This window comes from Micropterus dolomieu, linkage group LG04 (genome assembly GCF_021292245.1).
Source record: "Micropterus dolomieu isolate WLL.071019.BEF.003 ecotype Adirondacks linkage group LG04, ASM2129224v1, whole genome shotgun sequence".
Taxonomy (NCBI): domain Eukaryota; kingdom Metazoa; phylum Chordata; class Actinopteri; order Centrarchiformes; family Centrarchidae; genus Micropterus; species Micropterus dolomieu.
Window position 1 is genome coordinate 15403757 of NC_060153.1, and position 59531 is coordinate 15463287.

A 59531-nucleotide genomic window follows, 5' to 3' on the forward strand; every position below is an offset into this window, starting at 1 on the left:
TTGGTCGGCTACTTTTAGTATGCAAATGTTTAGTGGGCGAGTACATGCTTGTGATAGGAGGAGTTCATACCCATAGAGTCCAGAGGAGGGCTCCACCTGCACTAATAGAACTAGGGTTACCATATAGTAACCTTCGTTCTCTGGACCATCAGGAGAGACTGGGGACGATAGCCTCTGTTGACTAAACTGTAGACAGAAAGCCTTGGTTTCTAAAAGCTCCAGGCATGGCTAAACTCACGTTGGAATTGGACTATCTCAAGGGAACAATGTTGGCTTCTCTGGATTCCTCACCTGCTTCCCTTGCTGAGTTTGGAGTGGAATCAACCTGTCCTCAGCCAGTTTTCTATCCTGCATCTATGCCTGTTTGCTTCACACCTTCTAGCACCCAGCATGTTAGCCACCAGCCAGCTAACCCCCACCTCTGCCTGCCTGTCAGCCTGTGCCCTGGCCAGTGAGTTACCCCCAACAACTTGCATTCCTTTGTGGGGACTAGTCTGGCCATCTTCCCTGGGCCCCACGGACGTCACAAGAGGAGACGTGGCTATCATGGATCCCAACACCAATATCAGCCTCAACAACTGCTCGCCCCTGAGAAACTCAGTTGGCCAACCACTCAGACTGTGTTGCCTGGTTCTCCGTTGGTGGACCGACGGGATTCCTGCCCCCTGTGTCCAGTCAGTGGTCTGATCAACAACTGTTCCTAGTCCCTCACTGGTGGTCCATCTAACGCCAGCGCCACGGTCACCGTTGCTGGTCCGACCAACCCCTGCTCGTGGTTGTTCATCGGGGTCTTACTGTCTCCAGCCCCTAGGTTCCAGTAAGTGGTCCAGCCGACAACTGCTCCTGGTTCTCCGTTGGTGGTCCGACCAACTCCGACCCCCCAAGTCCAATCAGCAGCCTCGCTAAGTCCAGCCCCCAGTGCCCTGATGCCGGTTTCCTGTGTGGTGGTCCAGGTACCGGCTTCCTGTCTGGTCTCCATGTTGCCAGTTCCAAGCCTGGCTTCCCTGTTGCTGGTACTCAGCTCAGTTGTCCAGTTGCCAGTACCAAGATCAGCTGCCCAGTTGCCCTCAACCCCAGCCTCCTGATCGATCTCTGGAGAGGTCTCATCTTTGTCATCGGCCTCCAGATGGATTCCGCCCTCATCACTGGCATTCTGTTCGACCTCCAGAGAAGTCTTAACTTCATGGCCAGCATCCTGTTGGACCTCTGGAGAGGTCTCACCTCTGTCGCCGGCCTTCTGAGGTTTCTCAAGTTCGCCCAAGGTCTCTAAAGGGTCTCTGCTTTCAGCATGAGCACCCTGCCCAGAGAGGTATCATGGCCGATGTTAAGTTCCTGGCTGTCCTCCGGAGCCTTCCATTCCCTCGGTCCTGCCTTCAGGGCGCCCACCTGAAGTCTCCAGTTCCTCCTCTGTCCTGCCTTCCGTTTTGTCCTTTCCCCTGCCTCAGGTCACCTGCGTGAAGTCTTGTGTTCCCCCTCTGCCCTGTCTTAAGGCTGCCTGCCTGAGTTTCCACATTTTACCCTGTCCACTGTACCCTGTCGCCCACAGGCGTTCTGCTTGTGAGCCCCTGCTCTGCTCCTGTCTGACTGTGAGCTTAGAGACTGATAGAGAAGAGAAGAGCTGTTTCTGTTGGGTTTGAGTTTTGTACGAACCTAATAGCAGATGCAGACTTGCAGGAGGAGGAGGAGTAGAACTGATGGCAGAGGAGAGCGTAGCGTAGCAATAGTGGTATTGTAAAGTAAAAACAACATTAACAAAGATTCAAATACGGCAAAAAAAGTACAGTAGAGACACTAGAGGCAAATCGGCCAAGAATATGTTACTACATGAGATCTTCAGACAGTCCGCTGACTGTCTGAAGATCAGGGGTATTTCAGCAGGAACTTGATGAGAGGATAGCCAGCAGGTGTGTCAGTGAACCAGGTGCCCGGATTAGACCATTCCCGCCCACACACACACACACACACGTATGCACACACACACACACACGCACACACACGTATGCACACACACACACACACACCAGACCAGAGACTGAGGACACAGGACACATAGCACTGAAATATAACAATGTTCACATGGAATGCTTCTGACAGCAACCAGATTGGAATTTATCTAAAATGTAGTCAAGGCGGCAGTGAGCTGTTCTTTCTCTAGAAGCTTTGAGATAAAAGGCAGCTTCTATAGGCCTAAAGTTTGTTGGATGGATGGATCAAGGATGATGCTAGCCCTGACATCTATAATCTTATCCACAAAGAAAGAGGAAAAAGTTACTTCAGTCATTATTTGATAATGTGAGTGACAATGTTGTTGATAGTGTCAAACAGGATTTCAGAGTTGCGTTTACCGGAGGAAATTAGATTGGCAAAGTAAAAAACCCTCGCATCCTTAATCATGTTGTTAAACTAAAATGTCTTCGTAATAATCATGCTTAATCCAAAACAGCAGAGCAATGTGTATTAAAGGAGTGGACGAGACTATCAATGTCAGCATGGGAAGACAGCAATGCATTTGGGTCAAGAGCTGCGTATGACCCCAGCCCCTGCAGCAGTCTATGAACTTTTTAAACCCCCTGCTCCTGCTGTCGGGCCACAGCAGCCTTCAGTCCTTGTCCTGTCACCAGAATCCCACATCTCTCATAGAACCAGAGCCTGTCCCTGAACCTGCTGTACCCTTTCAGCCTCCCACTTCTATGGCTCCATCGGGGTCTCTGTTAGGGTCCCAGTTGTCACAAACTCTCAGCCCTGCTGCTTTGCCATCCTGCTCCGCCTCCGGAGGGGCTTCGCCGTCACTGTAGACCTCTTGCGGAACCTCGGGAACTGTTCTGTTCCCCTGACCTGATTATCTTGTCGGGCCAGTGTATGTTTCGACCTCCTGACCTGTTCAGTCTCCCTACTCCGCCCTTAGGCCATCAGCCTGGGTTGTCCTATTTGGCTCTGTCCCCTGCCTCTGACCATCTGACCTTCCGCTTGTGGTTACCCGCTCAGCCCCCGTTTGGCCCTTGGACTTGTTTTTGCAACCACAGGAGTCGCCCCCTGCTGGCCATTAGAAAGAATCCAGGATGGCTTCACTTCTGAGAGCCGGAGGTTGGTCAGAACCAAATGGGATTTTGCTTTTATAACCACAGACGCAGTCCTTCTGGCCCCCTGCCGCTTGTTTGAAGAGTCCCCTGACCTAACCATACCCAAAAGGCCTCCTTCTGCTGGACGCCCTCTTTCACTGTTACTGTCCTCCAGCAAGTCCTTAGTTTTTGTGTCATTGCAAGGATAGACAACCTTCTGACCACAACTCCTTGCAGAAACCTGTGCAATTAAGGTTTTTGAATATAACCCATTTGGATTTCATGTCCCCAACTTCTCCCAGGATGCAAAAAAAATCTTCCAAAGCTGCAGTTCAAAGGCTTTACAGGGAGTCCCCAAGTCGGGCACTCTAAAGGACTCCACACACACTCCAAGAAGGCTGGATACTCTAAACCCCTGTTTAATATGCCGGTAACCACAGGTAGTGGAAAGGGAAGAAAATTCCAACTAAAATCTAGATCTAGATTTGCAGATCTCATGCTGGATTGATGCTCTGTTGGTGCTTGTATGCTGTTCCTCAAATGTAAGTCACTTTGGATAAAAGTGTCTGCCAAATGAGTAAATGTAATGTATGTAAATGTAAATAGTCGGTCAATGGCAGGCTTATTCCCACAGCCTACTTCCTATGAGTCAGACTATGTCACTACTAATTTTGGCAGGTCTGTGGTTCATCATTGGCTGCCAGATATGTAGAGCAGCTGTGAGATTTCTGAGGAAAACAAAGCAGCAGCAGATCAGCCAAATTATGTGGCTAGCCATTCAAGGGAAAGTATTCAGTACTTCTGTGCCAAATACTGTATATCAATTTGAACTGGTAAAACATGGGACTTTTGTCACAGATATCCCTGTATCCTGTTACCAAAGTCCCAATATCTCTGTAGAGCACTGTTTTTTCAAGGTGGTAGACTGGTGGTGTCTGTAATTGCAGTGAAGAGCTATGAACCTAAATATAGAAGATTAAATTTGTCACAAACTTAGTAAGCCAAGACTTTAATAAAATCTTTTATTGTGTTTGTCAAAGTCTGGTTGCCAGACAAAACTTACAAAAGTTTTCATTCAGTTTCTACCACACATTTATACATTTCTGTGCAATTCTGAGTTTACACTAATAATCCTGTCACATATTCTCAAGTAAAACAAAAGACATCTGGGTCAGAGTAACAGGAGTTAACAACATAAATATCTGACTTGGTAGAGGGGCAAAGTAATCCAATTATATACAACAGCTTAAGTCACAAAAAATACATTACATACATTAACTAGACGAAACCAACCATTTGCCACTTCAATTCTCCAAGTCAGTCAGAAGTCCAGTTGTTATGCAGAGAGATATTTACAGATACTGTAAGTTTTCAAAGCACAATATTTGAGTTCCTAACACAAAAAGAAGAGTACGAAGTAAGGGAAGTCATGAACTTTCAAATGCAAAAAAAAAAAAATATTTTCATTCCTTAACTGTTCAGCTAGAGCTGGAACTGATGACATTTGTGCACTGAGGTTCACAGAAGGATCCAAAGCGCCCATAGATGTCCTTGGCTCGAACAGCAAAATGATAAGTAGAGCCTGACTGGAACTGGGTCAGTGTACAGGCCATAGGCAGAGGAAGGGCCTTCACCTCCCCAATCTTCTTCCAGTGCTGCTGCGCTGCATTGCTGTTAGAGTTGTCTTGATGGAAGGCATAGAGGTGATAGCTGTCTACAGCTGCACAGTTCCGATCAGTTTCTGCCACACACCAGGACAGCACTATACCAGTCTGACTTGGCACCAGCTTCAGCTGAGGCTGCTGAGGAGGTGAGGACCGCTCAGCCTCTGGGGGTATGCGTGGAGGAGCTGGAGCAGCAGGGAGAGGGGGCAATGCCATGCTGGAGCCTCGGGTTGGCATACTAGTGGTTACAGTGCGGGATTTCATTGGCGAGTCCTACAAAAAGAGAAAACTGTGGTCAGGAGTTGTTCCTCTAGCAAAATGGTCTCAGTGTGATTGTAACCATTATTTTTGGGATAATTAAAAAAAGCACGCAGACATTCATTCATTTATATTTAAAGTGGGTCTAGAAAGGTTATGGAGCAAGATTTCCATAAGCTGAGATAAATAAATTCTCAGCTCAACATCAGTTAAAGCTTTTAGAGAACAAAAGTCTGTGTAGTGGGCCACCGGCAACTGGACTAATTGTAGCCTTATAAGCAGCCTATCAGCACAAGGTCCACAGATTTGCCATTTAATATTATATGAAAATAACAGATTTAGTTATAGAATTAAAAAACTGCAGTTGTGCAAAATATGTAAAAATGCAGTTCTAAGTCCTCACCACTGGGGGTCGGTGGTGGACTGTCAACTGAGGATTGCTGGAAGAATTCTGATTACTCAGCGGGGACGACCTCGCTCCTGCACCTGAGGACAGAGCACAGAAGAAAATTACAGATGCATAATGTGTAACACACAACAAACTTATCACTTTCACTTAATTTTGAATTAGATCATTTATCATAATAGTGCCTAATAGCCAAGGTGAATTGGAGAGCACAGTTTCATGTGTTTGTCACAATTTCACATGTATGTACAAAATCACCCTTTAATGCTCTCAATCTAACAAAGTGTTCTTACTGTTGGGAATGCTGACAATTGGTTGAGGACGCTGAGTAGGTGAGGGAGCTGCAACAGTAGCATTCTTCACTCCTGTCACTGGAGGACAAGCAGTACAACATGTTTAAACTAAATGCTGCTTTTCAATACAGTATGTGTTAAGGTATAGAAAACAAATTCATGAAACTTCAACCTTACCTTGAACATCATCATCATCCTCAGTGAGATCAATGACAGAGCCTTTGGGTCGTGCCACTGGGGCAGCTGCTTTAGGGAGGGTGGATCCTGTAGCTTGATTGTCTGAGAAAAGACAGAAAGAAATGTTGATATAAATGCTGACAAAACTAAAAATGCCAGCAACACCTACAACTATTCTTTGGCCAAGACAAAGACAACTGATCAGGCAGCCCAAGTTGTGTGCAGTTACTGGTGAGATGGCACAGAAAGGTACATTACTGTTTAACAATGATAATACACATTTTAAATGTCATCTCAAACAAAGAAAGCCAAGTGTTTTGTCTTTACATCTTATTCACATCCACATTTCTGGGACTGGCAAATGACAACTTGATTTTTACAAGCCTCTGCAGCAGACAACGGGCTTATTAATCAAAGTACACCCCCACCTGTCTTTGATGTCAGAGACGTCCCTTGTGGCGGTCCTGGAGCAGTGGAACCTGTTGCTGCCGGCCCAGAGGTAGCAGGTGAAGAGGCTGAAGACATAGCTCCTGCTACGGAGACCGACTGAGCCGGCGTCCTGGCTGTGGTCACGGATACCCCTGCATTGGGTGTAGTTATCCCCCCAGCGCCCCCTTGGTATACAGCACGGGCAAGAGAGAGCTGGGCAGATGATATCTGGCCAGTGGAGGCCTGGAGCGCTGAGACAGTGGCAGCAGTTGGGGCAGAGGCTGGCGCCGTAGTGATGGCGGGAGCAGGCTTGAGTATAAAAGTGGCGGTGGAAGCAGTGGTTTTAGTCTTGTTGAGTGAGCCGGCCGCAGACAAAGAGGAGACAGGGATGTTGACCAGCGTTCCTGCCTGGCCATTAGTCATTGATAAAGGCAGCTGGATGAGGAGCGGCTGGCCCGTAGTCATCATGCTGCTCCCGGGGGCCGTCTTCAGCAGCAGGGTGCCAGTAGGACTCTGAGTGGTGATGCCAGTGGCCAAGGTAGAGACAGCATTGGAGGTGGAGGTGATCAGCTGGAGGATAGGGGCCTGTGTAACCATGGCAGTGGAGGTGGGTGTCAGGGCTGGTGCTGCGACTGGGCCCGATGGAGCTGAAAGTGCTGGATTTACTGAGGGAAACAGGGAAAATGTCTTGTTTTAGAATGTAACAGGAAGCATCATTGAGATTTTTTAATTTAACCTTTACTCATCTGCTCCTTCTTACTTACAGTTAACTAATTCAAATTCAATCAATGCTTGCAAATGCCTACAGGAAACTTAAAGGACAAGCCTTAATTGTCAATAAATCCCAGACCAAAATTAACAATGTGTTAGTTCATCTCTCAATACTTTATCGACTTGCTCAGCCTGTATGTGGCACTTAGCTCCACGTCATTCATTCCTACTAAAAACATGTATTTTTAAAAACAGGTCACAAATAATCACTTTGGCTGAAAGCTAAACAAGTTCTTAGGACAGCTGGGCAATGTCATTTTTTGCAAACATAACTCAAACAAGAGTAAACACTGATGGGGATTATTTTCAGCCATAGTTTCAGATTGCTAGAGTATTGACAGCAGCAGGACAGGGTATGTTGGATTGACTCAAATTAAACTATTAATGGTAATGAAGAAACATGTCACTGCATGGTTGGGTACATAAGCAATGGTGCTAATTGGTTTTGGTATTTTAAAACATTTCTTTGCACCTAACAGGAAACCATAGCATCCAGACAGAACCATGTGAACACATAGAGAAAACTCCAAGATTCAAACCCCAATTATTAAGGTTTAATGACTGGTTCCAGCATAAAGAAATTCCTGCTACTTACCAGCTGTGATGGACGAAGAGACCGTTGTTGGACTCTGCTTTACCTCCATGGAAGTCCAGACTGGCCTGTTTAGAAACATTGCTTATGCTTAGAGCTGTTCACGCTTAGAGCTGTTTATGTCCACAACAGGAAGACGACCGAATGTGGTATTGAACTTTCATTTTATTCAATTTCATACAGTCATCTTTGAACAACTGGAGAGATTTCCCCTCATAAATGAAGTACATGTCTGAGTTGTCATTAAAGCATTCATCAGTTTGTAGGTATAGTTCAATGTTTGGCTGATGAGATCTGAGTATGGTCACCAGGGATTCATATCCCATTCAATATGAAATTAACTTTGAACGCTGACAACAGTCTAGATGCAATAAGGGTGATATTTAGACAAAATGTTTTGATGCATAATGACAATTGTCCCAGTATGCTTCTGTTCCTGTAACATAAGGCTGTCAAAATGAGACAGTAGTTCTTTCATCATATTCCCGAAAGAATTCCGGTTTTCTCTTCACTCGCAGTATTTCATTGATAACGTCACGAATCTCTCTCCAGCTGTCACAGGGCAGTACAGGGAATCGACGCTCAATGTACATCCTCATTGTCCTCCTTAAGTTTGCAGGCAGTGCCTCCTTGCCCAATAATCCAACATAATTGACCTTTGCGACCCAGTCACAGTAGATGTCATATGGGACTAAGTAGCGGAATATGTAGGATGCGTAGCGGTCAGGCCTGGGATTCCCTGAGCTTCTCTTGCAGTTGTGGTACAGCACTTTCTCCAAGTGGGAAGTGATTGTGCGGAGTTCAATGTCTGCTCTGCATTTTCCTTCACTGTATTCTGCCAGCTTTTTTGCCATGGCAATATGACGTAACATAACTTGACGTGGCATAACTTTGTTCTCTTCCTCCTCCATTTCCTCTTCTTCCTTCTCCTTCTTGACAGACAATGCAGGAGTCTTACCAACAGAGGGCGCCACTCCCCCTCTGGGCACCTCAGGCTGCGGCTCTACTGTCTGCCGACGCAGCACGCTGTTGGGAGGAGAGGTGCAGTTTTAACTACACTCTGCACTGCCTGAGGAAACGCTCAGACTTCACATTGTAGAACGTCACAAGACTCAGGACCTGGACCCACGCGGGGTTACTTTGCAGGTGCAAAACACAGACTGGTACATGCGTTTGTTTATTCCAAACCAGTCTTAAGAAATATTTGGAGTGAAGTTAAGAGTTTTAAAAAGTTGATCCTGACAAACCGAACAAGGGACATGGAATCTTGGTTTCCAAAAAGGTATGGATTTGGAGGTTGTAGGGATTTTAAATTCAGTCTCTAGTGATTACAGATAGCAACCTGGGACAATGTCAACTATTTACGCTGTGAACGGCTCTGTGTGTAGTACTGGCTTCAGTCCGGTATTGTCACGTTCATACAAAGGCCAAATTATATTCACACAAAATATCAAAGTGCAGACTGCTAACATGTTTGAATACATTTATGCTATTAATTTTGATTAATAAAAATATTTTGTCACATAAAGAAATGGTCTGGCAAATGTGAGCTTGCAGTGAAATAATAAAATCACTTCCAAACAACCCTGATTGGAAAACAGGGATTTCGATGCAAATTTCTCTGGGCATGGACACACTTACCGTTGAGCTTGAGGGTTGTTTGCAACAGTAGCAGTCTTGGCAGCAGTGGCAGCAGTAGCAGCAGCAGCAGCAGCAGCAGTAACAGCAGCAAGCGTCTGCAGAAATCAGACAGCATCCCGTCAGAACCTTTTCAGACAAAAGCACTTGCATACCAGTTGCAAAGAACAGAGAGATCACCATTTCTTACCTCCTGTTTCCTTTTGTTCTCGGACGCCTGATTGGCCTCTCCAAACTTTTTTGCTAGTCGGGCTATCTTGGCCTAAAGAAATTGTAGAGAGAGAATGGACTATATATTTGGGCCTTGCTAACTGCGGGGAGTGAATTTTCGCAGCACCTTAACTACATAGTACTAATCAGGAAAAGAGCATCTTACAATGCTGCGGGTGTACTTTACATTACAATGTTGCCGTCTGCTTACCTGGAGTGTGTTAATTGCGGTTTGGTGTTTAGTAGCACAGTCGATTTTGTCCACTCTGTCCTTCAGCTCTTTGAAATGTTTGTCAAAAATGGTTTGCTCCAAGGCCCTCAACCGTTCATCCACTAGCTGTTGCACAATCTGAGAAGGAATACCAAGCAAAGGGGAAAAAGAACAAAATGAAGTAATGAAAATTTCAATAACCATTGGCATCAAAGCAGAGTTCAGCTAGCTTAGACTTTGGGAACAAATTCTGTGGGCACAATAGTTGCATACAAACCTTTTCAAGTTTATGGTGACTGCCAGCTTTTGCAGTAATTTTAAGCTCCAGTTGGGCCTCCAGCTCCTCACGCTCCACCTTGGGCCTCTTCCCCTCTCTTTTTGTGGTTTGTCCATCTTTTTCGAAACCCTCTGATAAAGTCCGCTTCAGTCCTGAGGTGGAGCCCTTCTCCTCTTGCACTACTTGGGAAACAAAAACACAGGCAGGCTAGTACCCTATATGTGCCACTAATTGCCCTAAATCCTTTATGCATAACATGCTTCCTGGCAGTACTCTGTTTTAGGTCAGTCTCAGTCAGTTGAAACAGGACAAAACAGAACAGGCAAAACTGATTCATAGGACAACACTAATAGCTTTCATGGAATTCTTGTGTTTGTCTCAGAAAACCAGTTAGCAGAAATGCACACCCTCTCCTGTCTAATTATGACTAACCTGAACTGTCCACTGGATGTGTATGCAACGACAAATTGGGCCACAGAAATCTACGAAATAAATATAAACAGGATCTGTTTGTGGTGATCCTTTCCATTAACCTCAGAGACTGAGAAAGATGTTTTGTAAAAACAGAAGAACAAGTGTCAAAATTACATGGCAACAATGATGTGCTGTAACATACTTCTTCTTTATGAGGTAGTAAGGGTTTTGGCAATACAAAATGTTGAGTTTTCCAAAAGCAACAGAGATTATCTGAAGATCAAGGTACATTTTTCTGCAAGCACTTCCGTCATACTCTATGTTCTTGTGCAATACTTTCAACTTAAACATGAATGTGTTCTTATTATTATACATTTGATTGATTTAACTTACAGACTTGCAAAATATAAGCTTCCATAAACCTGACTTTAGGTGTCAATATTTGGAGTAATATTTGAAGTCACAGTGAGTACGACACAGTCTGAACAGAGTTGTATAATGTCTTCTGTGACTCTAGTGGAGATTTTTCGAGTCTTGTACTTGGACTTCAAGACTATGTATTTTTGATGGAAAGCCTTTTTGACAAACTGTGTGGTTGTGGAATTTAAAGGACAAGGGTGTTTACCAGGCAGGGAGGGTCTAACAAAAGGTTTTAGTTATGGGAAGTGTAGGATCTAGTGTTTTTGGAGCTTGACCCATACTAGGGTCAAATGTATATATCTTTGTCTGCCAGCATTGATTTTGACCAATATTTTTTAATAATAAATTTTAAATGTTATCTTATTAGCCTTTAATATAGCCTCGAATAGCAGAGGAAGGCCTTTCTGTAATAGCTCTGAACCCTACAATTTCCATAGCCTCCATTTTGGGTACACACTGGTTTAATTATAAATCATAAAGCTCTGTGTGTATAAAATACACATACATTACATATCTAACATCACCGCTTTTGGTTCATTTCATTTGGATTTCTATGGAACTGTGTTAATATGGAGCAATTATCTCGAAGCTATCTAACACAAAGTCCACTCTCATACCTGTATTAGATGGTGGAGTGGACGACGGCCGAGACGACTTGGTAGTTTTTCTAACTTCAGTTTTTTCCTTTTTGGTCTCCACTTTCACCTTCATGGAGTCCACCTCCATCTTTTCCTCATTTATCGATCCTTTCTTCACAGCCTCTTTTTCATTCTCCTCTTCTTTTATGTCCTCCTCTTTTATTTCCTTTTCTTGTTTTTGATCTGCACAAGATGAGGAAGCTGGACGAGACGAGGAAGGACAAGGAGGAGAGGAATCAGAAGTGGTAGATTTGGGGGAAGAAGGTTTTTTGTCTTTTAATTTGGCTGTGGAGGCCTCAGGGTCCTTGGCCTTTGTAGTGTCATTATCTGTATCCATTGGATCTGTACAATCAGACGTTAGAGGTGGCACAGGCGAACATGGAACCGAACCTTTAACAGAATCCTTTGCCAAATCCACAGTCAGGTCCTCTGTAGTCTGTTCCTCCTGAAAAGAGCATAATTGACAATTAATTAATTAAAAGATTCTTTCAATCTATCCACATTTCAACCCTCACAGTTGGACCTAGTCCCTTATAAAAATCCAGGTCACTGATATGTGACAAACACTTTCTTAAAAAGGTCTCAGCATTTACCCCTTTCTTTTCCATCTCTGGGATCGCCTCTGTGTCCTTTTCCTGGTTTTCCTTGGATTCTGTTGATGCTGGTGTAACGGACTCATTTGATGAGGGCGAAGAAGAACCTTGCTGCTCCTCCTCTTCCTCCGCCTCCATCTTTTTCAGTTCAAAGTTTAGAGAGTGGAATGGTGACGTGGGAGAAGTAGTTTCATCCTTTGCTTTTGGACTTTGTGAAGAGGCAGGGGAAGGGGACAGATTTAGGGACAGGAAAGGAGCAGGAGAGCTCAGAGAGGCCGGAGAGGCAGGGGATGTAGCGCTGGGGGAGTTTGAGTCCGAGATGTTGTTCTGCTCTTTGTCAACCACTTTTTGTCCATCCTCTTTGTGTGTGCCATTCATTAGAGGTGGCGGTGATGTATCAGACAAACCTGGAGCAGCTGTCAACAAAGTGCTGTGAAGACTCTCCAGTTGCTGTCGATCACTGATCTTCATGGTTTTCCTAGCACGGAAAATCTTCTTCTTCTCCTCTGTCACAACAACTTCCATTGCTGCCTGTGGAGTGACAAGGAGAGATTAGATGCTTTCTGAGGGTATGATAAATCTAGGAAAAATCTAAAAGAAAAAAATAAAACAAATACACAGTGATAGTTGCATGAGCACCACAGTCTCTTCCGCTTATGAACCTGTGCTGGACTTTACGCACTGCGTGGTAAAGAAATGGATGCAGAATTTCAGAGAGAACACTAGAGGTCGCTGTAGAGCCCTATGTCTTTTTGTTTGGTCTTTTCTAGAAGGTTCTTCTTTCACAGAGATCTGCATACCAAACTGGTCGGTCCACCAACAGACCGTTTCTTTGCTACAAATTTGACTCAGTATCTAAGCCAAATCAGACAGACCCCTACTGCCTGAACACACTTTTCTGTATCTGTCCTAAAGTGACACCAGTCAAGGTGCAGCTCAGTAAGCCAGAAAGCCCTTTTTCATTCAGTCAGTAAGAAAAGCTTTAAACTACATTTTCTTAATTTTCTGTTTAACCTATGGATTTCATGTTTACCTAACCCCCGATCCAAAGAACAGAAATGACATTGAAGTTAACAGCAGCAGCAACCCAACCTTCCTCCCATCCCCCCACATTCCTATTGGTTCAATCCTCAGCAAATCAGAACGGGCAAATTCAGGCTGTGTTGGCAGCAGTAAAGAAGCTATGCAAAACATGAAAGGTTTACCGTACATTGTAGTGTAGTGTAGTGTAGTGTTGAGGCTAGTTGTCATTATTCAAAATGAATGTGTACATTCATTTTATATGCATATATGTATGTGATGACTTAAACCTATTTTTATGTTAACTAAATGCATTAAAGCTGTGTGCTGCAGGAGACTGTGCTTAGCAGTACAATTCAGTAGCAAACAAGAAATGTGCTATGATAATACGTAACGAGCAGTGCATACACTAATTCAATCTATGAACTCACCTTCAAACCGAAAGGTTCCTTGTCATGGATTTACCACAGAATTATACGACAACCTGAGGGAGAAAGAGATTTTTTTAGTAAATTTTATATTATTGCTTCAATCCAGGAAGAAAAGACCAACTATGTGTGAAATCCACAGACCATGCAAATGAAAGTGTAACCCTAAATTTAGCTCCCCTGAATTTAGCAGTCTATCTCCATCCCTTAAGCTGTAACTGAGCCCTTGGCTTCAAAGGGAGATATTTATTTGTGGGGTCACTACTAATTTCATCGAACTGAAAGTACAATTATGTCATGTTACTATGACATAAGAGATAACAACAAGTAATTTGCTACCATTGATGACCATTCTTATGTATTACTGTTAAGACAAAGCTTACTTAAACTAAAATCGAAAAATAAATGTATCAGGTGACTGAAAAGCTGACAGGGAAAAAGACTTGGCAGAACAGGGAACACTTTCATACAAATCACTTTACCAACCCGTATTTTAGTGAAATACTGAGCTCAAGAAATAATGAGCTCAAGAAAGTGCAGTCTGTGGGGTTTATTATTCAGCTGTTAACATGTTTGACTGGATTTCTAGTAATCAGTTTGTCTCTTAACAGAAATCAGAAAGCCAGTTGTTATTCATGTAATCTTAAAGATTGTGTCTGGTGGGAGAAATAAGCTGCTTCCGTTTTCTAAAGTTGGTTAGCTTTACTGCATTGCTGACCTGCAAGACAGCAGCTGACCATATGAAAAAGGCCTTGTTTAAATGTAGCCATGTGTGTTTTGCAACTTAGCAGGTTGTCATGTGTGCGTGGAAAAATACAAGTTTCCCTAAGAAGACTGATCAGGACTGAGTGTATACATTATACTGTAAAGCTGAGCACCACACTGAGATACTTGGGCATTAGCACAGCACATGGAAGAATTTTGGCTTCAGGGCTTTCTGCCAGAAAGCCTTACTACTTGGTTAGGTTTAGGCACCAAAACTACTTGGTTAGGTTTAGGTAAATAGAAAGTCAGAAAGCCTTTCTGCCAGAAGCCCCTGAAGGCAAACTTCTCCCATCTGAACCAAACACTGTAAACTATTCCAACTCTACTTTCATACCAGCAAGCTTCCTGCAATGACAATAAACTCCTTAATTTAAAAGCAAGATATTTCAGCATAACTGCTTTAAATTCAACCTGTGTAAAAAGCATCAAGCAAAAAGTCAGCACAAACAATTAAAGAGCGGTATAAATTGCGAGCATGATCACTGGTACACTTCACATTCCAGTGTTATTGCACACTGCGCAGAGCACAATATCCCCCTCCCTCATCCTACGGCCTCATTCACTACGCCTGGATTCAGTGCAGAATCTCAAAATGGCCGTCAGCTCTGTCGTTTGCTGACAGACTTAGCTCTCACTAGCTAGCTGACCAGGAATCTCTATCAGATCAGATATATCAGGTTGCAGTACCATCCTGATTAATATGGATTTTCTGTTCGGCCTGAGGGTTCAGCAAGTTGGCAAAGTAAAGAAATTAAAGAATATATAAAAAAAAATGTTAATTAAGTCAAATTTAAACATTAAACGTCTATTTTTCCATGTGTCCAACCAATCAGCTGCTATGATATATGCTACAGCTAATTCTCTGCCATTTGTATTGCACTGGGGTTCAAATATAAACAACAATGGTTTCAGTAGTTGTTTATGGTTTATACATTATATGTACATTAACTATAAAACACCAAGATATGAAAAAGGGCTCACTGTATTTGTTTTTTTCAAGTTTATCAGCCCTATTTAGGAAAATGATTATTAATTTCTACATTGTGTTCCTAGCCCAGATAAACCAGTCTCTGTGGTGAAAGTGCATGGGTCTGAATTTACACCGTCATAAAGTTGTTTCCAGCGATACTATTCACTGACACAAAACATTACTTCCATCATATCTGTCTTTCTTGAAAATAAATCATGCATCTTCTCTCAAATTTATCGGCCGCAAGATGGCATGTAACTGGAGTCGTCAACAATCCAACAAGCTCTTATTTCAATGTACATAGGGAGGGCTTACACAACTCCCAGCACATTTTAATAATTCATTTTTAAATATTTAAATTATTGGTTATCTAGACTGCGTTTATTGTTATAATTCCTTCTCAGTCAAGCTTTCATAACAAGGCTACCATACAAAATCAGGAAGTTTTCACATGCTAAGCTGCAGGAGATGTCAACCTCCTCTCCCTGGCTTTTGCTAGCTTCTTTTCTCTCAAGTTCAGAACGTTGCCTCTGCAACCGACTGTTTCAACACCAGGTGAGGAATTATTGAGCTGCTGGCCAAATGGCACAATTTGCTAGCAACTCAAACTAGACTCCAAATAATTGGATGGCGGGGTGACTAGGGAGTTAGTCCTGTAGCAGGAGGACTCAAGTTTAAGCCTCTGTGACGCCAAGAAAACCATAAAGACTTGGCAATCCTATCTCACAGTCAGAGTGGAACATCAAAACTTTCTCTTTCAGGACAAAAGCACTCTATATTATTGGTCAGCTGTGAAAGATGCAACCGTATTTCAGCTGTATGACATCTTGCTCATTAAATGTTGCCCAACATTATTCAAGGTTGTTTTGAACACGGTGGGAAAGTTGATCATAAACCAAAAGCATAAGCCATTTCTGGTTGGGATACAGCACATGGACATGCATGTTGGCCTCCCAAGAGCAGCATCCAGACTGTGATACATGTTTTTAATAAAAGGTATCATTTATCCGTGACAGTCATTCCTAGGTATGTCCCTGGCTGATAAAAATGAAAGATTTTTTAATTACATATACCAATCAATTTCTAGATCTTTTTGTTTTTATTGTAACCCGCTGTGCTCTGGCTACACCAGCTTTCAAAAACACATTATTGCACTCCATTAAAACACTGGAACCATTCATTGACACTCAGAAATGTCCAGGAGTGAACCACAGTGTGGCATGAAGAAAGGAAGAAGCAAGTACAGTATAAATATCCACACTGACAGAGTGCGTCAGCAACCAGAGCACTAGTAGGGCCACTCCAGGCACCATTTTGCAGGTGCACTATGAATCCAATGCATAACTATGCAACTATGCATAAATACTACTACAATTATTGTTTGAGATGATGAGAAGATGCCCAAAACCTTTAGAAAGCTTTGACACTGCCCACTCCATTATATATATACACACACACACACACACACACACAGAAAACCATTTGACCTAACATGTGACCCCTTGAACCATAAAAAAAAAAAAAATTTGCAATTGCGTTTCTATCTGAATGAATGTGATCTTATGGGTTTGACATGCAGCCAGACAGTGCTGCATTAAGATAAAACATAAAAATATAACTGAACGGCCATCTTAACGATTGATAGCAATGGAGATGTTTCACAAATGCGTGATATTTGTGATATTCACATAAAGACTACATATATTGCACAACTCCAAAGGTGTTCATAGCGTTATAAATGCAAACACGTACAGTCACTTTTGAGTACAGCAACAAAACATGCAAGACTCAAGCTAACAACCTTCGTCACTGAGCCCAAAGGTGTGTGTGGGAGCAAACAAGGTTTAAAAAGCATGCGTGCTTCCGGTTTCGCGCAAAGTGCTGCACGTAACAAAATGTCAGCTACATTAGGGAACACTTACAGCAAACTCCCTGACATAAACACACTGTCTGAAAAGAAAAAAACAAAACGCCAAATGTCTTCCCTCTACAACTAGCATTTCTAAAACTAGCATAACCCCCTCTACAGGTTTCAATGGCTAACCTTGAGAAGAGGGTCAAGCTGCAATGACAAAAACTGAGTTAGATTTAAATGATAGAGAGAAATGTTAGACATGCTTTAAAAACAAAGAAATGAAAACCTTTAGCAGGATGTGTGGGATTGAGGCCTTCCATGTATTTGTTGATTGTGGGAGCAAGGACTGGCTGAGAGGCCAGCAAGAGAACATAAAAGAAAGGAGGAGGGATTCAGTTAGGACTAGTCCACCGTGTTCCTTGCAGGGGTATGTTCTATAAAAGGGTGTGTGGCCTATATGAGCCTATAATGACGATTAATTTAACCCTTGAAAAAAAGGGAAAGTCAGTTCAACACTCCTGACACAGCATTCTGCCATAATGCATAATATGAAACCCAAAAACATTTGATTCAAATGTTTTTCTTTCTGATGACACCTATCCAGTGTATGTGCTATATATCTGCAGGCACCACAAATACATATAAATCTTGTGTCAACAACATTTTAAAGTACTGCGTGGTGATAATCAACCCTAGCTAGCAGCGCACAGACACAGGGGAAGTACACTGCACAGACTGTTGCTTAGCAACGCCCATCCCCCAACTCTAGCACAAACTAGTCCACAGTATGGAAATCTACAGCCAGCACGGACTAAACCATTCTGAAAAAGGGCGGCGGGGGGCTTTCTAAAATAACCCCATAGACAAAGAAAGCTTAATGATTATAAAAGGTCAGGGACAATACTGTAACACACAGAAATATTACTGGAGTGCAGTGCTGGACCTATATTGTAGTCCTGTATATGTGTTTAAGATTGTTTCTGGTGCTTTCACCACAGTCAAACAAAATACAAAATTAGAAATCATGACATAGCTGTAAATAAGTCCTTTCAGTGAAATGTGTGTTGCCTCCTCTGGCCTCTCTACTAAATCTTTGACAGATTTGATCTGAACTACATACATACACCCGAGGTACTATGTGCAATAAACTGAGCACTCGCTGCCACTGAGGTTAGCCCCAGCTTACTACAGTTCCTCTAATGACGCCGTCCACTGTGGACCACAGATGACCTTATTCAGGATGTAATATGATCTCACATATCAGCTCACTTATAGATCATGCTAAAGGCTAATCCATCCAGAACTGAGTAAAATCACTGGCATTGATGGGTTTTCTTCAATGTTTTGTTTGTTTTAAACAAAAACACATCCTCCTTTATCGTCCAGAATACATCCCGCTACACATCCTAGCTTCTTCGTCCATCTCCTGCTTAATCTCCACTGTGTTACCACTTTCAGAAAATCAATACATGCTCTGGAGAAATTCTAGTTTTAGTTTCTGAATGCAAAAAGTAAAGTTGTGACTGAAGATTAAAAGCCTGAACCAAAAAAAAGACTCTGCAACATTCTCACTAGCAGCTCCATCTCCCACTCCTGCAGAGCTGGTTTTAATGGTAGGGAACTGAATGTTAACAATCAACAAAATTATGATGGAAACGTTCACCTCAGAGAAGAGGACTGGGGTCATCCTGGACCACATGGCTTAAAAAACACAGAGAAAAGGGTCAAAGGTAAATGGGAGGAGCCTGGTTTAGACTGTTCCATCTAACTAAAAACTTTGCCTTTTTAAAAGCAACTAAGCCTTCTTAAATGTTACTTCTGTGATAACAATGGCAGATAATAATTAGGTAGAAGATCTCTCATTATATGTGCTATCAAACAATAAGCAGTAAAACACATACATACAAATGAAGTCACTTTCAACATGATAAAGAAGCACAATGTGCACTTTAGTCAAGGCCTAGCTAGCGGCGCACAGCCAGCGCTAAATTGCACACCCACAGCACACTCAACCTAGAGGCAGCTGCACCCACCCTCCCCCATGTTTTTTTCTCTCTCTCTGTCTCTCTCTCACACACACACACACACACACACACACACTCTCTCTCTCTCTCTCTCTGTAACAGCCTCTCCAGGCAAACATGGACTGAACCATTCTGATGGGGGGAAGGAAGTGGGGGTGGGGCGTTCAAAACAAAAGAGAAAAGAAAGTATTCATATAATCGATCAGCCAAAGTTCAGTTAAGGATTAGCCAAAGCAGGGCAAGGAGCATTTTCCAGGTTTTCACACAAAGTAAAATCCTACCGCTAGTAATTTTAGCTGAGCAACTCCTTAAAACATGTCGAAAAAAGCCAAACAAGCACTTTTTTCAGAAACATGAATATAGCTATTATATAAGTTCAATTACGGCATTGGAGATTGAAAGATTATGTCAGCAAAAAATTTTATTAATTTTTTTTTGTTAATCATTCTGTCCATTTACAAACAAGCAATATCACTTTTTTTGGCCCCACAGTCCCATGCTAGCTGCGCACAGCAAGAAATTAGAGCACAGGCTGACACAATAAGCTGCCTCTCTCCGCCCAGCCTCTCCCACGGCAGAGAGGGCTGCTGTAGAACAGACTGAACCATTCCAAACACGGGGGTGGTTCTGTACTCAAGAGGAACAAAGAACACCCACCTAAAAATTTAAATATACTTTGTACATTATTACTTCCCTTATTGAAGTTTGCACCAATTGACTTTTCACAAAATTGTTTAAGCAATTTCCTGATTTGACTAGTTTAAAGTCAAAACATACAGAAAAATGTATTATTGAAGAAGTAAGCTAGAAATGTAATTTGTAATTACAATGAACTTTCATTTGCAACCTTCACCTGTTTTCATCAAAAGCCATGTTGTGAGAGTAAATAAAACCCTGCTGTGCGTTCTTTGCCCAGGCCCCCTTTCTGCTACTGCAGAAACACAAAATGGCCACCAGCGCTGCTGCGAGCAGCATGCTGAGCACAGGCATGAGCAGATCCTATTTCAAACTCCGCCTCCTAAAAAAAACCCCCAAGAACAGTGTATCTGCAGAAATCTCCACACTCATTCATGGATCTTGAGGGAAAACTGAACAAAACTCATTTCTTACTCCTAAATTTGAATGAATTCAAATAATGTTATCTCTATATATCATAGTGATTCTAAATCCTGGTTTTATTGTTTCACTGTTGTTGTAAAGAGCCCCAACGTGTTGTGCTTCAGAATTGTACTGCTAAATGTTTTATGAAGTCTAGATAAATGGGTAATAAAATAATGTTTTTTCTCCTTCAGGCTGCCTAAACCAATATGCCAGTAAACCTGACCTAGCTGTCTCTGTCAGTCATTGTGGATGCTGTTGTTCTTTACTTCTTATCAAACAAACTCTAATAAAAATATTAACAGCTATCCAATGTTAGACATTTTCTATGGAAGCTAAATACTAAGTGGAAAAAAAGATGTCAGCCAGTGAGAACAGAGCCTGCATTCCAACATTACTGCGCACAGCGCGCAGTCTTCCCCTCCCCCACCCTCACTGCCTGCATCTGGATTCACTGAAACTCAAAATGGCCACCTGGTCTGCTGTGCGCAGCCACACAGAGAAAGCCCTTAGAGCCTGTTATATCTTGCACAACATCTTATCATGTTACAGCAGCACCACGTCACTTAAAGTAATTTCTATGTGCATAATTCTCACAGAGACATTTAATATCAGTTGAATGGAGTTACTTGAATATTTAGCTAAAATAAAAAAAAAGGCAAATTTCGCACGTCTCTTTAAGCAGGTAGCTTACTTATGGGTGTTACACCAGTCAGTCTCAGATGGTTGCAAAGGAGTCATCTCATTCACTTGCTGTGTAAGCTGGTAAAGGGCGATTTGTATTTCCTATTCGTAACATTGCATCCATATCATTATTATTATTATTATTATTATTATTATCATGCCGACTTATTTATTAATATTTAATTGTTCAGGCTTTTTCATTCATTCTAGTCTCCATTTATAGCCCCTAATAACTGACGTTACCAAAACCTCCTGGTTACAAGCAATGATTTTGTGATTAGGAGAGGTGTCTGTGTTGGGCACTGTATAGCTGCTCTATCTAATCAACTCCTAGTTTTAATCACATTGGGCCTCTCTCTTTGGAGTTTGCATTTCTTCCCTTTTCTTGCGTTTCCTTTTGAAGCTCTAGTTTCCCCACTAGTCAGGGGGACTGGGGGTGAGTGTGGATGTGTATGCCTGTCTAGATGTTAGCTCTATGACAGACTGACAAACTGTTCAAGATGAGCCTATGCAAGGAGAGGCTCCAGTCTCTTGCGACCTTGAACAGGGTAAGGAGGTATAGGAAGTGTTTTGCTGGATGCACTTCAATGCGAAACCCCACAAGCAGTATGAATAACTCATTTAAAAACAGCCAGATGAATAAACAGAAAGATACAGTGTGGTTACTGTTATCTTAATATCGCAAAAGATACTAAAAATGTGTTCAAGTAGATCGTAATCTTCCGATTTTTCCAAAAGAAACAAACTTACACAGGACCTTAACCGTGATAATACATTCTAGATATGCTAGCCGGTGTCACAGTTTGTGTGACAGTGCTGGCTGTCTGAGACTGTAGCTCAATCATTCAATTGCAAACCATTAATATACACACACACGCACACAAGCAAAGTTAACTGCCTGGCAAAGTAAATATGAATCATACATTTGAATATCCTGGTGAAGTGGAATTGCTCCCATTTCCTTCGTTCATATTACGCTTCACATTAAACTCACTCATGGCCGGCAGAAAACTTCAGACCGAAAACAGACCGCCTAATGCCTCCTTTTTTAATGCTTTCCCATATGTTCAGATAGTTTTACGTTTGCTGCTTTGACAAACAGGAAGCCAGACGGATCCAAGAAGAAGTTATTCTAAGCAGCAGAGACTATTGATCTTTCCTGTGACATTCCTTCATGCATGTCTATTTGTATCCAGTTTTCCATCCAATCAGGGAGGGCATTTAATAATTAATTCCAATAAAACATTACGGAATCAACAACACGCACCAATACATTTTAACAAGTAAATATGGGAATCTGTTGCTTTTACTTAAGGCCACTGTGAAATTGGATAGTGTTTTAAGTAGAAAAAAATGACAAATGGAAAGAACACAAGAAATTCACACATGCCAAAATATTACTGTCAAAGAAAAGTCATTCTCAAAACTGATCAGCAATAGTCTAAAAGCAGTGCTTCTTAGTCTACCATTGCCCAAACACTGTACGCGTGATTTGTTTTCTTTTTTTCCCTCTTTTAAATGAGTGGGGACTAGCAAGAGGTGGGTAGAAGGAAAAAGGGGAAGAAAAATAGGGTGGGGGTGGGGAAAACGAGGAGTTTCCCTGTGGATCAAGCAAGCACATGTTGATTTTTCTTCAGCCATGCGCTGCTGAAGGAGGCTCATGTCATGGCTACAAAAAAAGCCAATGAATGTTGACTGGCATACTGCATAATGAACAAAAAAACACCAGTTGCAAAATAAAGGTAATCTAGGTTTTCTGAAGACCTAGTAATAATAGCACTTTTGGGTAATTGCAGAATTGAAATATCTGCATGCAGTTGCCCCCTCCTTTTTCTGGTAAAACACTGACAACCTAAAGCCCATCATTGGTGTAACCACAGTTTAAGTTAGATCGCATAAGCTATAGCTAGCACCACACAGTCAGACCAGAAGTCCACAGCCTCACACAAAGCGCCAGCACCCCTCCCCCACAACTGCAGTCTGCTCCAGTCTGGAGTTTTACAGCCAAGCATAGACTAAACCATTACAGTAGAGGGGTGTTCTCACTGACAAGGGAGGGAGCTAGAGAGGTGAATGGCAAATTCAAAGCTCTCAAACTATTCGAGCTCTGTGGTTAGAAGCTGAAAACTAGATTAGCTTAAGATGAACTAGAAAACATTCTTAGTGATTTCTAGTCCTCCTAAATTGGTAATAAGCCCAACCCTGGCTTGAAAGAGCAGCTTATTCTTTTTGAGTTATTTTTTCAAAATTTATTTCGGTCTCTATTGCAATAACTCATCTTTGTTCAAGTCAAAGTATGGTCCAAGAAGTTTGTTACATGAGAAGCAAGATGTTTTTATGGAAGGATAAATCCAATGCTTTTTCCCCTTTAAGCCAAAAACATGGGCATGAGCAGAAAGTAGACAAAAATATAAATTGTTTTTTTGTGAAAAACTTAACAGAATCACAAACAGCTAACATCCTGAGCTCAATGATTTGGATTAGTGAACAAGCTAGCCTACACGACACTTTCCCCACCCCCACTCCTTCCCTTTGTTAGACTGCTTGCAGTCCATGCTACAGCACAAAATGGCTGCTGCTGCTGCACTCAGCTACAGCAGAAAAAAAAAAACCCTTTTATCATGAACGCGGCTGACTTTGCCTTCTTATGACTGTACCTCGTTACTACATATAATTACAATATTGCTGATTTTCTCCCTGCTGGTTTGTTCGAGGCTTTTGATTTATTTTGATCTACAAGGGATAACACATTTTTGTATTAAACCCACAACAGTTGAATGCTCATTTCTATCATATTATTTTACATCTCTGTGTATTATGGACCTACCATGTTCTACATAATCTGCAATAATAAAGGTAAAAGCTTAAAACTGACTTTGTGGTCTTTTTTGCAGCACTTACAATAACAACTATATTCACAAGTTAGCTAGGCTACACCAGAACACAGTCTGCAATAATTTTAGACACCACTGAAATACGAACAACAACGCTGAAATTGGTATTACGGTATACCAGAGTATTTAGAAATCCCAGCGGTATAACTTTCAATACTATTAAAATAATAAGGAGATGCTGTATAAAGGTCAAACTGCAACTTCCTAACTTGAAGCAGGGCAAACAAGCGAATATCTGATTCTTTCAGTTTATCCCAATGGAGATTTCCTAACCTGCTCCGTGTGTCAGTGAACAAGCTAAGCACCATGACGCTTGTTTGGAAAACCGGTCACCCTGGTTCTCCACGCACAACATACTTACATTGGACAAAATCAACACCGACTTCCTTGACATATCAGTTTCCCCCCCTGTCAGTAGTCAACGTGGGCTATATCGCTCGTAGTAAATATACTTTTATGCGCTCTGTCCATTAGAGCTTGCTCTCTGTATGTTAGGAAGAGGTGTGACATCATCTTCAAAGCAACAACCCCCTTCATTTTTCCTAAACCCAACTGCTCACCTTTTCCTCTCAACTGCATTCACCTGCTGTTCGCTCACTGTTGCTCAACCACACAACGCACACACAAAGGAGCAACTCATCAGCGACTGCGAGTAGTGGGATAACGTTACAGGGCTAGTAAAAAAGAAAAATTCTGTTTGGGAGTATTTTGGTTTAGTCTGAATTATAAAGGTGAGCCAGGAAACACGGATCACACAGAATCTATTCATTATGCTATGGGCCATAAGTGTTTAAGCCCAGCAAGACTCGTCTAAGTAGGCTAACTGTATATTAGACACACAGCATTATAGGCTAGACATTGGCATACATGCTACTAGAGCTGTTGCGATAACCGCACAATTGAAATAATGTGCTTTTAGCCAAACCAACCAGCAGAGGATGGCAAGCACCGCAACAACTGCAATGTTCACACTTTCTTGCATCACACTTCAGTGCATGTTAAATTAATAATTAAGTGCTTCAAAAATTCTACAAGCGTAACAAGCTCTGTAACGGTTAAAGGATGGATCACCATGGGCTGTACCAGACTTCAAACTTGGAAGCTGTAAGTGTTGCTGTGTTGTGTTTTTTAATATCTATTTTAAAGGTTAGCTAACTTGGTGTTAAAATATTGCGCGGCTAATGTGGATAGCAGACTCTGTGATGTTTTACTAATGTTGTAATACTGAGGGACACTAAAAGTTTGAGAACCACTGGGCTCCAAGTGAAAATGAGCAGCTGGTTCCAGGAGTTATTTTTTTACCAGTGGAAATTCCTATTTGAATTTCTCCTACCGCTGCTATGCTGACAACATAGATCCATCCTGTACAACTTCATGAGAATTCACTCCTTTTTACTTGCAATGCAGCCCAGGTTCTTATGCAGGTGCTTGTCAGCTCCTGTCCGGACAACTGCCACTTCCTCCTTATTCCTATGGGAGCGGCTGCTTTGAACATGTGACCTACCACCTGGAGCTAGTCCAGATTGCTGTTGTGTGGGATCCAAGTTTTCCTACACCACTTGACTTATTTACGTCACTGGCTCCCTCATGCAACCCGCATCCAGTTTAATATTCTGGTGCCAGCATACAGGGAAGTGAAGGAACTGCTCCTTCCTACCACCAAACCACGTTCAAACACTCCACTCCTGTGTGGACAGACAGTGTGACAATTGCATTCCTCTTCCATTGGGCGATTGGCCACATCACCATTGCACCACTATGTACAGAGTAGGGATGGAAATGTCAAGCAAAAATACTATTTGATAGTCGTTAGGAACTATTAGACCATTCTGGGTAGACGGATTATGTTGGAGTTGGAGGTGATGGGGGCTGGAACAGCAGTTGCTTTTAGTGAAATTACTAAAACGCACAAACGAGAAAAGGCGTGGGAGGAGAACACGATAAGTCAGAAGAAAGACAAGCCGGAAATGAGTAGGAGGAAATGTGATGTAACCAATCATAGTTTTTGCAATCTGAGTCGCCACAACATGCAATTACTTTTTTGGGGGTGTGTGCATCAGGCTATGGCGTAGGGTACGCGGCTATGCATAGGCCACGGTGTACTGGCGTCGGTAAAAACAAATGGAAATACATTTGTTAACACAAGACGTCTCATAAACTATCTTACCCCTTTGCGCTTTTATCCCCAAATTAAACAATGTTGGACAACATATCGTATAACAAGCTCTGATCGAGTATACCCCATTTGCTTAAACTTGTTGGTCTGGTATACCTAAGTACAGGATTAGAAAATCGGCTTTTACGTAGCCAATCTCCATATATTTAGTATGTCTTAATCAGCCCAGATCCCAAAGTTGCATATTGGCTGGGGGCTGCCTTATTAATTGAAAAAAAAACTACAGGGACTATGAAATATTACACTGCAAATAATACTGGACAATGAAATACTAAGAATAAAATACATTTTTACTCGCTGGATTATGTGCCAAGATACAGACTGGCTCACTGGAGCACTGAACTCACGAACTGCCAAGTTTAAGGTGCCCTGTTGTCATCAACCACCAAAAATGAATTTGTCATAACCACTGTCCAACATTGCTACTTGCTTACATTGTTTGAGTGGTTGTTATACATCACATGAAGGAACTGTTGCGTGGGAACCATGCCCAGTTGGCTAACATTTGACTCTTTGGCAGAACTTTAAACCAAATAGGTGATTGCTGGCTCCAGTCTCCAGGAATCAACACAAGCACCAACCAACTTAAGTCTTTGAGCTCTTCCTTAGGGCTGTTTCCACCAAAGCATCCTTTTCTGACGCCAGTCTTTTTTCAATTCCTTGCAATGAGAGAGCAGCGTTTTTACAAGCTGGTAAAAATGCCAGCAGCGTGACGAGGTGCTGAGCATCTTTTCTGTGCTGAGCGCTTTTTCCCGGTCTCAGGTGGTTGAAAAATGTTTAACTTTGGGAAAAATGTTGCGCTCGTCACAGTCACTTTTTAGCCTGCAACAGCGTGCTGCGTGTGACGTCGTGTTATTCTTCTGCACATGCGGGACACTTTCATGCCACAGTTCACACTGGAGTCTGACACGGGTTACATTTAAACTGTAATATGACCTGTCAAACCAAAAAATCTGATCTGGGGAAAAAAATCGCTATTAAGCATTAAGGCCTGCAGTCTGAACGTAGCCTAAGTGACCATCATATTATATTGAAGAAGACATGAAACTAGCGACTGAGAGCATGAACTCATTATTAAAGTGTTTACTGAGGTAATAAATCAGCTGAGAAGTAGGGTCATTTTACCATTATTTCTAATGGAACTGGACTTTTCTTTTTGCAACCAGAAGATTCGCCCCCTGCTGGCCGTTCAATAGAATGCAGGTTTATGGGACTTCCGCATTGGATTTACATCTCAGACCGGAAGCTTCCCGCTTGGTTCAGACAGAAAGCAAAGCACATTTTAGACATGGGGGGACAAATACCACACCATAGCAACGGAAAACTATCCTGGAACAGAGCTTCGTCCAACCTCAGCCCTTGGACTAAACGGTGGTACTCGCCAAACCCACATAGGGCGAGTCCGTCCTCTCTCACTACCTGCTTCAGCCTTCTCTTCATACAGAGCAAGGGCCAGAGCAAGTACACTACTCTGTGACATTTTTAAAGTTAGGTAGACCTACTTGCAACATCACTTCCTCCTAACCAAAGCAGTCGGAAAAAATGCAGCGCCTCAAAAACACCCGCTAGCACTTCCTGCTGGGCGTTTTCAGCTGGCAAAAAACGCTTTGGTGGGCACAGGCCCTTAGTGATTTCTGAAACTGCTTGCACCAGCAGCACCTCTCTCCAAAGCTCTTAAGATATCTTGTCTCAGGTACATCAATCTTGCAGACAACTCCAAACAAGTCAACCTTGGCATCAAGACTACAAAGAGCAGCAAAAGCCAAAATAGAAGGAGGTAGTGTGATGCAGCCTGGAAGAGCCTATAAGTGCTGGGTTTTTGCAGTTTGGCTATTTGGGACACACCTTTGCCTTTATGTGGTTTTGTTTCAAGCATACTCAAACCTTAAGACCACCTTCACAAATGTGGATTGACATAAAACCATACACATGTGCACACTAAAAGGTGTGTTCAGACCATAGACTGTATAAAAGAAGTGGATGTAGTCATCGTGACGTCACCTGTTGGTTTGTAGACTGCCGTTCTGAAGCCTCGAGTTTGGCCAATAAGGCACCACCATGTTGAGTTTTTGCAACCAGAAAGTGCCCGGAAGTGACCATATATGGACAAGACCGTGGAGCTAACGGCCGTGTGCGGAGCTAGCTAGTTTATTTAGCTAGGTGCATCTGTAATTCACGTTAACTGTCATATTAACAGGGATGACAACTTTATCTAGCGAACAACAGTCTTAAAACTAAATGTTCTCACCAGAGAAAGTGAACAGCCAACTCCTAATATGCTTTTCAACAGCGCTGGTTAAATTTACACAGTACTGTAGGTATGAGTCACTCTAGCCTGAGTGGCAAGTCGTTACCATGACGACCTGTCAATCACAGATAATCCCGACCTGAAGCATACTCTGCTTTATGGTCTATTTTCCTCTAAATGGAATCATAATTTACTAAGGCTACGTTCAGACTGCAGGCCAGTGTGACCCAAATCTGATTTTTTTGCCCATATGTGACTCAGATCTGATATTTTTATGACAGTGTGAACAGGCCAAGTCACATGGAATCTGATCTTTTTCAGTTCGGAATTGGGTCACTTCCATATGTGGTCCAAATCCGATACAGATCGGATCTTTTTAAATGTGACCTCAGTCTAGACACTCAGGTCGCATTTGATGCGACTTTGATGTCACTGCAGAGCAACTGTTCTGCTGTAGACGGAGCCGCACTGAACGAAAAAGCTCCACAAAAGCGTTAATTTAAACTCTTCCTCCTCTACCTCGCTATATTCTGCTCACAAATTTCCTTTCTTACACCTGAAATCCACCGGACCGCAAGCTCTCTTCTGAGTTACGAGCATGCTATTAGTCCGAGCGGACACAGACAGGAGAGAGAGAGACAGGGAGGTAGTGAGTTGTGGGGCAGTTGTGTTGTACAGCGCCAGAAACCGTAAAGAACAGAAAGTTGTGAACTCTTGTCATAATTCCGGAGAAATGTGACCCATGAGAGGACAATGAAAAACGCGAGTCTCCTGCAAGCTAACTACAGCTATGTTGCTCCTTGTTTACTTCTGTAGCCGGCAACAGCGTGCTGCGTGTGACGTCGTGTTATTCTTCTGCACATGCGGGACACTTTCAGGCCACAGTTCAAACTGGAGTCTGATATGGGTCACATTTAAACTGTAATATGACCTGTCAAACCAAAAAATCGGATCTGGGGAAAAAATCGTAATTAAGCATTAAGACCTGCAGTCTGAACGTAGCCTAAGTGACCATCATATTATATTGAAGAAGACATGAAACTAGCGACTGAGACCATAAACTCATTATAAAAGTGTTTACTGAAGTAATAAATCAGCTGAGAAGTAGGGTCATTTTACCATTATTTCTAATGGAACTGGGCTTTTTTTTTTTGCAACCAGAAAATTCGCCTCCTGCTGGCCGTTCAATAGAATGCAGGTTTATGGGACTTCGGCATTGGATTCATGTCTCAGACCGGAAGCTTCCCGCTTGGTTCAGACAGAAAGCAAAGCACATTTTAGACATGGTCTAACATCACTCTGTTGGATTTGTTGGTGCTACAAATCACGGAGTCTATTCGCCATTGCCGTCGGGCCACATTTCACAAATATTCCGCGATAATAATCTGACATGCGGTTGTTGTTGCTGCCAACACGTTCGTTATTCAACCTGCTAGAGTTTGGCTAACTCATGAAATATTGACACAGTGTCGAAATCCTAAAACTGAGAAGCCTACTACCAGTATTGATCCTGCCCTTATGGTAACCATTTGACCACCTTGGTGCGATTGGTGTGTCCAAAAAGTTTTTCATATTCACACTAGAGACTGACATTTTTTTCGGAAAACCTGTGGGTCACAAGAGTCCTGTGGGATTCCCCTGAGGAGGTACTCAATTTCACTATTCATCACAGGAGCGAGCACGGCGGGAATCATAGATTAATTTTTATATATAAATACGCAGTTCTAATATGAACGCTATTTTCTGATTATTTAAATCGGGAATGGGATGGGAGTCATTCTTCCGGGATTGGGATGGGACAAGAGTGAAGATCCATTCATGTGTCACCCTCTAATTCACACAAATCTTTACTCGCATATGTAGACTATTAAAGTAACAGCTTTTTGTTATTCACACATAAGAGTCTGTTACATTAACATTACCTTTGGCTTTATTCAGACACGACAGAGCCAACCCATATGCAACATTAAGCACACGGTACATTGTAGTGAGCTGTAAATTAAATATATATTGTATAAAAATATAATGTATAATATTTGCGATGTTTCATGCTTTATGGAACAGATTTTATTTCCTTTGTGCAAAAAGTAAATGATAATTGAATGATAATTTATCAAGTGCTCTTGGTAAGGTGAAGAAGACTTTGTGCTGCTGTAGCCTTCATGTTAATCTAATGGCAATTCAGACTAGGGCTGCAGCTAACAAAGATTTTAGTACTCGAAGCTTCTACACATTATTTCATCGATTCATCGTTTTCATACTTTTGCTTGGCGGCGGCTCCCCACAGGTAATGGGATCAACTGTGCAAGTTTACTCATGACTGTGACTATGACACAAATTCACAGCCCAACCAGGCAGAGAACAAACACACCTGTATACATTTACAGCTGATGATTGCGGCTTACTTATGCTAGCCTTCACCTCAACAATCAATCATGATTTCAGTTAAATGCTAAAGTTGCTGTTACCTTGTCGGTGGTCTGCTCCGTGGACTTGATGATAGGCAGTGTGCTTTCTGATTAGATGCCATTATAGTAGGCTACATGAGTTGCATTTTACAGTGGACAGACTGTAACATTACCAAGTTGTTGTTTTCTTTTACTCTGAAATAATCCCATACTTTGGACACTTTTTTCTTCGTCCCTTGCTATTTTGTCTCTCTTGCTCCACTTTGCAAACAGCGGCATCATAATCATGTCGTGTTCACACAGTGTAAGCGCATCAAAGCAAATACCTTGCACTTTTTAGTAATCTAATTGTTTCAGCCCTAATTCAGACATTTTACTAGATCGAACCTAGTAAGATTGCCGCCCTGTCTTGGGCACTTATTCAGACAGTGCCGTCTCATTTACATAACAATGTGCATGTCTGAAAGGTGTGATTAATAGGGCAATAGAGAGGGGATGCCCTAAGCACTTAAATTAAGAAAATGGGCTCCCACGAATAAAATGAATGGAACAGACATAACAACACATAATGCACAAGGCAATGGGAGCAGAGACATAGGTGATTGTATGTGCAAGCCTGAACATCTATGTAAGATATCTACTCATGTACCAACTGCTCTCTAAAACCTTAAACTGCTGAAAAACAATGTCTCAAAGTGGGTTATGACATTTTTTAAGTTAGGTTTAAATTTAAAAGACAGGTTAAGATTTTAACACGATTGATGATACACATTGTAAGCATTAGTATAGTCCATGAAAATCATAAATAAGAATAGAATTTGTGGGAAAAAATTACCCCTTAAAATAGAGACAAATATGTAGGCCTGGCTAATTTATCATGGCCTGTGTGAAATGCAAAATACCAATTTAAAACAAGCTTTTCTAATTATCAGCATGGCAAGATAGAAATGATGAATAGCAAATGTGGAGTATTTGAGACTTAACCAAGTTCATATTTCTTATCACTCTCATTTTAAGCCTGAAGCAAAGAAACTGGCAGTAACTGGTTGAAACCGGTTCCCATGTATGGTATGGTTTGAAAAACTTAAATATTTAGGTATCGAGTTTTCTGCCATCAAAATTACAGACATAGGATTTGAACCTGCTATTACTCAACAATTGACATCAGCAGAAATGTTAAATTATCATCAGATGAGACTCTGCAGATTCTATAAATATAGCTCAAATATATAATACAATCAAAAACCAAGAATTGGGTTGGCATTTCAATCAATATGTACATGACGATAGCAGCATTTCTTATTCATGCATTTGTTATGATACTTGATGACACCGTTATGAATTCTGTTTCATTATCATTTTGAAAGCGCTGAGTGTTTAAGTTGCAGATTATACACTTTGAAATTCATAAATAAATTATACTACAGAATGAGCCTTATTCAGAAAGTATACATGGTTTGTTGCATGTGTTGGAAACATGGAAAAGCTTTATATTACATGGCATGTTCACAGCATCCCTCGTATTGGCACATACTTTAGATCTTTATTGTTGTCTTGTTGTTTTTTGGTATTATGAATGGTATGACATAATTTTTTAATCGTAAACATTTGAGTAACAACATCTGGCAAGATAATCATTTGCTCTCCTACATCTACCAACAAACCAGGACCGAGAAAGGAGCCTCCATTAGACACATAAACTCCTCCATTTCTCCATATGAAGGACATTTGGAGGTGTCATTTTTAAACTATAGCCACATTTTCCTACATTCTTATTTAGTAATAAATTGAATGTTCTGCAAATTGTTGAAGTAGTTGTACAATCAATTGAAAATTCTCAACAATTGCACTGGATGACATGAGATGGAACAAATTTAGCTAAGCAGAAAATAACTGAGTCCTAACATCTACAGGAAAGCTTCTGAAAAATGTAGGTGGAGCCTTTCAAGGCGGCTTCCTCTTCAGCAGAAAAAAAAACAGACTGTGTAATGAATTGCAAGTGCACCATGTGAACACTGCCACTGGGTGAAGTGGGGGAGGTGAAACTAGAAACAGGGCTGTACCATGTTCCCAAAAGGTAAATGCAAACCTGAAACAGCTCACTTTGTTTGGACTAAATTGAGTTAATTTTTTTTTAAACATCATGAATATAATGAAACAGGCCAATTCTGCAGACTGCCAAATTCCTCAAACTGTGGCTGACTTCTGCTCTCAGGTTCATCCAGCAAATACTAAATTGGTCACTTATCTGTACATCACTTCACCTAAATCAAAAAAGATGCAGATTTTTTCTCTTTTAGAAACCCACAGTACAAAGCAAAGAGGAAAAACTGCTAAACTCTTGTTATTACCATTGAAATTAAGCCACACCCACATCCTAGGACAGTGTGTGCATGGAAAATTACTGGGCTGTACCACGTTAGACCAGGAGGGGGATTTAACTGCACAATATAGGGAATGCAGCAGTTTCCTCTTCACTTTAGCCCATTTTGTGTTCTGTGCCATTTAGGCCCCAATTTAGTGTTGACTTTCAACATGGGGATACTCTCTAATAATCTTCATCAAATTATTAAAAGTATTCAAAAGAAGCGAAAATGTCTTCAGTAAAGCTCTAACAATGGTGAAAATTAAAGTGACATGGCTAATTTATAATTTTTCTATTTCCTACATAAGTCATTATCGCAGCGCAGACAACTTCTCACCAAAATCTCTCTTCTTTTTGCTCCCCCCCCAAACAGTCACCTCTGCAGTATGCTGAATGTGCATGCTGCTTGTTTTAGCACCAACACAACATAATTGCCTTACCGACTTGGTAGGGTTGGACCTTTGAGATCTTAGTGAAGCACAAATACATCCAGCAATAGACTGAGTGGTGTGAAGGTTCTCATACATGAATCAACAGAGAACTGGGTTACTTTTTTTCTTTTTATTCATATGCCTATGTGTATTTATGTACAAGCGTTCTTTAACCAAGCTACCACAGCTTAGCAACATAAGTAGTGTCACGCTTTAAGAGTTTTCTTTTAAAAAGGACAAATTACTGTAATAATATTACTGTGTAATAAGATAATATTCTCTTAATGTTATATTTAATGTAAGATAATTTAAAATTCATATCCATTAGCAAATAAAACATAAAAAGCAATTTACGCGATTGTGAAACTCGCGAGACTGCTTTCACAAAAGAAAACATTTCATGGAGAAATCTGTAAAAAATGTGAGGTGTTAGTGAAAAAAAATGTGTTGCCATTAAGTGAGAAGAAAAAAACATAAAAACATTGCTTTTGTTAAAACGTCACTGATATATCTAATATCTAGTAACATTATCTAAGTGAATACTAGCTAACATTGCTTTCTACGCCCGCTACAATCCCAACCTGGAGGGCTCACTATAAAATGTGTCAGCCTCATATCAAAAAACAGGGGAAAAGTCAGGTAATTCATGACTAAATGTTTATATTCATAAGCCCAAGTTCCAAGAAACATATTGTCTAGTTGTAGTAAATATTATAGCAAGTGAAAGCTGCTTAGCTAGCATGCTAGTTGCAATACCTCGACTCACCGACTCTTCGCGTCGCCCAGCGATGTTCCCGCGATTTTTCTGTATCGGTTTGTAGCAGACCGGCTCCTCCTGCTGCCTCTCTGAAACTCTCCCGGACCCTTTTGTGTACAACCGTGGCGTTCAGGATGCGGTGTTAGTCCACCAGTTTCAACAGAAAACGGGGAAACTAGTGAGCTGTGCCACAACAACTGTGTAGTTGTGCCTTCGCGGACTCCACCGACTGCTCTCCTCTTTCCCTCACAAACAGACTCCTCCTCTTTTCGTGCACAAAAAAAAAGATCTCCACCACAACCATACGTCAGCCGTCGGTGGCGGTTGGTCGACAGACCCGGTCGCGTTGACCAGCGTCGCGTTGTAAACGTTAGTTTCCTTCGGTTTTTTTAGTCTCTCTGCAGGCGGCGATGTTGAAGTCGGTAGCTAAAGCCGGCAAGGTATGTATGAACAGCTCCAGGACGTAATAGATCGGTTTGTATGGATGATCAGGCAGGACTAACACCAAGTGTGCTTTAGAGCAGCAGCACCTCTGCTTGGAGTAACCAAACTGCAGTGTGGTCGAAACAACCTCACAGAGCAGACGGTTGGAACCAGGGACAACAGGGAGCAGAACATTAGCATGAAAAGGGAGGGGTGTGTGATTTGTCCACGGCAGACAAACTGCGGGGCTGAGGGGGCGGGATTATATAGTGGAGGAGGAGTCAGACGACAACAGTCTGAAAAATTGTCTGTAAACTTAACTACAGACAGTGGTGTCCTTGTAGGTTAGAGAGTAATGCATCATAGTGATGTAGGTGTTTTTGAGTTGTCCTGTGTGCATTTAAGTACCCACTATTTGAGTGACCTTGAGAGGTTTGCGCTTCGCTTAATTATGATATTCTTTAAATGTTAAACACGGCACACATAAGGCAAGAAAACAATCCATCTCAAGGGTGTAGGTAAAATACTAACCCAGCTCGTGTGGTAACCTGCAAAGCTCATTTTCTTAGCCTGGGACACAAATAGAAGGATATTTGGATTATTTGATTTTTTTCATGCTGTGATTTCACAGATTCAAGACAAGACAAGAAGACAAAGACCAATCTTCTCCTTCTTAACCTTCTAAAAAACAAATCCATCACATTAATAAACATCATATGGTCGGTCTGTAGTTTTTAGCAGTCTTCTGACATTATTCAGCATGATACATGTCAGCCATTTTGTTGACTCACTGGCAGGAAACTTGTAGTTCCCCAGGAGGCCAGCAGAGGGGGAGTTATGATGATCTTGTAATCATGAGCGTTAAAATGTCCCTGTCCCCACGCATAAAACCTTAAACCTATAGTCTGCAGGTTGTATGTTCATACTCCAAAATCCATATGATCTGGAGTAGAAATTGTTACCTGTTCTTTTGCTCTCCCTCGCCCTGTGCTTTTCTCTCTTTCTGTCATACACTCGCACACCAGACAAGGACTGCAGTGCTAGTCTAATAGAAAGAAGCCTTGAGGTTAGGCAAGTCTCTTTTGTTATCTACATGTGAGGACAAATCCAGCTAGGCTACACAACAACATAGTGCCGCTACATTCAAACATTTTTCAACATGACGAAGCTCTTATATTTTAGGGAACACTGCAGATCACAGGCTCCATTAGGCAGCACACAAAGCAAGATGGTAACATGAAACACCCTGGGGATCAACAATACAGCTGGAACTGCTCTAATACCCTGTGTATCTTTGCTAATTCACTGTTCAGTATCGGCACTAGCTTAAATGATGAAAAACAAACAAGGAAACAGACATCGCAACAATTCGCACATAGGTTACTGCACAAAAATGGAACAAATCCTCCCCAAATAAAAACTACTCAGATACGTTGTTTAATCTAATAATTTTAAATTGGAATGGACCTTTTTCTCATGTTACAAAAGCACACTGTCATTTTATTTATGTAAGTTAAAGCGCCTGTGGAGCAGATGAGCTATTTAAGCTCCTTTTTTGCATTTTTGCCTTTATTTGACAGTTCAAAGAAGAGAAATGAAAAATGTGAAGAGAACAAGATATGGGGATAGTGAGATGTTTTGCTTAGCATTTGCTTGTTGTAAGTTCCTGGTCTTTTTTCTTGTGGGAGAAGAAAGAAAAGGCGGAAGTGAAAAAAATGAGAAACCGCACATCAAAATCTGCCAGCAGACAGACTGACTTGAACCCCAGTTCAACGTGATGAATCAGCCTAAAGGTCACTGTTAAGGGCAAATTGGTGTTCGTGGAGCCAGACACGCCACAAAAACTACAAGCGCCAGTCAGACTCAGGGTGCATCAGGGACCTTTACACTCTCAGTGAAAGCAAGAAAAACACCTAAAAGTCTCACCAAAAAAAGTACCAAATTTAAGAACAATCAACAAGGAGTTCCTCACTAGGACAGCTGAGGGCGCAGTAGTTCAAAATAAGAAACTATAATTTGGACAGGGACAAAGACAGGATGATAGAAAACAGTTAATGAAGAAAAACACTAAGATGAGTGTTGTCTGACTGTGCTCAAGTAAGGCCAGCACCCACCTCCACTTTATTGCTATAAAATAGCTGCTGAAAAGTGGGAGGCAAGCACAGTTCTACTACAACAAACAAAAACACCATTAACGTGAAGCTCGCTAAAATGTTCACTGACTGTAAACAGGGTACATAGGTTGGACAGATATAAAATATACCCTCAGTCAGTAAAGCAAAAACAAATGTAGTGCTCCTCTACAGTAGGTAGAACTAGTCTTAAGACTGGAGTGAGATTTCTACAGGCAAACCACAAATAAGTGTTCTTTGAAAGTAAAGAATCAAATACAGAAAAACTGATGTGTAAATACGTTCTGTACAAGCGCGCAATCTCTGCGGGAGACAGGTGTCCCAGCCCCCGTCCCCCAATCTTTGTAATGACCAGTCACCAAAAGCTAAAATAATAAAACATTTTCTCCCGTAAATATTCAGAGTTAAACCGACTCCAAAAACTTAATGCTCACTGAACTCCTGCTTCATGTTCGTTCACAAGTCAACCAGCAAGACTCACAGGTCTACTACACAGGTAAAACACTGTCTGTTTAAATCACAGCATCACTGATACACAAGTTAAATAAAATCCAGTGTGTCCTTTTACCTTTGGTCCTTGTCTTAAAACTTTATCTGGATCTATTTCTGAAATTTACTTAGATTAGATTTGATTTATATGGTCTGGGATATGAGTTGCTGTTAATTATCATAGCTTTTACAAATCATTTGTATGTGAAAAAACAATCCAAGGGTCAATAACAAATTAATGAAATACAGTTGAGATCTGTAATTAGACATGTCCATACCTCTAAAGCTGGATGGACAACATAAACAAACTACATTTAAGAACAGTATTATAAATAGCATATAATAAATGCAGCTAGAGTTGCAGCATCTTAACTTAAACATATTGTCACAGTTAGTTAGTTGATGCTCTACAGTAAATATGAAGAATAGAGCTCCACAGTGTATTTAGTTGAAATAGAAATAGAATAAAATACCCAGATGTCCTTGGTCTAGTGACATCTAGAGGCAGAGGTGGGCATTTTATTTTGTTTTCTGTATGAGTGTGTGGCAACAATGACCTTGAAGATTATGTATGTTGCAAGCCCATTTTATGCAAGCTTCCGCAAAACTAGGCAGTTAGGTTGAGATATATGTATTTTTTTGTGTGTGTGTGTTAAGATGCTGTCCAGCACCTTCTTGGTAGCTGAACGCTTTTGCAGAACCACATTGCTAAAATAAGTTTTCCATCCACTATTCTCCAGCAGAAAAAAAAACAGCCCCTCTCTTTAAGCGTTGCTCTTCCTCTCTTGTTCTTTCTCAGCGACACTAGAAACACTGCTAGGTTTACCATTCAGCATCTGCAGTATCCGTGCGTCTCTGCAAGAATTATTCTATTATAGTACAACAACATATAGTTGATTTAGTTTTTCCTATATTGGGCTTAAAAATTTAAAAAAATTTCCCGGAGAGTCAGGGGTGGTTCAACAGAAAAAGCAAATATGTGATTAAAATAATAAAGGGTGTGTACCCTTGGATCATGAAACTTGCTCAGCTACATTCATGACAGTTCTCATGTTAGGTAGAGATACTGAATGTGTTATGTCAATTTTTAGCCTGAGGATGGTGCAAGGCTTATGATGTGATGAAAATGGAAATGATTTATCCTCTGGTGTGCATGAATCTGCTCATGAATCTTATGTTAGTCTCAGATGGTTGTGTACAAGTAAAAACACAAAAAATTATCAACAATAATTGTCTGGAGAAGATTTAGCCACTTAGACTACTACATAGATACTCTAGGGATAGGATTAAGACCACGTGTGAAATATGCATCTAAGTGGTGGAAAAAACATCAGCAATTAAAACAAGCTTTATTTTCACTGAATTAATTAAGTAAAAATTAAACATGGATATAGATCTGACCGTAAGTGTAATTTCTGTTAGATAAGTAAGCAGGTGAGTTTTGAACTCAATCAGAGTTTTAAATGAAGCATATCCAATTGATGAACATCCTTAGTGTTATTCTGACCTGCACTTGATTGGAGGTACTAGAATAAAGGTCGTGCCTTATTTAAAATGGCAGCAAAATAGTTTGGTTTTCATATGCGTGTGTGATAGCCATAATATCAACATTGACATTTAGTGTACAAAGTTTCATTAAGGCTTGAGCAATTTAGCAGAAGATCAAAATATATTTTTCCAAAAATTCTAAATGGTGGAAAAAACATCAGCAATTAAAATAAGCTTTACCATCTGACCAGTAAGTGTAATTTCTATTAGATAAGTAAGCAGGTGAGTTTTGAACTCTATCAAATCAAATCAAATCAAATTTGGTTGCAGGAACACTTTCTGTGTGTCAGTGTGACCTTAAGGTACACGCTGGTGCATATGGGACTAAAAGGTCAGAGATACAACAGGGAGAGGCCATTAAGATCTTTCGAATTAATCGATAAAATTTTAGTCTAGTCTATTCTAAAACATACTGGGAGCCAGTATAATGAAGCTAAAACAGGGGTGATGTAACCCTATCTCTTTGTTCTGGTCAAAAGCCTGGCATCTGAGTTCTGAGTCTGGAGTCGATCCATAGATTTTTGAGTCAAGCAAGTTGCTGTTGCAGTAATCCAGGCATGATGAGATGAAGGCATGCTAAATGGTCTCAGTGTCCTTAAAAGTTAACATTGATTGTATTTTTGATATATTTCTAAGATGGTAAAAACGCGATTGCACAAGCTTTGTGGTGTGCCGCTCAAAACGTAAATGAGAGCCCGTTCTCATCTCAGGGCGTCATATACCGACGATTTGAGAAAGAGTGACAAAGCATAGTTATTTGCGTCTCTATGAGACGCTTACAGAAGCATCTCTATGAGACGCTCTGGGGCGTCCCGTACAGACCGGAAGTGCTATTTAGCTAGAGGTAGCTAGTTACGGTCGTGATAAAGGTGTTGACAGCCCCCCGAAGCCCCTACCCTTACCACAACCAGTTCAACTGGAGGAAATTACTTGACATGTAATTTTTGATATCACAGAGGCAGTCGGTAAGTGAACTCAGCATTCCAGGGTCCGTGAATCTGACGGGCAAGTATATCTCTGTGTCATCAGCATAAACATGAAAAGAGACACCATGTTTCTCAATAATGTGTCCAAGGGGAAGCATATACAAGGAAAATAAAATTGGTCCCAAGACCTACCCCTGAGGTACACCATATTTAACTGAACAGAATAAAGAGACAGAGATAGTTATTCACACCGACACACAACCTCCAATTGGACAGGTACAGTAAAAACCATTCCAAAGCAGTACCAGAAATCCCTACCCAGAGCCTCTGTCTAACATGATGTTTTCATCAATGCTGTCAAATGCAGTGCTAAGGTCCAGGAGAAATGGAACTCAGTAAATGCCATCATCAGTAGACATTAAAAGGTCATTGGTGACTGTACTTTTGGAAACCAGATTGAAACTTTTCAAATATGTTGTTGTTTTCCAGTACAAAGAGCAGTTGTTTGGACACTAGTTTTTCTAAAATCTTTGCTATAAAAGGTAGTTTTAAAAGTGGGTTCACACAAGCAGTTTGAAAATAATCAGGGATACTACCATAGGGAGCTGTTAAAAACAGAAATCAAATGGGCCCCGACAGAATCCATTACTTTCAGTAAAATCTTTGTTGGTACTATATCAAGTGGGCTGGAAGACACTCTCATTTGTGATCCTGTTTTAAAAGCTCAGACAAATCAATAGGATAAAACTCTAATTGACACAACCTTTTCAGTAAAATAAGATAAAAACCATTCACAATCCATCACTTTCAGCTGAGGCACATGGAAGGGCTGGGTTTACCAGCTGATCCACAGTCTTAAACAGATATCTAGGATTATGTTGATGTGTAGTAATGAGTTCAGAAAAATAGTGTGTTCTCGCATCCTTAACTATGTTATTGTAGTTTGATAATAAATCCTTTATACTGTGGTAATGGCCTTGGAGACTGGATTTTTTCCATCTACGCTCTGCTTTCTTGCATTCCCTTTTAAGGCTGCGAATGCTGTCGTTTATCCAGGGTTGCTTACTAGCTGTAGACATAGATCTAACCTTTAGAGGAGCAATAATATTTTGTGATGACAAGCAAATATGATTGAAGTGGTCAGCCAGATCGTTGGTGTGAGAGTGACACAGGTGTTGGTTTTGGCTCTGAAACAAAATGCAAACCTTGGAAACACTTTGTTTATTAAGGATGCGAGAACACGAGGAGCTTGGTGATGTGGTATGAGTAACAGGTGATTCACAGTTAAAAACTATACATTTGTAGTCAGATATGGTCATATCCACTAATTCCACAGAGGAAATGCTGACACCCAGTGTAGAAACCAAGTCCAATGTATGGGTTTGCCCGTGGACCTGTTGTATAACGTTAAAAGAACTGAAGAACTGGTAATATTTAAAAAGTCCGTTGCATCAACATTGGTGGGGTCATCAACATCCATCCATCATCAACCACTTATCCTGTGTACAAGGTCGCAGGGGGCTGGAGCCTATCCTAGCTGACATTGCTATTTAGAGACACCAATTAACCTAGCCTGCATGTCTTTGGACGGTGGGAGCCGGAGCACCCAGAGAGAACCCACGCGGGGCCAACATGAACAATAAAATCACCACAAAGAACAATTCTGTTATTGTTTAAAATAAGAGTAGATAAAAATTCAGGAAATTCTGATAAAAATCCTCCAGGTGGTTTTAGGCAGCGATAAAATATTATTGGTTAAGCTCCGTTTGTTTGGGTGAAGTCAGTCTCTCTTAAAGAAAATATGAAAATTATTACAGTACTAACCGAGGTGATTTACAGGTGGACAACGAAGATGCAGCGGGTTCAGGCTGGGACAGGAGACAGGCTAGGGTTCCAGGAGCCAAACCTGGAATGACAACTGCCCAGCGTCAAACTGGCCTCCGTGGGTCTCAGAGGCTGTGTTTGGTTCATGTCCAGCCGTATTCACTGGGAGGCTGCTGAGCCCGGACACATTTTACAAAACGCGACATTTTACAAAAAATGACATTTTACAAAAAACACGACATTTTACAAAACACAACATCTTGTGATACATGACATTTAGTGCTGCTAGCACCAGAGCACTGTACTAAATAAAATCATATAGTACAGTGGTACGCACTCCTGGTCCTAGTGAATCGCCCTACCCACATCTTGTTAAACTGAAAACAGCCACTTTAAATGATCGTGTGTGGACAGAGCAGTAGCAGATAATGCTGTTCTGTGGTGCCCCCAGGTACAAGCACTGGGGGAAGCCCTGTAGCATCATTTTTGAGAACTAAAGGTAGGTTTATGATATTTAACAGAAAAGTAAAAGGAGGTGGAGACCAGTTTTCGTTTCTTGTGTGTAACAAAAAGTTAACAATGATTGTTTTTAATTAAGTTTCGCAAGTACTGTTACTTAACCTACGTAAGTAAAGTCACATAACCAGAGGTGTAGTCTACGTGATACGCAGGTATAGGCCGTATAACCACTAGGAACGGTCAAAGATTTCCGTATACCCACTTAAAATAGCGAGATGATACGTAACAACATTTTGTGACAGAACTATCACACGTTCATTCATAAATTCACCCTGTTTGTGTTGCGAAGATCTGAACTGGCGTTTGCTGCTTCCGTGGCCTGTGACCGGGATCTGACCTCACCTAATAACAACACAGCTGCGTGGCGGTCACTCGGCGCACGTTTGAAATTAACTAATGTGAATCACTGAAGGAGATGTGAAACGCGAGCAAACTCAAACTACACTCTTTTAGTGTTTTCGTAAGCCTGCAGCTAAAGCGGCTGCCGCTCCGGGTGACACTGCAGCTGCAGCAGTTGACACGAACGTTAAAGTTACTGAAACACAGAAAACGAGCCAGATGAGGCTGATGCTATCGTAACGTTACCTGGTGAGTGAAAATAGAATATAGGCCTGTGTTATCATTAACGGAACTGTAACAGCATTGTTGGTCTATTGAATTGAATCTACAACTAGTTAACTAACCTTAATGTGGTGGCTCAATGAATGCGGGATACTGTGTGTGTGTGTGTGCATACAGTAGTAGCAGTTCCTGGATGCTTGCTCATGCTTTTAAGCTGATAACATAACCTAAGTTTGACAATGGTTTTGGAAGATAAGTGTGCTTGAGATGATGTGGACCACTTTTTGTGTCTGCGCTGTTAATAATATTTTGTAATGAATGAGTTTTGGTGATAGAATTGCACATAAGCCTATGTTCATTGTTATTACTGCTACTGAAAAGCCTCAGCTTTCCATTATTGTTAATAATAGTGGCAACTTGCACTCTGAAATGTGCATTGAAAATTGCCAGATGATAAAACCAGGTTCATAACATCTAAGGCTAAATGTAGCTCTTAACTGGCTGAGTTAGATGGTGATTAACACTAAACATTAGACATTTCGACCATAAATTGGTGCAGAAAATGTCTCCAGAATGCAGGAAATTAAATGTTTAATGCTCAAAATCTTCTAGGGGAGGACCCCCAGACCCCCCAATTGTGTATTCATCAATGAATATTTCTTTACATACTTTTAAAATATCTTCTAGTCTGGATCTTGTGACCCCAATATTGTGGATTGTCACGTCTCCTATGCTAAGTGTTTTGTCACAACTCTAATCTGAACCCTAAAATGTCCCCACCACTTTTCAACACAAAGTGACGCCCTTTCCCACCTGTAACTGTCATTGGCTGTTAAAGTCTTTGCGTTGTAACCTAAGCAGTCCTTCAGAATGCGCTCTATTACATGTACATGCATCCTGTATGTATTAGTGAGTGTAGTGGTGCTCATGGGACGTCATGCTGGGACAGGTGAGTATGAGGCTGGGAGGGAAAAATCACAGTATACTCACTAGAAAAAAATAGACTACACCACCGGACACACAAATTAAATGGGCCTTTGCAAGTAGACTGGTACTCTGAAGGCTGTGAAGGTCAGCATGCAACTCAGCACATGAACTTGCGCTTGTGCTAACCCCTTGTTTCATGCACATCTACTTTTTTACTAATACCACAATGATTCTTTATTGATTAGTGTCACATTTCAGTCATTATTTCCTTTATTTATTCAGAAGTGTTTTAGTGGATTATACTATTGTTTTAATATTGATTATGTGTAGATATGAAGAAGGTGGAACCAACATACACAGGAGGACAAGTGAGACAGAATAAATCAATCAATGAAATACGGAGTAAGCGTTTGCTCCCTGGGACCAACACATGTATTTGTATTTGCACTTTTTTGAAATTATCACTAAACTTGAGTTGATTAGAACTTACTGGAGTCAATGTCTCACTGAAGATTAACATTACATCAATTCATCTAAGTTTGAGTTACAAGTTACATCCAAGAAGACAAAGTTTGAAAGTGAGGGCCCATTAGGCCTCTGGACCAGTCGGAGGGTTTTTCTTTGCACACAACGTTTCACAATGTTAACAATTTGCTGTTTTACAATGTTAACCACTAGTTTTATTTTGAAAGTCTATAGGATGTTGCATATTTATTTATTAGTCGCACACATGGTGTTAAAAAGCGACATCAAGTGTCCATATGTGATGAGTTGGGAATGAGAATGTGTTGGGAGAAATTTAAAGGGCCCAAAATGGAGCCTTGTGGCACACCACAAGGCAGTCAAATAGTTGGAGGCACACAGGTAATAACAGATACAAGTAAAACACTGCACCATAGTGCACAACTGCAAAACTGCACATTGGCTCGGACTCTTTTTGGCGGCATTTTTAATCATTCTAACATTAGATTTAGGGATTAGGGTTAACCAGATTCCGACCAGCAGCTATTTTTATTTTATTTGCAATGACTAGTAGGCATAAGTGGGCCACAAAACATTTTGGAATCCAAGCAGTAGATGGCTGCAGTTAGTTGATTGTGGGGTCATAGAGTTATAACAAAGTTGATTTAAGATGGTTACTAAGACTGGTATTAGTCCCATGGTGTGATTATTGTCAAAGAATGTTAGCTGATGTTGTTTGCTAGATGTTGTTGTTGTTGCTAGTTCGCAATAGTCCAGGAATGCAAAGAAGTTGCAGGAAGGGACATTCAGTTGCAAACTGTGTGGTTTCCAGCATGAACCAAGGCAATGGCCAGCATTTGGTAAAATGTGCACAAAACGTAATGGTAAGAATCACTATGCCAAGCAGTGTTTTTCAAAAGGCAAAACATGTAAAGGACAAACTGTGCATGTTGTTGAGGACACTGATTTAAGTGACATTTTTTGTAGGAATTGCCACAGAAAATGTGCAGCCCACCGTAAAGAACGATGCTGACTTTATGCTTTAAAGTGAATGCAGTACAAGAGAATAAATGGATTGTGTCTCTGCAAATAAATGGAGCATTAGTTACACTGAAACTTGACACTGGGGCAAAAGCAAACTTGATAAGTATAAGTGACATTAAAGCAATGAAAGAAAAGCCCATAATGCAGAAAAAGACAATATCATTGAGGAACTACAACGTACAGGATGTAGACTGTTTAGGTGTGTGCAGACTAAAAGTAACGTACAAGGACAAAGTGCACAATCTACTGTTTTTTGTAGTTGCTGAAGCACATGACCTGACTCCTGGTACCATGTAATGTCCTTTTCAATGAAGACACATTGTCATGATGAACAGCTAGCTTGTGCAAGTCATTTATTTTCCACCTCATATTCCGGTGATAACATGAAGTAAGAGTTCCTCTCTCTAAGTTAAGTAAATTATCACACCGCCGCCTTGTGGCTAGATGGATATATTACATGTGATTGAAAATCATTACATTAGTCTGTGTGTATTGCCCACTTGCCAGCTAACGAGCTAACTGGTGTACTTTCTTATTTTAGTTAAAGAAGTCACAGTATTTGTTATTGTGATAGAATTGGTATATTTACAGTACATTTATGGAGCATGAATGCTTCAGCATTGGAGCCTCGCACATCTTTCTCTGTTTTGTTCTGCATAAGATGCAGCATGAATTTGCCAAGGCAGCCAAGATGTTGGCTATGCTAAAGCCTTTTTTCAATTTTACACCCTATGGAAATTTCAGTGGAGTACAGTGCGGCACGGCAGTCGTCCTGGCCTTTCTTTGTGGAGTTTCATGTTCTCCCCATCTCTGCGTGGGTTTCCTCTGGGTGCTCCGGTTTCCCCCACCATCAAGAACATGTTAGGTCAGTGCCATTGACCAGACACTGACATAGATCTGGAGTTGGTCCCCGGGCGCTGCACAGAAGCTGCCCACTGCTCACTTGAGGGATGGGTTGAACGCAGAGAATGAATTTCGCAATGTGTATGTGACAATAAAGTACAAAAATGAAAATTAACAAGGATGGGGCTTCTTGCATACAAGCAGTTGTGAGTTGCATAGACACTAGTGGTCAAGAACTGGAGTTTTTTTTTTTAAAATAAACTCACTCAAGCAGTTTGATTGGTACTGAAATTCTTTTTCTGTACCACACATGCCCTTTTCTTGACTGGCATTCCCACGGAGCGCTACAGTTTGCCTTGTAGGTGGTGAACCTCCAACTGTGAAGAGTTGTGGTTATGTCCATATTTGAAACAGTGAGAGCATAGTTTACCTCATTGAGTTTGCAACACGGTCTGCGTGTATACACGGCCTGATATACTAAAACAGCAGCTCATTATGCTGTCTGCTCCTGGGACTGCCCTACACTGCACAAAAGGTAGGGCTCAGCAGAAGCAGTTGAAATGTGTATTGAGATCACTACAGCCTGTAGTGATTTTACAGTTCACTGATTGTTAAATTAAATTTTTGAATCAACACAAACCAAAACTATACATCCACTATTTGTTTTAACTACAGTAATATGGCTGTGGTAATTAATAATAATAAGCATAATTGATATTTTTTAAGCTTTGGTTTTGGTTTAATTATATCCCACCTATATTTAATTCAAGCTTATTTCCTCTCGTGATGTAAGTTCAATATGAGTCGTCCAACAATACTACTACCATTACTAATAAAACTACTACTACTACAATAATAAAAATATATTAATATGAGCATTTTGTGGGTATCTTATATACATATATGTAATATAAATCATGTATTATTTAGACATTCATGAAAAAAACGCTCTTTCAAAAAACATGGGAATGTGCTTTTATTAAATAAAGAATACATTATAATAAGACATTAATGTATAAATAACTCAATATAACACTGAAAATTATATCTCAACTTTGAAAAAAGTGGTTATTAAATAAATGTACATTATGAAGTTCTACTGATTCAACAGGATGAGTGATACGTAGATGGTAGGCTGTCAGTTTGGGTATAGGAGTTAAGACAGCAGCGCTGTACCTCATGATTTAGATTTAATGTACACGTCACACATTCAGAAATAGTTGATGAGTTGATGTTAAGTTGCAATGATGCGTGAACTAATCAACTGTAAGCAAACAGGCAATATGGACACAAGCATGCAGATAAACACTTTCAAATTTCTGCTTGAAACCTTTGACTGCACTAAAATCACAGACAACTATTATCAGTTTGTTGCAGACATCACATTTCATATAAAAATCACACAAACAGGTATGATTGTATAAAATGATGATTCAACTTTGATTGATAGATATTGAAAGATTTAATTACTTGATTTAATTACTTGTACTTGTACATATTCATGCTGTCCTGCAGACAGTATAAATGTTGAGTTCCTAAAGAAAACTTGGTAAACATGTTTACAACCTAATAAATTAATTGATTTGGAATAATTACACCAACACTTTGAGTGCATACCATTGGGTATTTTCTTGTAAACCTGATCTGGAGAGATGTGTTAGTTTTCACTGACGGCAGTGGTGGACCCAAAAATCTGTAAACTCACAGGAAATAAGCCTGGACTGTGTAAAAATCTCAGCAGTCGATATGAGGACACAAAGGTCGTCAGAGTGTCTGTTTCTTGTTCTGTTGAGTCACTCCTTATTCATGGCAGAGTGCTGCCCCCAAGTGGTGAGCATGACAAATTTAATTTCAAAATGGAATTAACGCAAACACTTGGTCCCCACCAGAGTTAACAAATACTTTGCATGGCACAAGACATTAAACAGAAAAATAAATAATTTTCAGTTTTCTGTTCACCTATCACCAGGTACACTGATGTGGTCGGATTTCTTTTTGATCAGTGGGTCCGGTGAGGACAAAAAGGCCTAACAAATAAAAAAAACTTAAGCAAAGTGCTAGTGGTTTCCCAACAGCTGATTTACACTATATATGGATTACTCCAGTTGAGTAAACTTGTAAAGAAATGTGATTGTTTTATGTCATTATTGGCAATGCCACTTCATTTCTATAAAGTAATACAGATTAAATTACATGCTGCAGGTGTTTAGATTGACATTCTAATTGGGCGCGTGTTGTCCATTTAGCTGTCAACATAGTTCACAAAGTCAATCTGAATCCCGAATAAAAACTTTTTTTTTTTTATAAAACTACTGTCCTCTGTACCCACTGTGATTTAACTCAGTATGCTGAGCTGTATCATCTCAAAGTGTTTATTACGGTGAATCATGGAATCACAGAATCTGCAGTATGCAGTCATGCACCTCGTGGACTCATTAATTACACACACATGCACACACGCACACACACACACGCACACACACACACAGCTGCATTTCATATGTGACTGATGTTGCAGCTGTCTCCCATCTTAGTATGCAGGTCTGTGTGCACAGACTATTTTGAAATGGAAAATCAAACATAAACAGAGCGAGGGAATATTGGAGACATTTCATTCCAATTTGTTTTCTCCGTGATGGTGGGTATGAAAGAAGACAGCGCAGCTTGTAATGTTTGTTAAGCCCTCCTGGCAGTAAAGCCACAGGGATTCTTTCTCCAAATGAACCATTGCTGCTGTGAATTTAAAAAAAGCAATTTGTACAGAGTCATCTGCAGAGTTGCCACATGCATCGCTATTACACAGGAATTATGATTTTAATATCTAGAGCAAGTAATTTCATTTGTCTGAATCAAGTTGCTACACAACACTAAAACCTAAGAATTAGCCTCTTTCACACATAGTAACTATCCGGACAATGATAAGTGACAAGGCATTGGCAGTAGATAAAATGTTTTATGATGGCACTAAGTCTCTGGGTGTCCTGTCATGTAAATATTCATAAGAAAGACTTGAATGTGACTAGAGGGGTTTGATATGTGTATGGGGTAAGGAAGTGTAGAAGACGATGGTGGAGTTTGGAATCAGAAAAAAAAAAATTAAATGACATCAATTTAAATGTTTACAAGTATGCAGCGATGCTGTGGTGGATTATAATATTCAGTAGCTTCATCTATCAGCTTCATTGCACGTTTTTTTTCTCCCTCTGCCTGAACAATTCCCGATTGACTGACTGACTGACTACAGGTTGCTTTCTTGGGTGTCATTGGATGATATGGGGTGCAGACCTCCATTCTCGTTCAGTCTCTTGGCACGATAGGTTTCATAGTGAATGTTATGAGTGACCTCCTTCAAATCCTGGAGGTGAGACCTGAGAAAGAGACACATTTCTAGTTATTTATATATCTATTTAAAACAGGGAGGTATCAACGCTATTGTGCTTTTTAAATGCATTTTTAGTGATCCTTGTGTTTAGATTTAATACAGTGCAAAAGCATGACTGGACCTTGAAAGCATTTGCATCCAATTAGCCACAGAGTAAAATAAAAATATTATACCCTTACATGCAAAGAATTACACATCCTTATTTTCAAAAGGCTTATTATGTACTTATCGTTATTTTCACATTATGTTTACTTTTTAATTTATTGGTCAACTATTGAATCACTAGTTGATCATGAGAAAATTCATCGGCAACTATTTTGGTAAACGGTTAATCATTTGAGCCATTTCTTTAAGTAAAAAAAGTTGTGGTTAAATCGTCTCAAATGTGAATATTTACTGGTTTGCGTAGCCTTATTTGATAGTAAATTTAATATCTTCCATTTTAAGACTTAATCACTGTGGGACATTTTTTGTTATTGTTAAAGTACTATTATAAGCAAAAGTTTCTCAATATGGCAAATCCCATTATTTCTAATTGTCCTTATATGCAGTTTATTGCATTGAATTGAGGTTTTAATTATCTATTTAAAAGACTACTTTACCTGATCAGGAAATCTCTCAGCTGAGCAAACTCACAATGGTTGGGATTTTCAACTGCAAAGAAAAAAAACAAAAAGCTCACGTCCTTTACCTGAGATCATTCATATTATTTCTTTGGCAAAGGGACTATAAATTTTACTTATTAAGAAAGGCCACATCACTCACCTTCTACAATTCCCCACGCTGTCTTCCTACCCAGAACTCGTTTGCCATTCACTTGATATTCTTTGTCGCTGCCCACCACAGCAAAGGGCATCGCCTCCTATGGACAGAGAGATTTCGCCACGGTTCAGTGTACTGAAGACAGCAGCACATGGTTTATGAGATGAAACAAATACATGGCCCAGTGTCCTGACATTCTGTTTGGGGGAAGCGGTGCGTGAGTGTGAGACAGATTGAATCAAGCTGGGTGGAAGGGAGGGGAGGGAAAAACTCATGCTCTTGAAGAGGAGGAAAATAATGTGATGTGTGTGAACGAAAGAACAGAAACACTCACTCTGATCTTGTCATTGTCGCTCTTGTCCTCCATGTCCTCATCAAACTCCTTCTGTGGGTAAAACTCGATCCCGCTCATCTCCAGCTCCTTTCTTACCTACAGCACAAAACAAAGCCAGGAAACAACGCACATCTTCATCTGAGAACCGTCTTCAAACCACTCATGTGGGACCTATAGCCTGTCCAGTATAGGAACTTTGAAAGATATGCAAATATATCAGGTAGTGTACAGTGGGTTTTTAGAGCTGCAACAACACTATGAGAGCAGGGAGACTGAACCAAAAGGTTGCAGGATATAAAACCAAAACAATGAGATAAAAGAACTGAGTGAAACTGTCGGTTGATGATTCTCTGTGGGTTTGTCATTTGATCCATTGTTAATCTAAAGATATTTATTAGAGCAGCTGTAAACACCAAAATATGTACTGAGCAGGACAAGTTGATAAATTAACTCAATCAATGCTCTGTGGAGGACAAACGATGTAATGGAGACACTGTTTCTAAAATACAAACCTATCTTTGGCATTTCTTGATAACTATAGGCTCTGGCATTAAGCTTATATTAGCTGATATATAGGGCAATTTATCAGTCTAGCTTTATGTGGGATCATTGGTGAAACTCACCCGCTGTTTGAACTCCTGTCTCTCCTCAATGGTCATCGTGTCTGCCTTCGCGATGACAGGAATAATGTTGACTGAGTGACTTAAGTGCTTCATGAACTCGAGGTCTAGCTGCCGGAGACTGAGACAGACCGAGCAAAAAAGAATGAAAAAGAGACAAGTAGATCAATTTAGGAGCTGGATTTGATTCTTCCACAAGGCTCGTGTGTGACAGTGGAAAGATGGTGAGGATAACAAATAGCAGAAGGAGGTACAGGGTTTTTATTTATCATAATTTCATACGTCTCATTAGCTTTGCCTGGTCCTGTAGCAATTACAAGAGACTTACAGCGTGAATGCTATTGAAAAGTGGGCTTATCATTGGACAAAGATTGCATCCCCGCTCTTGTTTGCCTACACACAAAACATCCTGTCAGTCTCAATTATGCCTGCTACGAAGGATGGGATACACTGGTTGTACTACACAAAAGACTGTATCCGTCTATCCATTAAAGAGCAATTTCACAGTTGTCAGCAGGAGCTAATTATGAGGTTCAGGAGAGAGAGAGAGAGAGAGAGAGAGAGAGAGAGAGAGAGAGAGAGAGAGAGAGAGAGAGAGAGAGAGAGAGGTGTGTTGTCTGCAATATAAAGTAGCACACACAGGGCTTTGTTAATCTCAGATGAAATGTTTTTGGATAAAGGGACATGAACACTGCTGTATTTGTGCACAGACAGATGTCCCTTTTTAGATCAGATACTTAAAGATGGTTTGAGTGGAGACTTTACTAATCTCTGGTTCTGATAAAGTTTAACTCACGAGTGTCCAGTCGGGGTGATGAAATAGAGACAACAGTGCACCCTGGTGTCAGGGATTCGCTTCTTTCTGGTGATGTTGACCTCCTCCTTTAGGAACTTCTCATACTGCTCATTGATGTACTTGGAAATGGGCTCCCAGCTGTGGATACAGAAGAGGTCAGCTTGAGAGAAAAAGACTACTTCAGCGAGAAAATATAAGAAGACTAGTTGAGTAGGACCATTTTCAGTATCGTTTTAGGGAACTAAATTCATGGCTGCAAGTGAAAAAATAGTTCTTGGTTAGATGAGGCAGTGATTATGACATTTATGAAGCTTTAATGATCCAGGAGTTGGAAAACCCACCAGTTGTCATTATTGATTTGGTCTCCAAAGCCTGGGGTGTCAACGACTGTCAACTTCATCTTCACGCCACCTTCCTCAAGGACTGTAAATAAACACACACAAAGAAAATAACTAAATAAATCATAGCTGTCGCTTTGTATGAACAGCATTCAAGCTGGAAACAAAAGCAAACACAGAATAAAATGATCTGACTGAGATATTTTTAACATGTGCATCTGATGCCATATATCTGCTGGATAATGTCAGGTCCCTGTCAACCACAGGGCTGGCGATGTGTTCATGTAAACCGAAGATACCGAACACTGAGCTCTGTCCAAGGGTTTGACATTTTACCACTGTTTCCCTGGTGCTGTTAAATCAAGGATTGAATGAATACAAGTTCCTTTTCCACACCCATAATAAGCACAGTACAGAGCTGTCTGCCACAGTAACTGATCTGATGCTAACACTGGGGGAGGGGTGCCGAAGTCAGATATTTTCAGATACAAGACACAGTGGCTTTAATCAGGAGTAATTTGCAGGTCATTCTTGGGTACAGTCCACACTGGAACATAAAAGCAATCTTGCTTTTCCACATTTTATATCAATAACAACAAAACTCCAACGTGAAAGAACATATGGTTACAGTTATATGGAGGATCTCATACATCAGTGGGCAAAGTAATTAAAGAGCAGTACTCATGCTAGAAAACGAGAGCAAACCAAGAGAGTGCAATAGCAAAGAAAAGGTTTAAAACAAATAAACACATATACAGCTACCATTGTTACAGGGTTAATATTGTCAGTTGTTCATCCCACGCCATCACCCTCCCTCAGAACCCTTAAGTGTCTCAACACTGGTCCCCATGTCTTGTCAAACACTCTTACTTCTTGCATTCTTGAATTTAAGTTTCTCCAGATAGAGGATCTCACCCAGCTCCCTCAACCACATCTCCAATGAAGGCACAGCATCAGACTAAAAACTAAGGGTTTTAGCCATTACAGTATTTGCTCTGTGTTCTAGCTGATTTAGGACTCTCAAACCAAAATCATGTCTGCGGAGTCCTGTTTATTCCAGCTGAAAGCTTGTGTCTTGTGGAATAATATCTCAATTACGCAAAAGTTTTATGAGGTAGACTCAGTGGTGAATGAAACAATTCTGGTTCCTCGCGTCACAACAGTGTTAGCAAACTACAAATTGAGTAATGTTTACCTCTACATGTCAGATGTCAGCAGGGGTCATTCATCGTTACCACAGAAACACATCTCTCAGTTGTGAGACTGTCCGGCTTTATGGCAGCAAACATTTTAGTCTTCAAAAGGGTCTCAAATCATGTCTCATCTTTTGTAAAACTACCGCTGATATTAGTGGAATGGAGTTAAGTTAACTGCAAAATTTGTGTGTCTTGCTTGAGATGTCTATAATAAACAGATTGACAAAAGTAGACCGGCTGGATGGATAAAGTCTGCACTCGGAGAAGGCTGAAAAATTCATTGGGTAATGACCAGCAAGATGATAGAGGTAGTGAGGTCAGTCTCTCAAATCAAAACGAAAAGAAGTTCTGATGCACCCACAGCATGTGTGTGAACAAATATTGTCTGGGCTGAAGATCAACAAGTCCGTCCACAGACCCTGTGTGGAAGGTAAAACACTGTCTCTCGCACAGTTATGGACAGTTCTCCCAGGACTGATGAATTTGTGTGAAGTAAAAGCTGTCAGCAAACCAGTGGGAATCTGAGGGCCCAAGAACAATCTGTACCGGCCGAATGACTAAAAACCATTTGTCATGATGTTGTCAGAGTTTTATTCATAGAGGAGATGTAGAAATACATATTCATTACTGATCTCCAAAGTAGATAATTGTGTTCACTGAAATGCTACACATCACAGCTCATGTAGAAATACAGTAAATAAATAAATAATTTAAATTAATAATTCAGATAAAATATAACGCATGACCAGCATAGTGGCTGTTAATGATTTCACATTTCAAAAACACTTGATAAACACTTGGCAAGCCTGCAGCCTTCTTAATGAACTTTACATTCACCTGTGGTTATTATTCATAGCTTGTATCATGTTCACTTTTTTGTCAAGTCTGTCTTAACACAACAATCAGAGTCCCCATATGTACACTGAAACAGGTTTTGCTTCCTGTTCATGCTGGACATTAAGATGTCCCAATGTAAGTGATAGGGGACAAAAGTCATTCCGTCATTTGTGCAAATATATATGTATATAAAGTACTGTGCAAAACATTTAAATAATAGGAAAAAATAGACATGTTAATAGATTAAAGTGAGTGAACAGAAAAAAATATAAACCAAATCAATATTTGGTGCGACCACCATTTGCCTTCAACAGCATAAATTCTTCTAGGTACGCTTGCACAAAGTCAGGGAATTTGTAGGCATATCGTCAGGTGTATGGTTAAACAATTATACCAAACAGGTGCTAATGATCACCCTCCAATTTTCAGGTTGAAACACAATCATTAACTGAAACAGAAACAGCTGTGTAGGAGGAATATAACGGGGCGAGAAACAGCCAGACTCAGCTAAGAAGATGAGGTTGCTGAAGACAGTTTACTGTCAAAAGTTATATACCATGGCAAGACTGAGCACAGCAACAAGACACAAGGGGCCCAATTTACTAACATCCCGAATAGAGTACTAAATTGCGTGTGCATTCTATAATATTACATGTGTAATTTTAGTACCTGTTATGGGTGATTTACTAAGAATTATTAGACGACAACAGGAGCAAACGCAATAGAGGTGGCAGTATTTAAATGAGGGTTTTGCATGTTTTAATGGTTTCTGCCTCTAAGAGTCTGGAGGGAAAGCCACTGCGTAAAAACCTTGGTTTGTTTCGTTCAGTGTGTCCCGAGTATGTGAAAATCGTGTGGCCCATCCTGCCTGAGATTGCACTAAGTACTTGGGACAGCAAACCTGAAAAACTGCTTTGGGAAACCCCAGCAGAAACAGCTACAGTATGCAACAATGACCCAGACGTGAGGAAATGCCAGCAGATCGTGCCTCATCCAGCCAGAGGGAACAATCACTGACCGTCCACACCCGGTCGCTCCGGGATCTCCTGTCCCTGGCCCTGTACACCCCATTCCTCTCCAATACATTTAATGGTTTGTGTCGCTATTACGACCAGCGCGCTGTGAACAGTTGGTGATCGTTCCCTCTGGCGGGATGAATTTCATGGGTGATCCATGCACTACTGCAGCTGGGGGCTCTCCACAGCTCCACGCAACTTTCTAAATTCTTCCATCTCTCGGAGAAAAGAAGTCAGGTCGGTTGGCATGGATGTTAATACAACAGTATTGCCAAAGCTAAAGGAAAATAACAAAAAAACAAACAAAAAAAATCTATTCAATTCATATACTTATATAAACAACATAATGAACTCATTTAAATAACTACCGTATATTAGACCTATTGTAGAAGAACACTGAGTAGGCTAACAATTAAAGTTAAAAGCTAATTTTGCATATTAATGTGTTGTTCAAGTTACGCTACTGGAAATAGCGCTCATTCGGTCTCCTTTCCCTGTACCCCCGCCTTGCTAAACTACTGTAAAATCAAATAGCCGACTAAATTTTTAACTGGCCTGGTGCGGGTACACATTGGAGACAGATAAGCGCAGGTCTCGATTAGATGCCGGGTCTGGTTTTTATAGAAGTTCTTTGGATGTATAAAACCTCTTAAACCCCCCGGGTCTCCAGCTTTGGCTAGTTCTAAGCTGCTTCGAACACACATATAAATATAAATGTTTAAACTTTTTCAGTATGGACATGCTACACATCGTTAGATCGGTTAGATTCTCCACCATTCAACTGTTCAGTTCATTTTGCAAAAACAACTAGCCCCAAAGTCTAATTCACTCAGATTTACTGGCATGGTAAACAAGAGAGATGTATATTCCTTTTGTCTGTAAGGGTCAAAAGAATCAAAACAGATTTTCATACAAACTTGACTTCTGCCACACTTTTCTCTGCATCCTGCACCGTTTGGTTGAGTATGCTCGTTTTCGTTACTTTGACACCTACAAAATAAAAGCGCCTAAGCTGTCAGTCAGAGCTAGATCAAAGGAATGATTTGTAATTGATATGTTATTTGATATAATATTCATATAAATATAAAATTCATACTGGTTTGATAGTGGCCTGTTACATCCTTGCTGAACAAGAGTTTAGTGCAAAAGGAATTAAAGGCCTGTCCCATATGAAGGAATGTCCCAAATATAGGCAGGGTCAATTAATATTAATATTAATTTTAGCATTAATATTAGCAAATTAAAGCCTGGGCTATTAATATAAGTTTTACGGTTTTCCCGGATTCTGCTGTGGACCTGCATAGCTCAGCAACTCATACTCTGGACTCTCACACTCTGGACTCTCAGGTATGTTTTCCCCCCTGCTCTACACAGCAACCACCAACCTGGTTCTGCAGCATTTAATCTCCCACTCTGCCTTGCTCAAAATCCAATCCCTTAACAATAAATATTCCTCTTTTATCTAACTCCTCCCTGTCTTAGTCCTGCACTCTACTGGCCAAACCTTAACAAAATTAAAAACAAAATTTTGGTAATAATAACTTGCTCTTTTGGGTAGCCTCTGAAAATAAAGTAACAGAGCGCTCTCTCTCTTTCTCTCTCACACACGCACACAGACTTACGCACTCATGCCTGCGGTTATCTCTCCCCCATCCGATTCTCCTTCACTCGTGTCATTGCCAAAACACCTTGGGCATTCATCCCTTCTGCTGTTCTGCTTCTATCGATCAAATAGACTATATAGCCGTAGCTCATGAAATGACAGCATGCTCATCAACAGACCTCTAAACAATCGGTGGAACAGCAGTGCCATCAGCTCAGAGCTGGCAGAAAACAATGGGACTCTGGTACATCCATCTACAATCCAGAGAAGTCTGATCAGAGGTAGGCCTTAATGGAAGACTTGCGGCCAAAAAGTCATACCTCCGACATGGAAACAGGAACTGGGGTGCAGTAAAACAGGTGCTCTGAACTGAGTCAAAATTTTAAATATTTACAAATATTTGGCCGGTTCCTTGCTAGTTTGTGGCTGCATTTCTGCAAATAGAGTTAGGGATTTGGTCAGAATGAATGGTCTCAATACTCAAAGAAGTAGAGGCAGATACTTATTCATTCTGTAATACCATCAGGGAGGCATCTGATTGGCTCCAAATATATTCTGCCGCATGACAACGACCCCAAACATTCAGTGACAGTTATTAAGAACTATCTTCAGCGAACAAGAAGTTCTGCAGCCTGTTGCACCAGCGATACAGAAGTTCTACCATAAGTTATGGTAAGTCCACACTAAACAATACGTTGAAACTAGTTAGTTTGAGACTTAAACTGTGTCGATGTTTGGTTGCACCACCCAGAAGTAATGTTCATCTTAGCTACTCTGGCCAAACTCCATACTAATCAAAATATTGTCGCAGAAAATGATGTTTACACATCCATCCCTCTCTTTCTCTCTCTCTCACACGCACACAGACTTACGCACTCATGCCTGCAGTTATCTCTCCCCCATCCGATTCTCCTTCAGAAGAGGAGAAACAGAGAGTTTATTACGGTTTTGTTGTGTGTTTGTCTCTCTCTCTCTCTCAACGTTTTGCAATACTGAAGAGGCTAAAAATAGCAACAAAACACCAACAAAAAGGGTAAACAAGGACAAAGAATTATGATTAGCTGATAACTATGAAACCTTAATCTACAGCTAGTCCAACAGTGACATCGAGTGTTAAAACCGTTAACTACAACATAGGCGTAATTAATGGTACCCGTAAGGAACGGTACCGTATAACTGGCAGATGAAATTGTAACATTACATAAGCGTAAGACATGTCTCAGAAAATGAATGTTTTGTCCCCCCCCCCCCACTTTTCACCGGCAATTTTGGAGTTGGCTAGCCGAGAAGGTTAACTGTGAGTGACTAGTCAATCAATCAATCACACACTCTGCATCAGACATAATTAAACGGTAGAAATGCAGACAAAAATCATGTAGCCTAGGCCTATAGAAAACATCCGACACAATGCAAAGGTGGTGCTGAAAAGTTAAGGGAGAAAAAATAAGAGTTTGCTGGAGGCAGGTGCAGCAAAGTGCCTCAATATTGCAAACCTTTTTGTGCTGCTGTTACTTACAGCCTACCTGAAGACAGCAGTGAGGGCGCCTGCAGCAGGGAGGGTAGTAACTTGTTACAAGTACCGCAAATGAGCTAAATAAATAAAATATAATAAGTAATTGCCTTTTCACATTCCTTTATTATTTATATTTTTACTCTTTACTCCAGTATTTTCTTTGGGCCAGTATTCTACTTTAAATTTCGAATCATTTTCAATTCATACCTTCGTAGCTTAACCAGTCTGTGATCTGCATTTTGCTTCATTAACTGAAATGAGCTGTCATCCAGGCTGTGTGCGCTCGGTTACGCAGAAGAGCCCGGTATAATTTGCTCCTCCTGATCCCAGTTAACCCACATTTCAGAACGATGCGCCATGTCAACCACTCGACTATTTTATGGAGGACTTTACACCTATTAAAGACTAGGTGTAAGATTTAAGTTGTAACTTTTGTCTATGTTGGACGTATTTCAGCTGGTGCAACCCTTAAAACGTTAGTAGCACGTAAACTCCGACTTAAGTTAGAAATTACGTTCAAACTAGGCTAAGTATGAACTTACTTTGTACACATACAGTGGGTACGGAAAGTATTCAGACCCCTTTAAATTTTTCACTCTTTGTTTCATTGCAGCCATTTTCCAAAAATCAAAAAAGTTCATTTTATTTCTCAGTAATGTACACTCAGCACCCCATCTTGACAGAAAAAAACAGAAATGTAGAAATTTTTGCAAATTTATTAAAAAAGAAAAACTGAAATATCAAATGGTCATAAGTATTCAGACCCTTTGCCGTGACACTCATATTTAACTAAGGTGCTGTCTATTTCTTCTGATCATCCTTGAGATGGTTCCACAACTTCTTTGGGTCCAGCTGTGTTTGATTATACTGATTGGACTTGATTAGGAAAGCCACACACCTGTCTATATAAGACCTTACAGCTCACAGTGCATGTCAGAGCAAATGAGAATCATGAGGTCAAAGGAACTGCCTAAAGAGCTCAGAGACAGAATTGTGGCAAGGCACAGATCTGGCCAAGGTTACAAAAAAATTTCTGCTGCACTTAAGGTTCCTAAGAGCACAGTGGCCTCCATAATCCTCAAATGGAAGACGTTTGGGACGACCAGAACCCTTCCTCGAGCTGGCCGTCCGGCCAAACTGAGCTATCGGGGGAGAAGAGCCTTGGTGAGAGAGGTAAAGAAGAACCCAGAGGTCACTGTGGCTGAGCTCCAGAGATGCAGTCGGGAGATGGGAGAAAGTTGTAGTAAGTCAACCATCACTGCA

At 40.8% G+C, this 59531-nt stretch overlaps 2 protein-coding genes across 7 annotated transcripts in view; both read right to left on the bottom strand.

Annotated features, from left to right (window-relative positions):
* Positions 1–4067: 4067 nt before the first annotated feature.
* LOC123969634 (activating transcription factor 7 interacting protein) lies at positions 4068–34790 on the bottom strand. 5 transcript variants are annotated; one of them, XM_046047214.1, is made up of 15 exons: positions 34183–34790; positions 13502–13554; positions 12051–12581; positions 11848–11902; positions 11437–11658; positions 9986–10167; positions 9709–9846; positions 9478–9549; positions 9291–9385; positions 7653–7717; positions 6286–6951; positions 5858–5959; positions 5681–5758; positions 5385–5467; positions 4068–4996 (listed from the first exon to the last, which is right to left on the bottom strand). In XM_046047214.1, the coding sequence occupies exons 3-15, from the start codon at positions 12573–12575 to the stop codon at positions 4538–4540; spliced, it is 2742 nt and encodes a 913-aa protein (XP_045903170.1). In that variant the 5' UTR covers positions 12576–12581; positions 13502–13554; positions 34183–34790; the 3' UTR covers positions 4068–4537. The 5 variants fall into 5 exon arrangements, with proteins under 5 accessions (XP_045903170.1, XP_045903169.1, XP_045903166.1 ...); XM_046047213.1 differs by having other exon boundaries at positions 9986–10164; positions 11437–11902; positions 34183–34789; XM_046047210.1 differs by having other exon boundaries at positions 11437–11902; positions 34183–34789.
* A 13437-nt stretch (positions 34791–48227) lies between these two features.
* The window catches only part of sept3 (septin 3), a 16429-nt gene continuing 5125 nt past the window's right edge, over positions 48228–59531 (bottom strand). For both annotated transcript variants that reach the window (XM_046047487.1, XM_046047485.1), the window contains exons 4-10: positions 52107–52188; positions 51766–51903; positions 50973–51090; positions 50350–50445; positions 50019–50115; positions 49856–49907; positions 48228–49239 (exon numbers count right to left, since the gene is read on the bottom strand). In XM_046047487.1, the coding sequence (XP_045903443.1) occupies positions 49110–49239; positions 49856–49907; positions 50019–50115; positions 50350–50445; positions 50973–51090; positions 51766–51903; positions 52107–52188 (713 nt within the window). In that variant the 3' untranslated portion in view covers positions 48228–49109. The remainder of the gene's footprint in view (positions 49240–49855; positions 49908–50018; positions 50116–50349; positions 50446–50972; positions 51091–51765; positions 51904–52106; positions 52189–59531) is intronic.

Bases quoted from the DNA above. Each gene is read 5' to 3' on its own strand.
- LOC123969634 (XM_046047210.1), bottom strand. From the start codon at position 12,575: ATGGAAGTTGTTGTGACAGAGGAGAAGAAGAAGATTTTCCGTGCTAGG. The intron at 7,718-9,290 runs GTAAGTGTGTCC...GTTTCTAAACAG, and splicing joins AACAACCCTCAAGCTCAACG to GCCAGTCTGGACTTCCATGG. The intron at 5,960-6,285 runs GTGGGGGTGTAC...GTCTTTTCTCAG, and splicing joins GTCTCTGACATCAAAGACAG to ACAATCAAGCTACAGGATCC.